Source organism: Protopterus annectens, chromosome 6.part0 (assembly GCF_019279795.1).
Source record: "Protopterus annectens isolate FY-2018-M chromosome 6.part0, PAN1.0, whole genome shotgun sequence".
Lineage (NCBI taxonomy): Eukaryota > Metazoa > Chordata > Ceratodontiformes > Protopteridae > Protopterus > Protopterus annectens.
The window spans coordinates 437,058,083-437,130,171 of NC_056737.1; positions in this window are offsets into that span (position 1 = coordinate 437,058,083).

Genomic DNA, 72,089 nt, shown 5'->3' on the forward strand with positions numbered 1-72,089 from the left:
TGCAACCCATCTCGTGACATATGGGTTTACATTTAAGCTGGTGAGTTTGTCTGTGATGCCAGAGTGTGGTATTGTGTCAAAGGCTTTTGCAAGGTCAAGGTAGGCTGTGTGAACTGCCTTGCCTTCATCAATGGCCTTAGTGACGGTTTCAAAAAAGTCGACCAAGTTCAAAAGGCAGGATCTGCCCTTGACAAAGCCAAATTGAGTAGGATCCAATGTCTGTAGGTCCCCAGTGTCTTTGTTTATGAGTTCCATAATGATCCTCTCCATAGCTTTGCAAACCAGGCTCGTCAAGCTTATGGGGCGGTAATTTCCAGGGTCCGTAGAAGCACCGCCTTTGTGAAGTGGGACCACTGTTGCCGTACGCCACTCTTTGGGTACATATCCTGTAGTAAGGCTAAGATTAAACAGCAGCCTTATGTTTGGGTTTAGTTCCTCTTGGAGTTCATGTAGCACACAGCCCGGGACACCGTCCGGTACCATTGATGCTGTGTTTTTAGCTTTAGAGAGGGCGGCTCTCACCTGGGCATCTGAGATGTCAGGGAGGCTACACTCTGCTGGGATAGTTATTTCTCCTTTTGGGGAGGAGGGGGAGGAGAAATTTGCACTGAACCTATCTGCCAGAATGTTGGCAATGTCAGTGGGTTCAGTGTATTTATTATCATTTTGGACTAACTCTGAGCATATCTGGGAGTTTCCACCCAGGTTTCTAACATAGCTAAAGAAGGCTTTGTGATTGTCTTTTGTGTCTTTTGCGATTTTTCTCTCAAAGTTGGCCTTGGATGATTTTATGAGTGATCGTAGTTTTTTGCTAGTACTGATCAGAGATGCCTTCCCATTTAGGGATTTTGCTCTGTCATGTAGTAGCTTCCTCCTTCTGTTGTAAAGTTTGTTTATGGCTGGGGTCCACCAGACTGGGCGCCTGCCTTTGGGGGAATGGATCTTGGTTTTATTTGGGATTGCATGATCCATGCATTCTTGAAGGTGCCCGTAGAAGGCATTTGCAAAGGATTCAGCAGTGTGGGTTGTGGTTTCCAGTGGCCCAGGGACCTTGAAGGATACCACTTCAGTCTTAAGAAGTGTGAAGTTGGCTTTTGAGAAGTTCTTCACTGTGGTCTTTTGTGCAGGGGGTGGGGGCGGGATGTGGATTTCCAATGAGATTAATTTATGGTCTGATCTTACCAATGAGGGATATACTTCCGGTGTGGAGCATTTTGTCCCCATGTTTATGATGATCAGGTCTAGTATATTGTCTCCTCTTGTGGGAATGGCGACTAGTTGTTCCATCGCATTTGAGTTTATGAATTCTAGGAACCTTTGGGCTAGGGTGTTTGGGCTTGAGTAATGTTCCCAGTCTATGTTTGGGTAGTTGAAGTCTCCCAATATGATGGCATTTGGAGAAACATTCATACTCTCCAGTGTCTTCAGGAAGGCTGTGTGGGTTTCCTGAGTTTGAGAGGGTGGTCTGTAGCATGCTACAAATTGTGAGGCAGTTTTGCCTATGGTTAGTTGCACCTGGATGGTCTCCGATGCTTCGTGCGTTGCCACTAACCTGGAGGTGTGGATATCTTTGATGAATATAGATACTCCCCCTCCTTTTGTGATTCGGTCCAAGTTTTGGGGCCGGAAAGCATGATATGAGGTAAAACCTGATAGTGCTGGGGTGCTCTCAGGAGCCTTGAACCAGGTTTCAGTCACTGCACAGACATCGATGTTCTCCATACTGAGGAGGGCTTCGAGGGCGTGCATCTTGAGGTTTAGACTTCTGGCATTGAGCAGCATTACCCTTATTTTTTTTCCACTTGTGTTTTCTAGGGAGGTAGGTTTGTCATTTGAGCCTTGCCTAAAAAAGGCACTATGGGGGTGGCAAGAGCCTTGGCCAATATCCGGAAGCCCAGGGGTGACAGGTGCAAGCCATCCCATGTGAAGCAGCGTGGCTTGTCGAGCATGTCATCCCAAGCAGACAGACATTGGATCCCCTTTGAATGACATCAGTAATTAAGCCAGTTGTTAAAACTGATAATTTTGTCTTTGTACTGTGGCATCATTCTTGGTGAGGGTAAGATGCTGCTCAGGGTCAGGGTCATACCGGCCTGGGCTACATAATCAGAGAGCTCCTCTATGTCTCTTTTCATGTAGTCCAGGGAGGTACGTCTCAGGTCGTTCACACCGGCAAGTACAATGACTGAGTCATATTTGTACTTGCTGTGGAGTGACCTGAGTGCTTGTGTTATGTGGCGGATTCTAGCTCCCGACAGGCAGCTTACTGTGACCCTCTCCTTGTTCAGTCTGTTGAGCGGGACGTCAGTGTGTCTGACTATGGAGTCACCTATTACAAGTGTGTCTGGCATGTTGTTTGGCCTTAAGGGCTGTGACTGTTTAGCACACTGACTTTGTGAAATATGTGTTGCATGTGCTATGTCTTGAGGTGGCGGTTGCTTGGGTGTCTGCTTTGGAGGCCTCTGTTGTTTTGGTAGATTTTTAATCAGCGCCTCCGAGTATGTTTTTGTGTGATTATGTGTTTGGTTTGCAGTTGTGATAGTTCTATGTGAGACTGGATTTGTGGTGTGCGTGGTTACTTTCTCCACCTGCCTGGTCTTGCCAGTACTGAATTGAGAGAGCTCAGCCTCCAGTCTGGCTATATAGTTGCATCTCTCGCATATATTTGTATTTGTTGGGAGGAGGAGAGGGTTGTCTGTGTACTTGAGGCAATTGTAACATTGCCTCAAGATTCCCAGATTCACCAGCTGAACAGGAGAGGATGCCAGCAACTGACCCTTCGACATGCTAGAATAGTGAAAAAGATTGCTGTGTAACTGAGTCAGAAAGGATCTATAGGGAAATGGGTACTCAAGGGAATTTAGGTGAAAGAAGTACTTTCTTTTGTTTAAGAGTGCTTTATAAAGTGTATAAAAAATGCTTTAGGAGCAAGTGCTGAGCTTTTCAGTTAGAGAATAGGCTGTTTAGATTGCAAGTAGAGCAGTTCTAAGGGAAAATTTGAAGAGTAGACTTTACGGAGCCAGAAATAGTTTAAACTTCATTAACTGGCGCTGCCCTATGCTGCTCTATGAGCAACTTCGCGCTAAAGCGCGCAAAAGCGGGCTTTATAGCAGGGGGTTGAAAAGAGCCAGGAATTGACCCAAAATGGCCAATAAACTACAAGTTGCTGGGCTGGAACCAATCCTCTAGGGACAAATAGGTTGCTCAGTGCTCCCCACTCCCACTGGTGAACAAAGAAGCTTCCTCTTATCCAAATAAGGATATGGATAGCACAGGAACTAAGACAAAGCCCAGAGATCAGCAAAATCTGAAGACTGGACTATTCTAGTTCAGAAAAGCGGGAAAACAAGGATTTTTTTGTTTTTTTTTTTCTTTTTTTACAGAGAAAGGAGAAAAAGATACAGTAACAAACAGTAAATGCTATAAAACGGCTAGCGCACTTGAGTGTGTTAGCCTAACAATTAAATTAAACAAAAAATAACTTTTTAAAGTGCTAACAGTATAAATTCAACACAAGTACAGTAAAAATAATATGCAGAGCTGTTTTTTAAGTGAAATGCAGTCGAGATGCAGTAATTTAAGCGAATATATATATGGATTATAATCTCGAAATACTGAAATGTCACATTTCAGTAAATCTAGACCATAAATCTAGACCATAAAGTCGAATCTGCAGACTAGCGAAAGTAAATAACCACGAATCTGGATATGTTGAATTCGCGGTTATGCTTTAATGGTCCGTGACATGGAGTGTATGTGTGGATGGTGTGTGGTGTCATGTATGGATTTAGGTGGAATTTAAGATAAGTGACTAGTTTGTAAGGGCTTTGGGTAAGTATCTGAGTGTATGTGTGTGTGTTTGGAAGTTGTATGTGTGGGTTAGGGTAGGCAGGTAAAAGAGTGTTTGTTGACTGCGGTGGTGTTTATATGTGTGTGATGTGTGCGTGCGAGGGACTGTAGAATGTGTTGTGAATTTGTTGTCTTTTAGGGCTTAGTGCGGTCTCAGATTTAGAATGTACAAGTAGGTGTGTGTGTGTGTGTGGGGGGGGGGTGGTGCAACTCCTCACATGGGGGGTGCAGGGGGGGGTCTTGCTCCCCTGCTTATTTGTAAATGTGTGTTATGTTTGTGTGTTTTTTTTTCTTTTTGGTAGTGTGGGTAGTGTAGTGTATGTGTTGTGTGGTGTATGGTGTGTTTAGGTTCAGGATTTTGAGTTTCGTGGTTTTGGGCATTCGGTGTTTTGTGGGTTTGACTTTATAGTCTCAGTATACTGAAATTCAGCATTTCAGTATTTCGAGATTAGAAAGTGAATATATATATATATATATATATATATATATATGTATATAAAATGTATGTGTGTGTGTGTGTGTGTGTGTATGTATATATATATATATATATATATATATATATATATATATATATATATATAGACACACACATGATTTGGATTTTGTTTTTTTTACTTTAATTCTTATATGTGGTATTAAAACTTTACTATACTTAATAAATTTAAGAAAGTATTCTTGAACTGGCAATATCAATATACAGTATGCTCTTTTGGAATTTTATTAGATAATTTCTTTTTTCAGTTACATGAAATGTTATTATACTTTTATGGTTTCAGCTTTTTATCCCTCTCAGTCTGTCTGTCTCTCTCACTATGCTTATTACAACTTTTTAAATAATTTCAGGCATTTCATTTAGCATTATGTCTGAATCAACTAAGTGTGCACCATGGGACACCGGATGGATGTTCCCTTGGTCATTCAGTTTTGGCACACATATGAGTAATGAATGTTTATGCAAATATTGTGTTAACAAGTGGGTGTGCATTGCTACATTAACTGGTGTGTTGCCGTGACTACAATGGTAGTTGTAAATTCATCATTTGTGCCAGCTGTGTCTGTTTCTTTCTCCTGCTGCCTTTCTGAGGATGTTGTGCTTGAGTTGGCCTAGTTCATCATGGGAACACTTTACAAGTTGTCATACATTTCTTCAGTGGGATTTGGGACATGGGATCTGGTGGATTCATACCTGTTTTTACTGCCTGTAGTACAGGTGTACAATCTGTTTCCATTTAACAAGCTGGGCAAAACAAAGGAAGACTTGCTGTGTTTTACTGAACTGTATGACCTTTTCTTGCCACATATTTGGACACACTTCACTGAGTACCATCCAGCAGTAACTCATATTTAGTTTTCCGAAACTGTATTCTCCATCGTCCTGTCTGCCTTCTGTTATTTTTAAGGCCATCCTTGCTGGAAAGCAAACACAAACCTGTCATGCATTAATTACTTGTCACAGAGCCACTTAATGTCATATGTGCCCTTTCAGAACTGATTTAAATATATGACCTTTTAGTTGAAATTGGTGCGGCAGATATCGGGCAGCATTCTTTAAAGTTTAGCTTGTTTATGGCATGTACTTAAGATGACTGCTAATATACTACATGGATGGTTTCCTTTGCAGTTTGACCATATGTGGTCGGTTATGTACGTAGGTGCTTAGTTTGTTAATGCAGTGTCACACCATTCGAGTGTTGTACAGAATAATGTCACTGGGTGCATTATTGCATCACAGTTAAGTTTCATTAACAAGACATTGATGCATAAAAATCTCCCTTAGCATACTTTGCCTGCTTTTCTGATGTTATGAAATCATGCTAAGTTGAAATGTTCCTGTTTGTGTCTTCACCTGCAGTGTATTATATAGAGGGAATGGTGATAATGGAGAACACTGGACCGAGCGTAACTTGCGTATATGAATACGGACCAGTCCATTGTTCTCCATTATCACTGAAGTATGAAACTCTAATGCTTGGCATCATATATCTCAACTGTCCAGAATTTCCCATAATGAATAGATTTTTGCCTTATACTTTTGGTCTGTTCTTCATAAAATTTGTGGTTTTCTGGCAAATCATTGAGGATTGTTTAAAATCACAAAATAATAGCAGAACTTTAAATCACAGACATCCTATCCTATAGAAAATGCATGCTAAAATAAAACCTGTTAGTCTAGCAGCATTCCAAGAGTAATATTTAAAATCTGTCTTTGATGTTGGGCTTTTGGCCAGATTATTATTTGTTTTTTTTACTTCATCCAGAATGTTTGCAATAAGAGGTTGAAAACTATGTTAGGCATTAATGAGTGACAGTAATCTTTAATGTGTGTTTGTAATTTGCCTGCAATCTGTAGTGATTTATCAGAAGGGCAATATTATGAGGCAAAATCGGGAATGGTTGAGAGGAATGACCAAGAAGGAAAGGGATTTTTTTTTAAATTATTACTTTGATTACAGTCATTATGAGGCAGAAAAGGGACACTGTGCAAATGGGAATAATGCAGAACAGTAGACTGAAATACTGTCTCTGCAATTGTGATTTCAAATGCTATGACTGCAGCATGCATGTGTACAACTACGCTTTTGCTGTAACACCTCAACCGTCATGCAAAGGCACTGTTTCAGTCTAATGTTCTCCATTATCACTGAGGGAAGATGTCTAACCTGGTTTCCTAAATGTTATTTTTGTTTTGATTAGTAGTGTCATACAGAGTGATACATTGTTGCACATAGGCATGCAGGTTATCTACTGGTGTACTTCCTGTACGGAGTTTGCTTGGAATGTTTTCTTGTGGCAGGCGTGTGTTCCTGATAGGATTCTGTATCACTTATTAAGAGACAGTTATGGCAGCGTGTTGTTCTATACACTTGAGATATGTTGAGTACAGATGGCATTTTTCTGATTACTTGCATCAGAGTTACATTCTTGCCTGTTTAATTTATCAGTTTGGAGTACAAAAGGATAGCATGAATATAAATTACATTATTTTTGTTTCTCAGCGGCCGCGGTGGTGCAGCAGTTAGTGTTGTCGCCTCACAGCAAGAGGATCTCCTGTTCGATTCTAGGCTGGAGCGCCATCTGTGTGGAGTCTGCATGTCCTCCCCGCGGTCGAGTGATGTTAAAGACATGCAGGTAGGTGCAGGCGTGAATGGGCGTGCCTTCTTTGAAGGCTGGGCGTCGGGCTGGCAACTCAGCACCATAAAAATCCACTGCCAATCATGAGCGGACCAGAGTTCCGCTGTGGCGACCCCTAACCGGGAAAAGCCGAAAGTAAAAAAAAGTTTGTTTCTCATATCCGTGTTAAATGTAGTTTTCATCTGTAAAATTTGGTTTTACTCTTAGTTTGGAGAAACATTGCATTACATGTATGAGGCAACATTGTAACAGTTGTATTCTTAATTCTAAGCTTATAGTATTGTACATTGTCAATGGGATGACACTGACCTCGTAACTTTATTTACAGCATATAATTTCTTTAGAGGTATTAATAAATGTGATGGCTTTCATTTTACAGATTCAGACCAAAATACATTTTTTACCTGATAAAAGTAGATGTCTCCTCTTTGTGACATCACATATACATATATTTTGCTGTTGATCTTTAAAGTCCCATATGTATAATATGTGAAAATGTTGCTGCTGGCAGTTTTATCTACAGTATCATGTGTTTTGTTCCATTTTTGGGGTACATGTAGTAAAAATTCTCACACAGTGTTTAATTTGGCTAACATTGCTGTATAATTTTGGCAGTTCTCAGCATTTTCATCCAAATTTACAGGACAAGAATTTCTTTCTACTGAAATGCTGTTGGTAGTTGTGTTTTTTAGCTCCAGACAATAAACGCACATCTCAACTCTTCAGATTTTTGCAAAATGTCCAGATTTTTCCCCCATATTTTTGGTCTGTTTCCCATAAAAATTATGATTTTTTGGCAAATCAGTGAGGACTGATTTCACTAAATAATAACAGGCATTTGAGTTTCAGCCTTCATGTCCTTAAGAAATTACATGCTAACACAAATTTTTTTATTCTAGCAACTTTCAAAGTTTGTAAAAACAATATTTAAAAATTGTCCCTGTTTTTTGGGCCTTTGTCTCCCCATTAGTTTTGGCCTTGTCCAGATTTTTTCTGCTAAGAGGTTGAGAGGTGTGACAATAATGCATTTAGCTTCCCCATTAGTAGCTTTCATGCTCTGAAATTCTTATTGTTTTATCCAAGAGATACTAGCAAGTACTGCATTGAGCTTTTGCAATAAAGAATATTAAAAACTGCAAAACTATGATGCTGCTTTTATTTCCCAAAAGTAACTACATGACTTGATCAGTTTCCACAAGTAACTACATTGCAGTTGCTTTTGATGATTTCCTGACTGTAGGCACTGCCATGTGTCAGATGTGATAAAATCAAAAAACATCACAGATTCATGAAGGTAGTATGCATTCATGTAAAATAAAACTGTGCCCTGTGTTTTGTATGTGGCACGTTTAGCACCATAATCCATAGTGCATATTCATATAAGACAGCAGTGTGCACTGTGTTTTGTATGTGGCACGTTTAGCACCATGATCCATAGTGCATATTCATATAAGACAGCAGTGTGCACTGTGTTTTGTATGTGGCACATTTAGCACCATGATCCATAGTGCATATTTATATAAAACAGCAGTGTGCATTGTGTTTTGTATGTGGCACGTTTAGCACCATGATCCATAGTGCATATTTATATAAAACAGCAGTGTGCATTGTGTTTTGTATGTGGCACGTTTAGCACCATGATCCATAGTGCATATTCATGTAAGACAGCAGTGTGCATTGTCTTTTGTATGTGGCATGTTTAGTACCATGATCCATAGTGCATTTTCATATAAGACAGCAGTGTGCACTGCGTTTTGTATGTGGCACGTTTAGCACCATGATCCATAGTGCATATTCATGTAAGACAGCAGTGTGCACTGTGTTTTGTATGTGGCAAGTTTAGCACCATGATCCATAGTGCATATTCATATAAGACAGCAGTGTGCACTGTGTTTTGTATGTGGCACGTTTAGCACCATGATCCATAGTGCATATTCATATAAGACAGCAGTGTGCACTGTGTTTTGTATGTGGCACGTTTAGCACCATGATCCATAGTGCATATTCATGTAAGACAGCAGTGTGCACTGTGTTTTGTATGTGGCAAGTTTAGCACCATGATCCATAGTGCATATTCATATAAGACAGCAGTGTGCACTGTGTTTTGTATGTGGCACGTTTAGCACCATGATCCATAGTGCATATTCATATAAGACAGCAGTGTGCACTGCGTTTTGTATGTGGCAAGTTTAGCACCATGATCCATAGTGCATATTCATATAAGACAGCAGTGTGCACTGTGTTTTGTATGTGTACGTTAGCACCATGATCCATAGTGCATATTCATGTAAGACAGCAGTGTGCACTGTGTTTTGTATGTGGCAAGTTTAGCACCATGATCCATAGTGCATATTCATATAAGACAGCAGTGTGCACTGTGTTTTGTATGTGGCACGTTTAGCACCATGATCCATAGTGCATATTCATATAAGACAGCAGTGTGCACTGTGTTTTGTATGTGGCATGTTTAGCACCATGATCCATAGTGCATATTCATATAAGACAGCAGTGTGCACTGTGTTTTGTATGTGGCACGTTTAGCACCATGATCCATAGTGCATATTCATATAAGACAGCAGTGTGCACTGTGTTTTGTATGTGGCACGTTTAGCACCATGATCCATAGTGCATATTCATATAAAACAGCAGTGTGCACTGCGTTTTGTATGTGGCACGTTTAGCACCATGATACACAGTGCATATTCATATAAGACAACAGTGTGCATCGTGTTTTGTACATGACTCTTTTATTGCTATGATTCACAGATATGGATTGTGGTCATAACATGCACTACAACAGACACATAAATTATTTTTTGATTTGCACGTGTGTGCGTGGTGTGCAGTATGCAGTGGTGTGTCTGCATCTGTGCTACAGATTAAAAGATAGTGGTTCTTCTATAGGTTGCATGCATATTCAGCACCCTACATTGATGTCATTAATTGTTTTCTGGTGTACCCTGATATGCAGCCATTTCTTAACTCAAAATACTCCCCACCCACGTACAGACTGTATAGCTTATATCAGTGCAGTTTTCTGTAAAGGGTAAAACAAAATGCCATGACAAACTCCTGTTAGATCAACAACAATGCCTGTTGTATAGAAATGCATCTTCTCTGTGGGGAGGTATTTAGTAGGAAACAGTCCAGTGCTACTTGAATGGAATGAATTAATAAAACCCTATGGCTATTCCATCTCCATTATGTTCTACTGTCTTACCATAAAGTGATTCATAAATGTTTTAGGCACATTAGGTATGAGAGTGTAGGACTAATTGCATAATATGGTAATGAGGAAACCTGGTGCTATAGAAACTGCCACTGGAGTGAGCAAGGCTGTATTTTACTGTCGCGGGGGAAGCAGGTTTGCCCATACCCATTGGACACTGTAGCTTGTAAGATTTTTCCTACCACAAAAAAAGTTTTTTTTCATCTTTTGTTTTCTGTTCATGCGTTGATGTTGTTTTTGAGCTCTGTAAGCCACATGTGCAGGAAAAGGAACGGAGTACAGTCAGATACACTGCACCAGCTGTCAGTATACAGTTCTGGTCCGGTTAGTTATGTAGTTTGGACCAGCCAATTCCACTACATCTAGGACGAACATGGGGTGGGGGTTGGGGATATTAGTATGTGAATTCAGTGCTCCGAGTGCTGTGTCTGTTCAGTGGGTAAGACCACATATAGTGACTCACACCATTATGCAACACTGTTTATGAATCACAACATGCTTTCGTACATTTTTTAAATATGCACCAGTTCTAGACCTTGAACATTGTGTTTTTGAATCTTTCATAGTTACAATATAGAGGATTCATCCTTAGCCTGCACTGTAACCTTTGCTAGTCATGAAAATTGTCCCTGTTTGCACATGTGAATCACGGATACTCATTATAAAATCTGTGCTGAAGTTTTTGGACAGCAGTATGCATACTGTTAGACTATAAGCCAGCATTTAATGTGTTAAATGTAGGCTCCTGAGTTATGCAGTTTTCACTGTTATGAGATCAGAACATAGAAGTGTAGTCAATTTGCCACACTGTCAGTCAGTAGGATGCTTTTGTTTTTTTTATTCAGAATAAACTGTTACTATATAAACATGGATTTTTTGACAATAGGTAAGGACAACATGGCCCATCTAGTCTGTTTGTTTTGTTACATTGTGTTATATTATATTTTATAAACTTAGGATTTTAGAAGGCAGATAAGAAAACTTGGTTCATCCAATCCGTCCATTATGTTTATGTTAGGTTATGTTATGTTATACATAATACCAAAAGTAAGGCCCAAATCCTGGAGCCGACAGGGCAAAGCTAATCACAGTGGTGTAATCCAAGACACAATCCAATATCAGTCACTAAGAAGTTACAGAGACCAGTTGAACACCAGAAACACTTTATTCAGCTATAACAGCAAGCGCTTTCATCTCTGTCAGTTCAGAGACTTTATCAAAATAAAATTGAAAGTACAGGAGATGCACAATACATACACCCAACCCCATTTAACATCTCATGCAAGACAATTAAACCAATTAGCCCTGCAGAAGCCTTATACCCAATCTAAAAAAAATTATTATTTTAAAAGTTTTTTACATCATCCCTGCAAAGTATGCAAGAAGAAAACATCCATCAGTCAGCCCTCCTAATAAAGGCAAGTCCAATCGTATATAATAATAACCTACACAAAAATAAACATTAATAAAAAATAATTTTTTTAGATGAGGTATAAGGCTTCTGCAGAACTAATTGGTTTTCTGGTGTTCAACCAGTCTCTGTAACTTCTTAGTGACTGTATATTGGATTGTGCCTTGGATTACACCACTGTGAGTAGCTTTGCCCTGCCGTCTCCTGGATGTGGGGCTTACTTTTAGTGTTTAGTTTTTGTGCTTTTAACTTGGTTTGTGGATCTGTTTGTGTTCATGGCTTCTGAATGCCAGGATATTACCTCACAGGGCGTATTGTTCTCGCAGGAAGCGAGTAACACTATTTGGACAACTGGGATTGACAATGAAAGTATTTTACTGTTTTTTTAACCCGGATTTCCGAACGACTTGACAGGAGTGAGACACAGCAGCAGTTGCTCGTTTTTGCAAGCAGTCGCCTTGCTGCTCAGGAGGCACATACTGTTCAGGAAGCTTCACCTAACCAGGAAGTGTTGGCTTTCAACGGTGCTGTAATTGGGGCCGTTCAACGACTGTTAGGGGAAGAATCATTGAACATGCCTGGTACATCTGGTGTTCATAATGTTTACAGCTCGTGTTTGAATGAGCATAAGGAAGGGTTGCAACGAATTTATAGAATGGATACAAGGCTGAATGGGCCAATCTGGCTCAATCTAATGGCCCCAATGTGTCCCATTTCTTACAGGATGAACATTTATATGAGGACTCAAGTGTCAGAGAGGAAGAGATGGTGAGTCACCTGGACTACATTTCCAATTTACAAAAACTGGATTATTTATTTTAAAAATCAAAAGACTACAGTTGGATAATGTTTATTTTAAGGAGTGTGTTAGGTTGGGTATTGTGCCTAAGGGTTTATGCATGTGGCGTTACCCAACCGGTTTAGTGGCCAAGTCTTTGTTTCACAAAGAACTACTTGGATCTTTTTAATAAGCATGGGATAGAATACATGGAGTTGGTTATTAAACATAACGAGCTGTTATTGAGTGATCTTAAAGAGGCTACTGCTCTGGATAAATTGATTGTAGAGGATGCCTTGCATTTAAATAACCTGTTTGAATACACTAGAGTGTTCAAACGTATAGAGCACCAGATTGACATTATTAGGGGAAAGGAAGATCAAACAAATTGACCACGATAGGTTGCAATATAGGAATTCTACGGCCTTCCCCAAACCCCCCAAATCTCAGAGTTGGGGAAGGGATTTAACAATTTTGACAATACTAATGCTGCAAACATGAATAATGGTTTGGGTGAGAATTATATTGCTTCCCCCCCTTTTTTTGGAAGAGGGGGATTTTCCCCCTCTGAGGAGGTCAGAGAGGCTGAGGGACCGCTACAACAGGTTGGGGTTTCCTCATGTGAATATGACAGGATACCGAGGTCAGGGCAGGTGCAGACCCCAGCAGATGATGGGAGGCTGGAGTGGGGGATTTCAGCGGTAGAATTGGGTCACCAGATCCTGGTGACTGATACTTGTAGAATTTTTCAGAATTCATCTGGGGATTTTAATGTATTTAATTTTTCATCATTTAAGTATAGACATCACAGACTGTGATTTGTTGGCTAGGGTCTTAACTTTTGTGCCTGTAAATAATTTTAGCTTGGTTAACACCCTAGTGGATTTAAAACATTTTGTAAGGAAACTCAATTTGAATTCCTGTTTTCAGTCGGTAGAATTTATAGGTGATCCTTTACATATATCAAGCACTTTTAACCCTGTGCTACATCCCTCTTTACAAATTCTTGAAAAGATTTGTGAAATAGATACTACAAACATTTGTAAGCAGAAACCTTTGTTAAACTTGAGGGAGGCTGAAGTGGTAAGCCTTAGAAAACTGAGAAGTAACCCGGATGTGAGAATTATCAAGCCTGACAAGGTTGGTGGTGATGGATACTGCAGATTATAACATAAGGATGAAGGAGATGCTTAAAAGTGCCCATTACAGAAAAATTTCCTTAAATGAGCTTAATGGGGTACACTGCAAAGTTAGAGACCAGTTGAATGACATGTTCATTGAGGGGTGTCTGACGATAGATGAATTTAATTATATGTCAGTATCCCACCCTAAAACTCCCATTATTTTTGGCTAGCCCAAAATCCATAAGAGCCTCTCGAATCCACCTATGCGGCCAATTGTGGATGAAAGGTGGTCCATCACCTACCCAATAGCAAAATTTCTTGACATTAAATTGAAATTGTTGCTGGGGAGTGAGAAGTTTATGTGTAAGGACTCCTGGGACTTCCTGGATAGGATTAACAACCTCGGTTATATGGAACCCGTGTTTTTCATCACGGTAGATGTGAAGGACTTCTACACAGTAATACCCCATTACACTGGACTTGAATGGGTTTGTGACTACCTAATTTCTAAAGGGGTGCCCAAGACCTCGATTAATGTTTACGAACAGTTGTTTGAACTTGAATTAAAGAGTAATTGTATTTTATTTGACAATGAGTTTTTCTTGCAAATTGATGGGGTGGTGATGGGCTCACCGTGTGGGGGTACATTTGCAAATATGGAGATGTTTGAATGGGAAAAGAGGTTCTTGTTGGAGTCCCAATTTCTTTCCCTTTTGTAAGATTTATGTCCGTTACCTGGATGATATCTTTATTTTGTGGGATGGCCCCATCTGAGCTAGTTGGCGAGTTTTTGACTTATATCAACCAGTCGGCCGTCTTTTTGAGATTCACACACAAGGTTGGGACAAATGAGATTCCCAACTTGATTGTGAAACTAAGGACAGTGTTTCTAGGTCCTTTATTGCTGAGATATTTAGAAAGGAAACTTACTCGAACTGCTTCTTGCACTTCAGTAGCTCACACCCATTCAAACAGAAAAAGGCATTTATCAAGGGGCAATTTGACAGGGCGGCATGCATGGTATTGCTGTTTGAGTTATTCTTGAATGAGTGTGATACCCTAAAGGCTATGTTTTGAGGAGAGAGTATCCCCCTACCATACTCCAGGAGGTCATGATGGAGGTTGTTAAGAGGGAAAGGGGTCATTTTAGAGCTGTTCTGTGTAGGGACGAAGTGACCGTGTTGAACCAATGTGTTCAAGCACCGAACCTCCGGAGGTATCTACTTGTATAGTTAGGAATGGTAAACTGGATGTTGGAAATGAAAGAAATTTTAGGTCAGCCTTTATCACAACTTTCAGCTCTGACAGTCAGCAAATTGTTGATATTTTATTTAAAAACGGAGTCATCTTGTCCTCTTGTGAAGAGATGAGGAAATGTATTAGTAATGCCCCGGTTATTGTGTATAGGAAGGGCAGATGTTTGAAAAATCTACTTGAAAATTATAAAGGTGAACCGGTAAAAGGCACTATGAGAAAATGTGGGGCCTGCATCCAGTGTGGTTATATCTCGGAAGGGTCATTGGTGACCATTAATGGCCAACTTCTCAGACTTGGGGGTAGGTTTACTTGTCAGTCTGAGATGGTGATGTATTGTGCGGAGTGTATGCAATGCCCCAGCTTCTATGTAGGGAAAACTGAGAGGAAACTCAGGAATAGAATCTATGAGCATTTGAGACACATTAGGTTGAAAAATAAAACTAATGCCCTAGCTAGGCACTGCATTGATCATGACTGTCACTCTTTCAAGTTTGTCATTATTGATATGTTAAGGAGGGATCCGAGGGGGGGGGGGGGTTCCATGGCTCTTGCAATTGGTAAAAATCGAGGCATTATGGCAGTTAAGATTGAATGCAACTTGCTTGCCAGGCTTGAATGACATGTTTTCTTTAGCCTGATTTTTTTAAAGTTGAGGGTTCTGGAAAGATGACTGCCTTATCTGACTCCTTGTGATCTTTTGCTTGTATTTTTTACTTGTATTTTTATTTCTTTTTGGATGTATAAAATACATGTTTAGTAACTGATACTCCTGTGCTAGGTTTTAAGTAATATTTATTTTTTGTGTGGGTTATTATTATATATCATCGGACTTGCCTTTATTAGGAGGGCTGACTGATGGATGTTTTCTTCTTGCATACTTTGCAGGGATGATGTAAAAAACTTTAAAATAATTTTTTTAGATGGAGTATAAGGCTTCTGCAGGACTAATTGGTTTAATTGTCTTGCATGAGGTGTTAATTGGGGTTGGGTGTATATATTGTGTGCCTCCTGTGCTGTCTTTTAACTTGATAAAGTCTCTGAACTGACAGAGATGAAAGCGCTTGCTGTTATAGCTGAATAAAGTATTTCTGGTGTTCATCTGGTCTCTGTAACTTCTTAGTGACTGTATATTGGATTGTGCCATGGATTACACCACTGTGATTAGCTTTGCCCTGCCGGCTCCTGGATTTGGGCCTTACTTTCTGTATTTAGTTTTTGTGCTTTTGACTTGGTTTGTGGATATGTTATACATAGTGTTATTTTATGTTATGCTATTTTCTTAGATTTTAGACAGCAGGTAATCAAAGGCACCTTGGTCCACCCAGCCTGCCCGTGATTTTATTTTAAAAGCTGCAGTTTTTGCATACTTACTGGCTTATCTCCCACATCTGAACTCCTCCTAAGAATCTCCTTGCACCTGTATGATGCAGTCTTCACTTTATTCAGTCTTCATGACACCACCGACACTTCTGTAAGTTCATTAGAGTCAGCTACCACCTTTTCTGTTAAATAATGATTCCTGATATCATCCCTGAGTAATTTGCCTTGTATCTTCAGCTGCATTCTCCTGTTCTCATTAATCTTTCCTAATATTGTACCCTCTGGGACTCCAGGGGAAATGTTCTTGAGGTATTTAAAGGTTTCTGTCATGCCCCTGCTTTCCTTAGATGTGTACAGCTGAGATCCACTGACAAAATGTTATTAACTGTTACAAAAGCTAGCATTTCAGCTGGTGAGGTGACTCTTTGTACTCCTCTTAAATGGCCAAAATTTGGAACTCCCTTTCTCTCACTCTGAGAAATACAGTAAGCACCAACCCATTTAAGGCACACACATGGGAATACCTAAAAGATACCTGGCCCTCTACATGCATAACTCCTGGATAATAAATGACCTGCCTCTTACTTTGGCTTTTCTTTTCCAGCACTGTATCCTTAGTTATTGGTCAGAAATCTCCTCTGTGTTCTCTACCTGCCAGATTTTTTTTAAACAAGAAGCATCTTTATTAAACCATCACTTACTACATAGGCAATCATACATTTATACATATGAAAATAAACCACACTAACACAGTCCTAGTTGCAAGTATTTTACATCACTTATAATCTACCCAATCTTTCTCACTCAGACATTACATAGCTCATTTAAGTCCTGCCGCCTTTTAGACCTCATTCCTCCTTTGTATGTATTGTTCCCACAATTCCCAGTTTATCCTGTATAGTTTGCTCCTATCCTTCTTATTCCTTCTACATGCCCTAAAACATCGTCTCTCACCTTTTAATACTAATCCTCCATTTTCCTCCTTTTCTGTCCTTCTATCAAGTTCATTTCCAAAAATGTTTAATCTCTCTATTCATCAGGCTACTCTTAATTAATGATATTCTGTTCAAATGTTGTATAATGACTGATTAGTTGTTTACCTCTGTTTACTGTGTTCTTTATGTAAATTTTTTTCTTTCCTGTGTTTTTCTCCCTGGAAAAAGTTTCATAGCTCATTACGTGATGCTGCTGTTAACTAATGATAGTCTGCTTAAATTTTGTATATTTGTTGCTTACTTGTATATCTCTGTTTTCAATGTTGTTTATGTAATGTTGGAATTTTTCTGAAGCTTTTCTTCCGAGCCGCCTCTTAAAAGGGTAAGCTCTCTGCTCATTCACACTATCCCGGTAAACAGATGCAGTAAATAAATAAATAAACAAGCATGTGAAGCTTCTTAAGTCTCTCTATATGGTTTCTGATACAGAGCTAAATAAAAATATTGTATGTTTATATTTATGTTATCTGATATGACTGCCTAGGTTTTTTTCTATACTGTTGCTGTTACCACTCTCTTTCTCCATCCCTGTACTGCCTTCCTGTGTTTCTGCTTCCTAGGATGTGTAATCATGAAGCACTTTTCATTGAATTTAGGCTATCCCATTTCTGACCATTCCTTTGGCGTTAAGTTTATTGTCGTCTGTTCTGACAGACCTTCTTGTGTTTTTAAAAAAAAGCTTTTATTTTCATTCAGCTGTTTTAACAGTCTTAATGCAGTCTTGATCAGTCCAGAAAAAAGTATAAATTAAAAAAAAAAATACAATTGTTAAACATATGAGGAGAAAAACAAATGCAAAACAAAAGTTGTATAATCACCCCTGACACATTAGTAGTTAAAAACTGTTTTCAAGTGGAAATACTTTTCTGTCAGCCTTACTAATGACCCGGTTAATCTTAACTCAAATCAACCTCACTTTCTCATTACTGAAGTACTTTATCTACATACTGCAACCACTGAATCCAGTTATTTGTGTAACTATGTTACTTTCTGTTATCCACCTTGATTCCTTCTCATACACGGATCCAGATCATTGGTGTCACCTACTGCTTCCATCTTTTCATTGTAATCCTCCATCTGCTATCACTAGTAAGTCTGTGAGCACCTGTTCATGTTTAACCCATCCCTGGAGTTGAACCCCTAAGTAGAAAAACCTTAATCCCCATGTAACAGTCAAGCAACATTGGAATTCTGTCTTAAATTATTTTAGCATGACAAAGTCCTATAAAATATGATCGAAGAACCCAGTGCTCCTTTATGGCAGTGCTGGAAAAATATGTTTTGTTGTCTTCCACTTGTGTTGTGATATGTTGTGCCATCATTGCAGTGGAAACTTTTCAGGCCATGTACAAGATCACTTAAATGCTGTGCCAGTGATTGTTGACTTTTCATCCATATGAATTCCATTTGCTGTTATTTTTTGTGGCCTGTTGTATAAACAGTGTTATTACCAAACTGTCTTTCTAGAATCCACAAATATTTTGTTTTATACTGTGTTGAAAATATGTTTAAGCAATTTATGTAATTATACTTTGTTTTCTCTATGATCTTACAAGATACAGATTAAGGAAGTACAGGAGATGAAGCCCCCTGAATGGGGTGCATTTGGGACTTGCCTCCTGTATCTAAGACTACCAGTTTTTCCTGACAGATGTATCTCAAAAGCCAATATACACAGACTTATGTCTGCACTGTCAGGAGCGGCCTAGATACTGGAAAAGCACCTCTGCTAGAGCGGTGCCCTAGGCCTCAGCCTAGTTGGCCTATGCCAAAGGCCAGCTATGTGCACAGTATGGCACATAAATGAGTGTACTCCAAGTTGGTCTGGTTTGTTTGCTAGCATTTTAAGTGATACTGTACTAAAATTGACCTCATCCACTATCCTTTTCTGACCTGATATTGTTTAATCATGCAAAGATCATGATTAAAATTGTTTGAAAATGAATTTTCCTTAGTAGATCTATGTTGTTATGGGTTCTGTGCCCCACAGTTTTCAGGTTATTTTAAAGTTCCCTGCTGCTGAGTTTGCGTTAAGTTTGCAGTTTTCCCGTATTCGTCTTGCTCACAGTGCTGTGAAAGGGAAACACTCGTAATCAAAATTTTTATCCCTCTGCCATTATTTATTAAGATTGGTTAGTGGTATTAACCAGTACTTCTGGTTGTTCTGTAAGAAGTCTAGTGTGAAATCCTAGCAGGTCCATGTCCAGCTTTGTTTTTTTTTTTTTTTAATTCTTTAAGGATGGTTAACTCTGTGAAGGGCCCAAGATCAGACTTTTGTCCTGGATTTTACCAATGAGAGATTTTGTTAAATGCCCCTGTCTTCCTTTGTGAATACTAAATCAAATTATTCATTTAGCAGAACTTTTTTCACCATCTTTTCCTGACCAGCTCCATCCATTTTTTTTTTGTGTTACACACTTTCCCCTTTTGACTTTGTTTGTCCTTTTATGTGTAAAAGGTATTGTCATCCTTTTTAGTGAGTAATCCATCTTTTTCTTACTAGTATTTTTTTTTTGTTTTCTTATGCCTGTAAGTCTAGATCTGGGAGGTCTCTGTTCGTCACCATGAGGACTAAGGCTGTCCACACTTATCTCAGCATCAAAACTTTCCCAGGCTACTTGACCACTGCCCTTTTGCCAACGATGCTGTATGACTGCGGGACCATCTTCAGATCTGCTTTGCCACACATAAGATGTAGTAGCATCTATAAATGGCCCCAGGCTACCATTCCTGTTTTAGTATATTTGCTGAATTTGTAGTGTATTTTTAAAACATTTACAAACATTTCATTTAGTCTATCTTCCCAGCCGCTTCCAAACTGTAAATATTCTCTTTTAGTCTTAGTATTTCTATTTTTTGTTTAGTTTGCAATTGCTATTACGTTTTATTAGTAACCCACACATGACAGTTGGAAGTAGGACCTCTTCATTTTAAAGTTATTTCTTGTGCTTATTTTTCTTCAGACTTGGACATTATCTTTGTTGACGTTGCCTTAACAGAACTTTCAAATATTAAATGTTTTGGCAGAGATGATATACTTCTCTTTTGGGGCACAGCATACAGCAATTATTAGGTTGTGCTGTATTTTTCTTCTTTTCCAGCTTTTTATTTGTGCTTCACATGTCAGGTTTATCCTACTCTGCTACTGGCTGATCATTTTTTTTTAATCTGTGACATCAGGGTAGGCTTAGCATGAAGATATATGTCCATGGACTTTAAAGAAAACATCTGTGCATGTGCAGGACCCATTCATTAAACTCCATGGATGCATCCCACTCTAAACCTACTCTGACATCACAAGAGAATTCTGTAGATGTTTTGGACTATGATTTAATTAAAGTTTACAAAGCTTTTTATTTACAAACTGTCCCAAATATACTGAGAGTGACAGGAATGCACTGCAGCACTTAATCCAGTGAGTGCCACAGTACATATAATCTCTATACCAAAACACTTTAATCATTGGAACACATATGTACCCTTTTTTTCTGTAGATTTAAATTGAATTAATTAGATTTTTCCCCTCCCCCACATTCCCTGATCTGACTTTGCTGCTAGCTGTGGCCATGTATCTGTTCGGCTGTAAGACGGTACTTCAGCAACCCTCTTTGTTTTTGGGTTTTGAGATTAATGTTGTCAGTGTCAACGTGTATGTCAGCTTCCATCTTGTTGTCAGTGTCACTGTGCATGTCAGCTTCCATCTTGACTTCGTGCTTGAATATTGAACTTCACGTTTCCTCTGAGCCAGCCCTTCTCAACCCCTAGCTTGATATTAGCTCAGGATTGACCTTGAGGATTTATATCCCCAGCCTCAATCCTTACCACCCCATTAAGGTTTTTGAGGGCTTTTCTATCAGCAAACTCATTTTTTTGCGTTTACAGTCAGTCAAGTCGACACTAATATGGTCGTATTAACTTTGGGTTTGATTTGATGGCAATAGCTTTTCTTGATGTGAGGCTCGAGTGCTCAGCATCAGTAATCTCATCCTCAAGCTTGCCTAAGTAGCTGTTTGGGGTCCAAAGTTGAGCACTGATATTCCCAACCCCCCAAAAAACATCTTGATGAGTTCTGCTTGGGGATACTCTAAGGAATGTATCCTTGTACACTTTAACCTTTCTGTTTTCCCTACAGAGTTTTGGTACTTTAGCATTTGTGTAAACATTTTGACAGAAAATTAGTTTTTGACTTTAACTGCCTACTTTGACAGGACGTAGAATTTAAATTTGTACCAGCTTATTTCCATTTTTGAATGCAACTCGCATTTGACCTTGTACAAGGTTATGCAAGACCATCAACCCTCCTTCCCAGTCTGACTGCAGATGAACATTATGTATTAACTTGTGTTAGTTTTTACATCACTTTCACACAGCATCACCTTATGTAACACCTTCTCCCCTCCATTCCTGTTCTCACTGCAAGTACACCATAGTTTTGTGATATCTTATGTATGCTTTCAGTAGAATAGATTCCCCTTGTGCTTATTTAAGTTTATCTAAGATCTTCTACCCTTCTTTCTGTTCTGAGTGAAGGCGGAAGTTAGTTTTGCATCTGTTTATCTAAATGTTCAACTCATACTACCATTTTGACCTTAAATTTCTCTTCCTTTTCTAACAGGAGATAAAATTAACTTATTTTAAGTTTTACCCCAAAACTATCGGTTTTACTTATAGTATGTCAGTTTTTCCACCCTTATTCTTGGTTTTCAAAGGAGGTGGAACTTCCTCATCTTGGAAGATAACCTAGAAAAGTATAACATTAATCCTGTCCTCTAAGAAAAACATATTTTTTTAGTTTTTATCAAACCATAGTGTCCCTTCCGTAATGCTTAAGTAGCATATTTCAGCCATATATGCCATGGTGAATGCATATGTTTGGCAGTACCTACTCTTTGATGTACCCTCTCCCTCTTAGTTAAATGTGGTAGCTACCATGTAGGCATAACCTCCCTAACTACCAACACTTTTTTGAAAGTATTCTGCCTCATCCATTTTGGAGGAGTCATTTGTTCTTACTACCTCTCTCCACGATTGGAACATGTCATTACCGTTTGCTCTAGTGGTTTACACCTCTTTTTCTCTGCCTGCTTCATAAGTGTTCCCTTTGAGTTTTAACAGTTTACCTCTAATGGAGCTCTTGAAGTTTGCACTGTGACCCCCTGCCTTGTCTTGGCAGAACCAGTGTAATGTCTGTGCCATGTTGTGTCTTACATTTTCTCTTTCTTGTACTACACTTTAGTGCAGGCTTACAGAGATATGGAAAAGGGTCTTTAGTCACATGGCACTGTAGGTAAAAGCAGAAGTCACCATGTAGCCAGGGAAAGTTTTAGATGCTAGATGATGACGAGGATGGACCTGCCAGTCCATATCTGTTGTTACTAACTTCTGTTTATTTCTGTTTTTATCAGCCATGGACCTGCCGGTCTGTATCTGTTGTTATTAACTTCTGTTTATTTCTGTTTTTATCAGGATGCACCTGCCAGTCCTTATCTGTTGTTACTAACTTCTGTTTATTTCTGTTTTTATCAGGATAGACCTGCCATTCCGTATCTGTTGTTATTAATTCTGTTTATTTCTGTTTTTATTACTGTGCTTTCCTGTCTTCTTTCTTCTGTGTGGCCTTATTCCCCCTAAATACTTTGTATTTTCCATTACCTTAGAAGTCACCATTTCCTTGCCAGTTTGCTTTGCTGGTGGTAGTTTCAGTGGAACATTGATGTTTGCTTACCTTATGTTCATGCCCCTTAAAGCTATTATGAGGGCTGTCACCATTTTGTCATACTGCCCTTCTGGAGTAAAACCCCTTGGTTTGGATTGATTCAAATTTGTATTAAAAGTTGATGGTGAACCACACTATTTACTGGAGACTGATTCCCAAATGGCTGCCCGTTTCCAGGTTAGAGATCCTGTCCCCATTTAGGAACACCAGGTTGAAGGATGCGTTTTTTTTTTTGTTTGTTTGTTTAAGACTCAGCCTTGTAGGACATTATAAATGATCCTACTCTTAGATGAGGCTGCATGAGTGATGTTCCAGTCACAACTGATATATTAAATATCTGACTCAAAACTGTATCACCTTCTTGTGCTGGTTAAAGGATGCAGCTTATTATTTTCTACTCTTTCCCCCCCCTTAATACAACCGCAATGTAGATTGTCCTGTCCTTTCCAACCTCCAGTGTGACCCACAGTGCTTCCTGTTCCCCACCTTTCCTTGTATATTCTGTTGTCCTTGATGCCCTCCATTTTGTAAAGGACTACACCTCTTCATGTTTTAAGCACTCTCTCCTTATTGTAATCTCTGTACTCCCAGTCTTGGTTTTTTATTGTTATTTATTGTAATTATTTTGTGACTCCTGAGGAATTGCTATATTCACAACTACAGAAAAATATAGTTATGAATGTTCAGTTAGTGTTGGCAAAGCACATAATTTAACAGGGCAGTTTTATTTTTGCAGATGTCTGTTCACAGCCGTACACTCTTATAACCAATATTAGTCCTTACCTTTTAAGTGCCCCAGATTTTGCAGTATATATTTGAGTTTGCTTTATAATTTTACCCTGTCCCTCATAAAGTTTTTAGCTGGTTTGGTAACTCATTAAGGAATACAGTCAGTCAGTAATGTCAGACATTAGACTTTCCCAGCTCTTATTTTTAAAATGCATATTGATGCAATACCCGTTTTTCTATTATTTTTAAAGTGAATTATGGCAGTACTTAAAAACTATCCCTTATTTTCATCATTTGTCCCTTCAAAAGTTTTAGATTTGTCCAAAATTCTTAAGTAAAGAAGTTGACAGGTATGTTGCCGTCTTAGTGCTTAATGCTTCACAGCCTTTCAAAGCCAGTAAAACACCTGGCACTTGTACACTTTTGTCCATAAATGGTAGTGCATGGATCAGATAGAGCTCCACGCTTGGCACTCGTAAACATTTTTCCATAAGTGGTAGTGCATGGATCAGATAGAGCTCCACACTTGGCACTCGTACACTTTTTTCCATAAGTGGTAGTGCATGGATCAGATAGAGCTCCACACTTGGCACTCGTACACTTTTTTCCATAAGTGGTAGTGCATGGATCAGATAGAGCTCCACACTTGGCACTCGTACATTTTTGTCCATAAATGGTAGTGCATGGATCAGATAGAGCTCCACACTTGGCACTCGTACACTTTTTTTCCATAAGTGGTAGTGTATGGATCAGATAGAGCTCCACACTTGGCACTCGTACACTTTTTTCCATAAGTGGTAGTGCATGGATCAGATAGAGCTCCACACTTGGCACTCGTACACTTTTGTCCATAAATGGTAGTGCATGGATCAGATAGAGCTCCACACTTGGCACTTGTACACTTTTTTTCCATAAGTGGTAGTGCATGGATCAGATAGAGCTCCACACTTGGCACTCGTACACTTTTGTCCATAAATGGTAGTGCATGGATCGGATAGAGCTCCACACTTGGCACTCGTACACTTTTTTTCCATAAGTGGTAGTGCATGGATCAAATAGAGCTCCACACTTGGCACTCGTACACTTTTTTCCATAAGTGGTAGTGCATGGATCAGATAGAGCTCCACACTTGGCACTCGTACACTTTCGTCCATAAATGGTAGTGCATGGATCAGATAGAGCTCCATGCACTACAAAGAATTATGGTCAGTTCTCTGATCATACACCTCTTTTATGTGTTCTCAATATGAATGCCAAGATTCATCTCTCGAACTTCAGTCACAAAGTGAATTTCATGGCGTCCATGTCCCCGGACATTTAATAAGCTGCTTATGTTTGGAAATCATTGTTTAGGCTTGTGTGCATGGTGTTTGCTACCCTTCTGTGAACTTTGTCTCTTTTGCATTCTTTCAAAGATGACTTATCTAGAACAGCATACATGATGGGTTGTAAAGGAAAATTATTTTTTTGCTGTCTGATAATAATGCTTCTTCCTTTGCATTTCAGCAGCATGTTTTTTTTTCTCTTTCTCTCTGCTAGCTTATCTATAGGTCATTTTCTCCTCCCAACCACCACCATCAGGGCCTTCAATCATTACCCAGTGTTCATCGTTTGCTTATTTGTCCTTCCGTGCAGACCCTTCAATGAAGGCAGAGGTGATAACTAAGTGATAGGATCTGAAGACCTTCAAAACACATTTGTTGCTTCTAAAATTAAGTCGCTTACAATCTTCCCTACTTAGACAGATATTTCTATGTACATTCCTCTTTTTCTTTCATGACCCAAGGTAGCCATCTGACCTCCACTAGTAGACATCCTTCACAGAAGTAATTTGATGTAGTTACATTAGGCCTTTTTCCATTCTGCCACTCGATGCCATCTCTTCAGTTCTGCTTTCTTTTTTTTTTCATTTAGTTTTATACTTTGTTGAGTGTACTCGTAAGTCACTGACAAGTATAGACATTACATAACAGAACATTGGAAGTTCTGTGGAAAATAAGTCATCACTTTGCTGTCCACATCTGTCTAACCATATCTCGTGTTACATTTGACATGACGTAAAAGTCAGCATTTGTAATTGGCAGGTACTTTATTTTTGCTTCATGTGGTGGTTTGTATCATTTACTGAAGGTTGAACCTTGTTTCTCTTTGGTTTATAAAACATAGATGTGTTGAACCATGGGTGCAACCAAACCATGTAAATCATGATTTCTAAGTCATTTTTTCAAAAGGGCGTAGCTTTATTTTTCAAGTTTTGTGCAAATGTTGCACCTTCAAACATATAAATGTTGGGAGGGTGGCCTAATTTGGGAGGGTGGCCTAATGGTTAAGGTGTTTGCCTTACAAACACAAGGTACAAGGTTTGAATCGTACAGGGGATAATTGGCTAGGCTTAAAATGGCTTGCAAGGGCAGTTAGCCTAGTACTAACCTATGAACCTATAAATACGTAAAGGGGGTACAAGTGAACCAGCACAGAAAAGAACTCTGTCCTAAGTGTTATAAGAGTTTTATGATACTGTGTATGTAATGATATGCTTCTGGTCTAAGGAGCCCAACCTGTGTGTTGCAGTTTTCTTTATTTAGTTAAGAAGTAGAGCCCTGCAGAATGGGCAGTTTGCTGGGGAGGGGTATAGCAGTGTGCAGATGCTGTTCACACATCTGAAATTCTTAGCTGCTTCCCTTTGCTCATGCTCCAGTACAGAGTAAATAGTACATCATTGCTAAAGGCATGTCAGGTTTAGATATGTAATAGAAGTATTGTAAGACTTTTACTCTGTATCAGACTTGTAGATCATAGACAACAATAGGGAAAAATAGTGAAAAGTGCATCTGCGCAGGCAGAAATACTGCAGTGAAACATTTGCATGCTGACTGCAAAATTGCACTGAGGGACTTACCCAGTTAAAGAACACAAGGTGCTACATCCTTAGCAAGCCTTTTCCTGTCCACCGTTCTACTCGGGATGAACCACCAGAGAAAAGAGGGTGTTGCTATGTGCTTGGCTGATAGAAATATTTGGTGAGACTGCAAGTAAAGGATCATTAATCCATCTAGTCTGTTCATTTTCTTACAAGCTGGATAAAATGCAGATTCTGTTTTGCCAACTACAATTTGCCAACTGCATGTCAGGTGTCACGTGCGTCCCTTATGCTGTCTGTGAAATAAGTACTTCATCACAATGCCTTCTAAGTTTTCTTCCCTTTATCTTCATTTGTCTGTACACACACACAAACATACTTGCACATAGATAGCAGTCTGTCATCATTTGCCATGGCGTAATTCTGTAATCTTAATCATCCGCACCTGTTGACACCCAGGAGTGGCCATCTTCTTCACTGCAGGATGTGCAGCTTATGATTTCATCCCACAGATTGTTTTGTGACATGACCCAAGTTTCAGATAAGACTTGACTAATAGCATCATCATTCATTGTACAGGCATTTATTACTGGTGTGTGTGTGTGTGTGTGTGTGAGTGTGTGTGTGTGTGTGTGTGTGTGTGTGTGTGTGTGTGTGTGTGTGTGTGTGTGTGTGTGTGTGTGTGTGTGTGTGTTTGCTGCTTGTCCTTTTTAATGTCAGAACATTCTGGTGCCTCACCATCAGCACCACTGCAGCAGCTCTGGACTAGAGCTTGATAAAATGTAATATATAGCATTAGCGTCAGCAAGCAGCAAGTGCCTGAGAAGAACCGATACTTGTGGCAGTAGAACTAGAAAACATAACTGGCTGTCATCACAGTTAATCAGCAATTTAGAGGGATGTAAGGGGCATTATGACGAACCAACATCATCTGCATTACTGCCACTTGCTACCTTGTTATCTCTGATACAAACACATAGTTAAACCGTTTTAGGGAACCAGCACTGTCCATTCAGGCACAGTTTATGTCTTTTGTAGATGTCTCATAGGATGTTGCACTTCTAAAGCTTTACAGTTTCACAGACTTACTGGCGGGTATATCTCTGAATCTCTTAGTGTAGGAAGTCAGGACAAAACCTAAAATGATGGAGGACAGTGGCCCCAAAATAGGGTCAGATTTTAAATATCGCTCTTAAAAACTTTTAAATGTGCTAGAATTACAAAATTTGTGTTAGCATGCATTTTTCTGAAGGATATGAAGTTTGAAACTCAGTCTAATAACCAAGAAAATCTGTCCACAAGATTGTCAGGAAAATCCGTCCACAGTTTTTTTATTTAAACTCGTTTATCTGCCATTGTTTATTGACTTCAGTTCTTAATGATTTGCCATTAAACCACACTTTTTATAAGGAGCAGACCAAAAATAATGAGGCAAAACTTTGGACATTCTGCAGAAGGATGTAATGGTCTATGACTAAACCTTTGCTGTAATGCAGTCCTAGATAATGCCATCATGTGGCAGCATGCAGTGGCCTTGCTTTTGGAGGGGGAGATTAAATGTTTACACTGTTTCAAAACTCCTCCAAAATCTTATAGCACAAGTGAGCTGACAACAGGCCAATATGTATTTAATCTTGGTGTACCTCCATGGGTCTCTGTTCAAATGCTTTCCTTTTCCAAAACTGTCCTGAGATCAAATTGAATTCTGTACCCTGCTCAAGTCTACACCATAATTCTAATACTTTCTCACTCAGAGTGGTACCTGAAATTGGTCTCCCCATATACGTGTGTGTGTGTGTGTGTGTGTGTATAAATCTGTCTGTGCGTGAAGCAGGTATAGATTGCTTCCTCCAAGCTACCAGTATCAAAGGTTTTCTTTATTTACTCAAATCAAACGTTTTACTTTTTTCCCTAGATCACAAATCATAGACATACATATTCTCCTCTACATTTTGATGCTGATGTTTGTGCTTTTTTGTAATTTCAGTTTCTACGTAATAGATACCAAGTTACTCTTTCTTTTGTGGGCCCAAGAGGAAAATAGCTTTTCCAAAGGTGCTTTCATTTTTTTCTATGTACCCCAATAAAAGCGTTGCTGCTTGACAGCTGGTATAGTGTTGTAATGAAGTCTGCTTTGCACAGTGTTGATGTTTACTTAGTACAGTATTTTTCTCACTACTGAGCACAGTGAATATTACTTTAACAGGAATGCCATGCTTTTTTAACTAGATGACTGTTCCACGTATCAGATAGTGAGAGCAACCAAATATTTTGTAGGATAGTCAAGCCTCTGATTCAGGAGCAAACGTTAGTGTCATGGATTATTTCATAAACATTTTGTGGACTCAGAAAATGTGTATAACCATGTACTCAGAATATTTTTTCCTTTTTTTTTCTTGCCAGCCAGTAGAGTTAGTCCCCATGAATTATATCACCCTTTCATTTGTAATGCATTAATCTCAGGTGATTTTATTAAACAGTTATCACACACTGTTGCTATATCTTTGTTGTATGTTTATTGTATTATCCAGTATTACCTTAATAGCCTGTGTTAATATATACACCTTATTTTATGACTGTGAGATATAATGTCTAAGCCATTTGGCATGGGTCATATCTGCTCACTTAATCTGGTTGTCAGATGTTAAATAAGTCTGTATATGGCCAATGTTCCATAGTAGTTAGCATGTTGCTTCTCAGTTTCTTAGCACCGCAAATCTTACATTTGTGCTGGACGTTTTCTGTTACAGTACCATCTCACCCAAGTCTAACACTGGTGATTTTTCTTCATATTTTTAAAAGTGGTTAAAGTCTGTTCTTAATATCAAATGAAGGAAGTTTGTTATTCATGAAGACTTATTTGGTACTGGATGTCTTAATCCTTTTTTATTTCATCCTGGTTACACAATATATGTTTTACATGGCCGGTATTATGCTCTGAAATTAAAATTTTGTGTTAAGATGGAAATGACAAGCATTATTGTTGAACAGTTAAAATATCTTGTCCAACTTTCTGGAATGGGGGCCATGTGTCTTACTTATCATGGCACTATTGGGGTCCACAATTTCCCTTCTAAAAAACTTGAGTTTCTCAGAGCTACAGACCAATGTAAGTCTGCCAAGGTTGGCGTGTCTGTATTAAAAATATTTTATTTGTCAATGTATTTAACAGATGGATAAACCAGACCAATAAAGCCCCTTTTTTCAGTCACAGCCTTGTTAAAGAAAATAAATTAAAATAAATGTATATAAATGGATAAAGAGAAACAAAACATTCAAAAAAAAAAGAGAAGCAAAAGTCTGATCTTGACATAACAAGTAATACAACAAATAAAACATAATACTGTTGTAAAATATGTACGTAAACAGCAACAGTTAGACTTTAATTAAACTTAGACAGTAAAAACAGAAATAGAAACTGGATACATAACAAACCCAATACATTTGCATTCATCCTGTTGTTGAAACTCTAATTTAAAAAATGAAATGAGAACGCAAAGCTGGTGGATAGTACATATGAACAAATTCCATATTCTAAGATGCACGTGGTTCAAAGCTCAGCCGGCCCAGCTGAGTACATACATAGGGCAGGATGGTAACTGTCATGACACAGGAATCTTTGTCTAGATAGTAGTTTGGAAGAAGAGACGTGATATAGGGATTTCTTCTGGTCTCTGTGAATAAATTTATATGCAGTTGTATTAACAAGAAGGGGTGATCTTAATTGACAGTGATGAATATTCCTTCCCAAACCAACAGTACAGTAGCAGGGTTGATTCTTTGCTTATCTGGACTTAGTTTTCTTGTGGAGGTAGAAGCAATGGTGGAGAAGTGAATATTCCAAAATGGGAAGAATAACTCCTTTGCCAGTTATGAGCCTATGTTGTTTGGATACATATTTTGCTTAGTGTGTTGCATGTATAAAGCAAAGTCGTTACTTTGTTCACTTCTTTATTATCATGTATAGAGAACCTACCCAATGTAACATATCAGAAAACCTGTTAGCTTGAAGGGTACAGTTTTTATTGCTAACAATGGTTCAGTCTTTATCCTAGTGCTACAAATATTCCAGAAAACCAAATATATGGAAATCCTACCTACTGAAATGGAATTCTGACTACAAAAATACTTAAACCTTTTGAACTCTCGTAACAAAAGTGAATTCTTATTTTTCTAAATAATTTGTTTATAATGAGTGCTAACCTATTTTTTATCCATCAAGTTTTGCTTTCTTTCCCTAGTTTCTGCTTGATTTCCAACCTTTCAACATGTAGCAGCAAATACATCTACTACGGTCTGTCTTAAAGATGTCCTTCTGTTAAGATTCCCTACAAGGAGATGCATTTCTTCTCTTTAGTTCATTGATTTATTATTGTTGTTGTTGTTCTTGTTGGAAAAGCTAACCTGTCCTGTGTGAATCAGCAGACTCAAAAGGTAGAAAATATCTTTTCTGGAAACTACCTTTCCAGTGGTTAAAGCTTCACAGGGAAAACATTACAACATATCTTTTCTGGAAACTACCTTTCTAGTGGTTAAAGCTTCAAAAGGACAGACTCAGTATTACAAGCTCTTGTATAAACCACTTTATATGTGTTTCTTAATTAAAGAGTGACATTGCAAACTAGCTCTTCTTTCATGATGAAGGCTGAAACACCAGTATCTCTGTAACAATTCATTCAGGTTCCATTTTTTTAAAACAAATCAGAATGACAGAATGAGGTTGAACATATTCTTGCTTTTGCTAGATTTTTCAAAACAATTCAGATATTTCACCACTTTGCCATAAGAAAGAAAGAAAACTGTTTTTTTTTTCCCTTCAAAAAAGAATTCTTACCTGTCCTACCGGTAAATAGGCATCCTTTGTATAAATGGCTGACCAACTCTGTTGCCTTTTCCAAGGATAAAGCACAGTAATTCTTTATATAGCACAGCCAGAGTGCATTCTCCTAGAACAGTGGCTACTTCAACAGATTACATTAGAAATGTTTATGCACAGGATATTTTGCAGTACAGGCAGGTGTGCACACATGTACCAATCATTACAAGTTGGAAACATGGATTAGTGGTAGGACAGGAACTGGCATGGCTGTATGACAGGGGATGCTTTAACTGTCCGCCTTCTAGCTGATTAGTACTGCTTGCTTATGTACGCAGTTGTTATGGCTTACTAATAGAGCTACCCTCTGCAAAGACAGTACTGTCTGTCTGTCTTTCTATCTAACAATTTATTTTTCTGTCTGTCATTCTGTATCTCTCTGTGTCTGTCTATCTGTCAATCTCTCTCTCTCATTCTGTCCATCTACATAGCTATTAGTTTTTTTATAATCAGGATGTAGTCTGACTAGGAATATGCTGTTTTTTAGCAGAGGTTTACGGAAAAAGACCCATTTAAATTACATACAAATTGTATTGCTTTACAGGTGTCAAACAAAAACGTTTTAGCTTAGTTTTTTCTGTTACACTAGTACTAAAGAAGCTTCCAACAAAATGTAATTCATGTCAGACTAATATGTTGTCTATTAATAAAAGAATGTACAGGTAGGTACAACAACATCAGAGAACATTTGTATGAAATACCATTGCAGCAGACCTTAGCTGAGAAGTTAATGTAACAGTACAGCTATCCGTCTTTCATTCTCATGGATGAAACTATACATCTTTATGGCTGGAACTATTCTGTGTTACATGTACTTCTAATTTTTTTACTTGTTTGCAATGCATTAATAGTCTCTTTAATGTGCAATGATAGTTCCCTACAGGGGCCTTTATGAACTCAAAGAACAAAGCTAACCACTGTCGATCACAATCTGTATGCGATTGACTTGCTTGAAAATAGGTGAGTCAGAGTTGAGCTGCTGTGAAACACAGACTGCATATGCGCGTGTGTGTGTGAGTGTGTCTGTGTGTCTGTCTGTGTGTGTGTATATATGTGTTTGTGTGTGTGTGTGTGTGTGTGTGTGTGTGTGTATATATATATATATATATATATATATATATATATATATATATATATGTTGTCCATGTGCCTGTAGGTAATCTGAAGGCATGAAACCAGTGTTGGCCATAACAGGAAGAGATGAAAATGAATTTTTCTAATCTTGCCATAACAAAAGGACGATAAGCCCAAGTGTTGCAGTTTACTGTATACATTTGTTTTTTTCTAGCCTGTTATCCTTTGAAATTGTATATGTAAATTCTACTGCCTTTTTCAATACTCACATATTTAAAACTTGCTTCTTTAATTTAGTTATCTCAGATGTAACGCAGTTTGGTTGTCTTCTTTGATTATGCTGATCATTGCATTTCTGCATACTTTCAGTGAATTAATTGTGATAGAGTTTGTATAACATTAAGTAATGTCTTATTTGCTTGAGCCATTTGTTGTTGGCTGTTTTACCATTCAGCAGCTGTTCTTTTTAATTCTCTCCTCAAATTTGTTTGCCCGAGGAATTGGTTGCTTTTCTATCTTCTGTTATTCAGCAGAATTAGCAATGTCCTGGAATGGTCTAATTTCCTAGTGTAGCCGTCTGTTGAGTTCAGTAATTGAGCATACTAATTGATATCCTTTATTTGGTGTTCACGGTTTTCTACATTTCCTTCCCCAGGGATGTATCTGGATACAGTTAGTAGCTCAGTACATCATTTTGGTTACTTTCTGAAAGAAAGAAAAAACAGTCAGGCAATTAATAATATTTTTCTCAGCTACAGTGTTTCTCTTTAGTCTGCAGTAGCGATCCCTGTAGCTTTTTACTTGCTCTTGCCCCTTTAGGTGCTCTATTTTCTAATACTAAAACGCCACATGGTAATTTTTGCAAGCCCAGTATGGTTTTACCTTATCAGTTCTGAGGGGGAGTTGAAACATAGACTTGGAAGAGATACAGAGAGTCCTTGTTCACCTAGTGTCGTTGTTCTGTACCTACTGGATACATTGCAGATTCTAACTAACCAAAATATTTATTCTAACATCTGCCCCCACCATGCTTAAACTCTTTTGCTGTTCTAACTATACATTCTTCTTGACAAAAATGTTATGTATATTCACCAACCATTCTTTTCAGAAATATGACTTCATATTGCCTATGAGCTGTTTACTGCCATATCTCTTAGCAGGTGCCCTTAAAGGACATACATTTATTTATTGTAAGAGGCTGAACATCCATCAGTTGGGCAAGGTATTGGTATTTGGCTGTGCCAGTAATGACCATGGTGCTGAAATTAACATGGGTGTCAGTATGGCCTTTTTAGGGGAATCAGATTTCATGTCTGTTTCATTTTATTTTTATTTTTTTATTTTTTTAAGGGTCGATACACCAAATGACACGTTAGTGATTGAGAGAGAGACTGCTGAAATCATTCGCACTTCCATGAGGATGACACTAGCTGAAAGGAAGTACATACAATGAAGAAAGGGCGATATAAGAAGTAGGCCCCATTCTCCTGATTTCTAAATGTCAATTTCTGAACAAATGAAGGACGGTATCCTTTACAGAGATGGTAATGAATTACAAAAGGGCAAATATCTATCCCAACAGAGTGCTGCCCCCCTGACATCTCAGATGCTCAGGTAAGAGCCGCCCCCTCCAAAGCAAAAAACACAGCATCAATGGGACCAGATGGTGTCCCGGGCTGCGTCCTACATGAACTCCAAGAAGAGCTAAACCCAAATATAAAACTACTGTTCAATCTTAGCCTTACTACAGGATATGTACCCAAAGAGTGGCGTACAGCAACAGTGGTCCCTCTCCACAAAGGTGGTGCCTCAATGGATCCTGGAAACTATCGCCCCATAAGCCTGACTAGCTTGGTCTGCAAAGCTATGGAAAGGATCATCATGGACCTCATAAATAAAGATATTGGAGACCTACAGACACTGGATCCTACCCAGTTTGGCTTTGTTAAGGGCAGATCCTGCCTCTTAAACCTGGTCGATTTCTTTGAAACAGTCACCAAGGCCAATGACGAGGGGAAGGTGGTCCACACAGCCTACCTGGACCTCGCAAAAGCCTTCGATACAATACCCCACTTGGGCATTATAGATAAGCTCACCAGCTTAAATATAAACCCCTATGTCACTAGATGGGTTGCAAACTGGCTCAAGGACAGAACCCACATGGTTAGAATTGCTGGAGCCATGTCAGACTCCAAACCAGTTACAAGTGGCGTCCCACAAGGCTCAGTCCTGGGACCTCTCTTGTTCGGTATATATTTCTCGGCAGTACAGGCCAACACGGAAGGACTGTGGCTGACCAAGTTTGCAGATGACTGCAAACTGGGCGCCATAATCAACTCTCCAGCCGACACAAGCATCTTCCAAAAGGGCCTCATAGAAACAGACAACTGGTGCCAGAGCCATGGCCTCAAGCTAAACGCCAAAAAGTGTATAGTCATCCCTTTGGCAAAAACAAAGTGCCCACAAATTACCACATAGGTGGTAATCCATTAAGTACAGAAGAAGTCATTAGGAACCTGGGGACCCAAGTTGATAGCAATCTCTCATTTGACAACCACGTGGCCAAAGTGGTTAGAAAAACATTTTATATAGCCCACCTAATCATGAAGGGATTCACATCTAGATCAGGGGAGGTCATCGTGCCTCTTTACTCATCCCTCATCAGGCCCATAATTGAGTACAGTGCCCCTTTTGGGATGTACCTTACCAGACACCTGCAGCAACTGGAAAGACCCCAAAAGTACCTCACCAAGAGGATCAAAGGGCTCAAACAGATGCCATATGCTGCCCGGTTAAAGAAACTCCAGCTCTACTCAGTGGCATACCGCCTGCTCAGAGGCAATCTGTGCCTGACGTATAAAGCCATGTCCAAACCGGAATTAATGGACATGCTGCACCTCAGAAAATCCAAATCCCATCGAGCTACGTGCTCGAGAGACTTGAACCTCAGCACTGAAATAAATAGGACATGCTGGAGGGACAGATTCATAACCCAGAGGCTCCCTTCACTCTGGAATAAAATCCCAGTCCAGGTTAGGCAGAGTCCCACATTGACTCTCTTCAAGAGGAATCTTGATGAGTGGATGGGAGATCGTAGGTTTACTCCGGCTATCACTTCTGTGTCACTGTTAGACAGAGGCACAGTATACTAACCTCAAAAAAAGGCATAGCAAAATTAATTTAAAATGGGTGGCGAAAGCCAAACACACTCTGGCTAGGCTTATAAATGCCCTAGGGCAGATAGCCTAGTATGAACCTATGAACCATGGAGAGAAGTAAGGCAGCTGACATGTTGAGGCATTCCTTAATAGTGAGATAAATCAACAGATTTTAAGTCTAACTTGAAAATGAGTAGTGTTCAATGCTGATCTGGTGGGGAGAGCAGAGGAATGCCCTATGCTGTGTGAGGGAGCAGAGTGTTTTTTACCAACAGAATGGCTAGCCTTAATTGTCTACAGTGTACTGGAGGTTTAGGGTTCAAGTCCCGAATGAAAGCTAATATTATCCTTTCACAACTATGATTTGAGCAGCACCTAAGCAGAGGGATTTCTTTGTATTTGTGTACATGTGTTTGTATTTTGTTTACAGCATAGAAGTTCTGTAACAAGTTTTCAGTTGGCTGCATATAACAGGAAAGATTCTATTGTTATGAAAAGTCAGAAGAGGTGAAATGTCAAAGAAAATGTATAGATACTTTAAAGTAGAAATGTGGTCAAAAGGTGCTTAAAATAGTTCAAAGAGAGTGTTGGAAATGGGACAGATAATGAAGGGTAGCAGAATACATAGACTGTATTTTAGTTTTTCTTGTAGTAAATTTCTTTTTAGGAAACCAGTCTTGAGAATGGATAACCCATGTGCGGATGTCAAAAGGAATAAGGCAAATCATTAGTAAACAGAAGATAAGTAGGACCTCAGAACTGAGTCTTTGGATACCCCAGAAAGGGTAGTATATATATATCAGATAGGGTGGAGTGGCGTTTAGCTTAGGCATTTCTACATGTGAGGTGGTCCCTGAATCAAACAAGCAGACCAGTATCAGAGTGTTTGAACTTGATTAAGCTTAAAGAGCATTAAAAAAATCCAATCAAAGACTTATTTGAAATCCATATTAAGTTCCTTATTAAGGTAATCTTGTCCTGTATAAATGGCATCAAGTTGGCACCAATGACATGACTGGTGAACAGTTTAGTAAAGTGACATGTATAAAATCCATGTTGAAAGTAGGAAAGCAATCTATTTTTACTGGTATCCTCCAGAAATGGAGCTAGAAACAAGAACTCTGAAGAACACTGAGGTGGTTTTGACACTGCAAAATGAGTTAAGTTGGAGAGTTTTTGGTAGTGGGACAGTAACTGCATCCTTCCACCTGGATGGGGCAGCCACTGAGGTAAGAGAAAAATTAAGCAAATAGTATTGGGGTTTGGTAAGTCATGCTGGCAGACATTTTTTTAAAGCAGGATGAAGTTGGTTAGGGAAAGAGAGAATTTGTCAGGTAGGTCAAAAAGGAACTAAAAAGGACATATGATAGCAGGCAGTTGTAGAGTTGCAGATTCAGACGTAGGAGGCCAGAATGGCTGGAGAAAGAAAGATTAGCTACAGTTTGCAAAGCTACAAAGGTTAGGGTTATTAGGGAAGCGTAATGGAGAGATATGGGATGGAGATTTTGAGCAGCTTTAAGTTCGTGACATAAGGTATTATGATGCCTGCAGTTCAGTCTAGCTGGTGGGTAAATGAGGGAGAAATGTAGAGGATTACAATCCGTTTTTTGTGATCATAATAAGCTTGTTATGTGTCTGATATGTGGATGTTATTAAATTCAGATGAAATGAATATTGGCGTATATGTGGAGACCCACAACTTGGTTATGATCAGAGAGATACAATCACAATTTTTTGAAGTTCATGGAGGTTTATTTGCTTCCATATACAGCAAAAGTTAAAGAAAAGAGTAGGAACATTAAATGTTTTACAGTTTTGAAACAGTAACAGACAGTGACCACCAAAGAAGAGGAGTATTAAGAGCAAACTGCATAAAAGCTGTTAAAACACTTCAGACTTTTTCTTAAGGCTGAATAGTATTGAACTGTATTTAAAGCTGTTTGCACTTCTCACTGGTTTTCTTTGTTGGCCACTGTCTGCTGTTAATATTCTGCCACAAGACTCGAGCTTAACATTGGTAAGGGGTGCTTAACAAAAGCTAGATACTCACTTTTTTGACATCATAAAGGAGCTTAATAAACATGTCATTTTCCTGATTTCGAAGCACTGTTGCATTGCTCCATGGACTACAACACATTTATGTTTATTAAGGGTCTCACTTAGGTAGTCTGCTCCTGTGAAAATGTATTTTTTTGTATATTTTTGCCGCTGCTTGCCTGTAAGTCAGCAGCCCCTTCCTGTTCTATCAGCTTATTCATTCCCTATGATGAGGGTGAAGGTCATTCTGGAGGGGCGATCATTTAGGCAGCCATCAAAGATGATTTGAGTTTTCACTTGAGCCTCATCTTCTGTGTACATTCATCTTTGTGACAGATAGGGCCATACAACTCTGTTTATCCCCTAATTTCACAAGAGGCATTGCTGGAAAATAGTCATGCCCTCCTGTCCACAAAGACAGGAAGTTGATTCCGAAGTCTCCACTGGGAAAATTGCACCATTCTGTCTGCTTAGTGAGAATCCACGCTCATCCCCCAGGAGATGTAAGCAGAGCAGATCTCTTCAAGGCCCCGCCACCTCCCCTATCTGGCTTCTCCAGTGCCACCTTTATCTGAAACATGAAGATGAGCTTTGTACCTGTTCAAATGTAGCTGATAATGTCTTGGGAGTGCAAGGAGACATTTCAGGCTAAGATTAGTAGAAGCTAGCAGATTTTTATCATCTAGTATGAACAGTAAAGATGGCTCCAGCCTTTTCTGCACCTTTCCTCTCTGTCATCTTTTACAAATTAAGTTCTTATGGGGATACAAGATTTGTAAGTCAGAGTTTAAAACAGGTAGTTGCATTTATTTGTGTCTTACCACATCAGTCTGTCTCTTCTATCAGCCAGCAGCGTTATGGTTTTGTTTTTATACTGTAGTTTATACATTTCTTTAACAATTAAAGTTTCTTTTTCAGTATCCTGATAGTACAGAAAGCTGAAATGTCCATGCCACGTCTACACCACAATTTTGAGATCAGAACATGCATTTATGCACTTCCACGCAAGGATGGTTCTGTTCTAAGAAGTAATGATTTAATAGCCATTACTTCTGTCTGGAAGGAGTGTACTTCTCACGGTAACCCACCCACAGTGTGATTGCAAGGCCTGGAAATTTGCAAGCCTAGTTACTAAAATAGGAGGAAGGGCTCTGAAAAAATTAAGCTAATCCTATTTGTGTTGAAGGTGGTAGGGGGTTGTGCTTTGGATAAGCAGCTGCTAGTACTTTCAGTACATCACACACTCAAATAGTTACCAAGTAAGGAAACGTGTGAGAAGACATTTCCTAAGGTTGTGGGTAATACAGGTGCTGACTGAGGTAAAGAGTATAGTTGTAGATCTAGTGTCATATATTCTAGAATTCCTTTTTCCTCTGGTATATACTATGATGATACTGGCTGTTTGTGAGCTCTCTTATAAGTTAGACATATCACATGACCAGATTAATGTGCAGTAATCCACAGCTAAGGAATGGTAATTAAAAGGTTCATGGTATCATAGGTGTGTATTAGGCTAATGACCACTAGGACCTTTTAAATCCTAGCTCTGCATCCCAAATCTCTGACAAGTTCTGGTACCCATGATAATTGGTAGCAGGGGCTTGGGAGATGAAACATTTACAAGCAGGGGCCTGGGAAATGAACCATTTTCAGGCTGCCTGTTTCCATTAGAGACATAGGTGCCAAACCAGGGATTCATTTCCAGTTTCCCCATCCAATTGTCCAAGTTACACTTGAATTGGATTAGGAAGGAACTGTGCTTCAAGTGGATGGATGGTACTTGCTGGGATACATAACTCTCTCTCCACCAGCTCCTATTTATATCACAGGTAAGGTTTAAGTCTTTAGAACAGGTAGTTCTGGTGGTGTTTGTTTTGCAGATATGCAGGAGGTCCAGTATGGTGGGGTCTGACAATGCCGTATGCCAGGCATAGATCTCCCCTAAACAACCTGTAGGGGACAGAATACAGGTATGGTGCTTTGAGGCGGTCGGCACAGAACATGTTACTTGCACCCTGTATTCTTTTAGTGAGGAACATCTGGGGATGTTCCAGTTGTTGGATGTGCCTAGTTAGATACATACCAAAGGGAGCATTATACTCAATGATAGGTCTGATGAATGTTGAATATGCTGTAATAATAACCTCCTTAGACCTAGATGCCGTACGTTTGTTGATAAGTTGCACAACATAGAATGATTTCCTCACCACTGTAGACATTTGATAGTCAAAGGCTAGATTACTGCCTATATGTGTCCCCATGTTCCTGGCTACTGGGTCGACTCTTAAGGTTGTGTTATCAATATGATAGTTACCAGAGGTGGATGACTTCCCAAATGATTCTAGTATGCATTTCTTGGCATTTAATTTTCGTCTTTGGGACTGACACAAGTTATTTGTCTGTCTCAGCCCTTCCTGAAGATCATTTGTGTCTGTGGGGGATTCTATGACTGCTACTAATTTGCTGTTGTCAGCAAATGTGGTCAGCCAGAGGAGCCTGGCATTGGCCTTGACTTCAGAGAAGTAAATGCCAAAAAGGAGCAGTCCCAGGACTCATCCCTGAGGGACCCCACTTATGTCTGGCCTCTTTGTGGAGGTGGACTCCCCAGTTCTACATTTCTGGGTCCTGTTTGTGAGCCAATTGGCTGTCTAACAGGTGGCATAAAGCTTTATACCTAATCTCTTGAGTTTATCAACAGTACCTGAGTGGGGTATTGTCAAACATCTTGGCCAGGTCAAGGTAGGCATTTTGCCCTCATCCATTACTTTGGTGACCTTCTCAAAGAAGTCCACCAGATTGAACAGGCATGGCCTGCCCTTGACAAAACCAGATTGGGTTGGGTCCAGCGTCTGGTGGTTTTCTATGTCATTACTGACCATTTCCATGACTTTGTATATGACACTAGTGAGACTTATGGGTTTCTAGTTTACAGGGTCTGTAGATGGTCCACATTTGTGCAGAGTGATGTCTGTTGCTGTTCTCTACTCATGAGGCACAAAGCCTGTTTGGATGCTACAGTTAAATAATAAATCCAGAGAGCATGATAGTTCATGTTTCATGCTATTTAGAAGGCATCCTGAGAAATTGTCCGGGCCCATCCATGCAGTTTTCTTGGCCTTAGAGACAGCATTGAGGATCTGTACCCTAATGATAATAGGGGGAGTTGTATCTGATGGTATTTCCTGCGGGGAGTTTGAGGGGGAGAGAGAGGTAAAGTTAGAGATGAATTTGTCGGTTAGCAGGTTTGCTATAACTTTTACCTCGGTATCATCATTAACAATGAGCTCTGCACGCAATTGTATATTGCCTTTGAGGTTGCAGACATAGCTAAAGAATGCCTTGTGGTTGTCCTTGGCCTGGGAGGGCAAATTTACTTGAAAATTTGGCTTTGGTAGTCATTATTTGTCCTCTGAGTTATTTGTGTAGTTTAGTAAACGTGCTACACCTCGTACCTTTTTTATGATTTTCTTCCTTCCGTTATTCAGCCGATTGATTTTGTGTTTCCACCAGGGTGGCTTGTTTTTTTAGTTAATTCTGTATTTATTCCTGGTGGGTATAGATGCTTTTGTGCAGCTATTAACATGCTTGAAAAGGGTTTCTCTGAACAATTCTGCATAGAGAGCAATGTTCTCAGGGTTTTGGGAGAGGCTTGAAATTTTGTCAGGTTATCACTTAATAGTAGGAATGTAGCGTTAGAGTAGTTCTTGAACATTCCAAGTTTAGCTTGGGTTCTGGGTTTTATTTTTAATTCAAAGGAGACCATTTTGCTGTCTGACCTTACACTAGGGGGTGTGCAGTGCTCTCCCGTATTAGTGAGGACCAGATCTAGTATGTTCGCTTCCCTGGTCAGCGTACTAACATTCTGGTCCAGGGACTTTGTATTTATAAAATCCAGGAATCCCTCTGCCTGCATGTTTGGTGTCATATACGATTCCCAGTTAACAGTGGGGTAATTAAAGTCACCCGTGAATATGGTATTGGGTTGAATGGTGAATGTTGCCAGTAAGCTTAAATATTTGTTATGAGTTTCCTAGGTCATAGGGAGGTACCTATAACTTGCAAGGAAGTGGTATGGGACTTTGCCTATTATGATTTGAAAGTGGAGAAACTTAAGTGCATCGTTCTGTTTGATCAGCTTTGAAGTATATTTATTTTTGATGTAACTTGCACTATCAGTGTGCTGTACGTGACTTTAAACCATGTTTGAGTGACTGCACAGATGTCAGCATTCTGTAGGGTGAGGAGAGCTTGTAGAGAATGGAGTTTCTTGTTTAGACTCCTTGCCCTGAGCAGTAACACCTTTAGATTTTCTTGGTTTTGATTTGCTCTGTCAGAACTACTTTCATTTTGGCATTGGCTAAAAAAGTCACTATGGTGGAAGACAGTGTTTTAGATAATAATCTTCAACACAATGGTCTCTTAACAATGGGGCAGGTTACCAAAATATACTATGATGGCTTGGATTCAAATAGTCGTACCAACAAGCCATGGAGATGTAAATATAGGGGTCTACTTTATGTGCTCGAAGTCCGAGAATATCGAATATGATAATCTCGACACGAGTACACCGAAAACGCAAAACATCAAAAATGTAAACGGGAATCTCCGTAGGTGGAGATTTCTGTTTACTTCAATGTAGTGTGATCTCGGAGTTGGTATATTTAAGTAGCGGGGGAGTGTGGGGGTTGCAGGGTGGCTTGCCCCCCTGCCTACACTAGTTTAATTTTTTTTTTTTATGTGTATTTTTTTTTTTGGGGACTTCGATCGTTTAATAGTTTGATGCATATGCTTTGATCCATATACATTCGAGCTATTAAGCTTTCGAGATCCTAAAGTAGACCTGAAATATAGTGGCTGACTAAGGTTGTTCTTTCATTGAGGGTTACTGTGCTGCACCCCCATCCCACATCCACAACCATTTGAAGGGGTCACATGGCTGCAACATGCCCTACCAGATTTAGAGTGGAATCATGCAGTTTTTCCTTTATTTAAACACTGTGAACATTGTTCCTGCTTCTCAGCCCCTGCTCATTTCCTTGTTAACATGTTGTTGTTGTTGTGCCTTTCGGCTTTTTCCCGGTTAGGGGTCGTCACAGCGGAACTCCGGTCTGCTAATGATTGACAGTAGACTTTTACGTGCCGAGTTGCCAGCCCTGACGCACAACCTTCTACGAAGGTACGCCCATTCACGCATGTCTCCACACAGAAGATGCTCTAGCTGAGAATCGAACAGGACAACATCTTACTGTGAGGCAACAATGCTACCGCAACACCACCACCGCAGTAGATTTTCCTTGTTAACATATAGTACTATTGTTATTTTTTGTCCTGGTATATCATTTTTGTTTTATTACTACTTGACTATATGTGTTTGGTTTGATATGTAGTTATCATTTGCGTTCTGGCCCAGATCATGATTAAAAAGGATCTCTTAAACAGCCCATCCATCGAGTAATAAATAAGATTGAAACTTTATTAAAAATATTTTATCACCAACATAGTTATCAAGCCGAAACCAGTCAAATCTTCTTCATTAAAAAATTCTACATACAGTATTGATATGTCTTCTTTTGCTGTACAGGGGTTATCCATGACAGTGCATGTTAGATAAAAACAATACTAACTACCCTATCCTGTAGTAAAAGGCATATAAAGATTACATTAGGACTCCTGTCCCTGTGCAGACATAAAAGACAAATAACCTGGTACTGGATAACTTAGCACAGTAATAAGTAAGTTTTATGTTCATAGCCGTGACTGCTGTGTAACAGTCCATTCTACCCTTCAGGCCCTTACTGTCACCCTTCTGTTTGTATGAATGAGTAAACAAATTGGTTGAAGGAAAAACCCCTAATAGTAATACAGATTGTTTTTAATTTAAGCCATACTTGGGTTTATTAAAACAAGTGGCATTAAAACTAAAGAGATCCAGACAGCAGCAGGCATAGATTTCAGAGCTTCTCACAAACAGTTGCACTTGACAGGCTTGCTTTGTATCCAGGAATCTTCAGGAGACACTATTAGCATGACTGACACCAGATATTTACAGGAGTATCTATTCAGATTCAGCGATTAATTAAAACGTGTTTAGAAGATGACTCTCAGCTCATGAAGAATCCAAGGGTTGCATGTTGCTAGGAGCTGGCCATCTGCTACAGAAGCAGAGCATGTCTGTGCTGTCAGTGACCCACGGTTAGGAAGGAGCTTGCAGTATCAGAGGTTGCCCATCGAGGTCAGCAGATAGCAGATGACAGCAAAAAAAGCACAGCAGACGGGAAGCATTGAACTTTGTTACATAATATTTTAGTTATATTTAGCTGTGAGTCTTTGTATATTTGAAGAATGAAAACTCCACCTTTGAGTGACTGTTTGCAACCCTGCTGCTTATGACCTGCATTATTTCTAATCAGTACCAGAGATCCTTAGTATAATGTTTGTATACCTCAGGTGAGTGTAATGCTTCATGCTGTTTTTGAACCAACTGTAATAAGAAAGCTTTGCTTTCTGTTATTGAGAGCCTACCGTTAACGTCTCCTTGGAGGATTTTTTTTTCAGCTCCATTTTTCCAGCAATGTTCTTTTCATTTGCTATGTTCAACGGGGCAGAGTATCTGTACATCATTCCAAAAGATCTTATTAGGCATGGTGACTGAGTGTGTAGGCTTACAGGATGTAATGAATTTATTACTCAGACTTTAACAGTGCACTTGGACATTGCATAGGACAGATTTTACAAATGATTAGACAATGTCCAAACAGTGTTTTTTTGTTGTTTGTTTTGTAAGGAGAAGGGAAAGTGTACTAGTATCGTTCAGGCCACAGTTGCACATGTGATTGTATGACTGTATTGCCTTTTGCTGGAAATAGAGCTGTCACTAACCTGGAAGTACTTCCTTAGCACCTGATATGCAACTACAGCCAGTACTATGACCTGGTCCAAACCTGTGGCCTGCTCTAATAGAGGACCCTGTTACTGACAGTATCGCTGCGTATGAGCTTGCAAAGAGTTCTGTTGTTGCAGTCTGTGTGTCTCTCTGTACAAAAATGATTTGTTCCCCTGACATTTCTTTTTTTTTTTTTAAACAAAAAAAAATCTTTATTAAATGATCACTTATGGTTCGAATCATGGCTGGATCGCCTTTTGTGCGGAGTCTGCATGTCCTCCCTGAGGTCGAATGAGTTTTAAAGGCATGCGATGGATGTGTGTGTGTGCGCCTTATGTGTTGGGTGCCAAGCTGGCAACTTGACACTGTAAAAGCTTCACTGCCAATCAATCTGCGGACTGGTGATCTGCTGTGGCGACCCCTAATGGGAGAAGCCGAAAGATCACTTGTGACATAGGCAATCATACATTTATATAAATGAAAACAAACCATATTGTCATAATTTTAGTTGCAAACCTTATACATCACTTATAGTCTACCCAGTCATTGTTTATTAAACATTGCATACTTCATTTAAATCCTGCCTTCTTTTAAATCTTATTCCTCCCCTGTATGTGTGCTTTAGTTAGTGCTTTTTCTCCCTGTTTGGTGTTGTGAACCACCATCTCTTGTTCAGTTCACATGCATGAGTTCCTGTGTATATGATTTGCTGCAGAGGATATGAGGTGAGCATTGGTAACTATGGGTGTCAGCTTGCTAGGGCGCTTTCCAGAAGTATTTCTGCATAAATTCACAACTTTTTTAATACAGTTTTTTCAGGCAGAGTATATGAGACAGCCAGTCACTAGGTGGCATTATAGTCTGGATTTTACAGTTTCTCACGTTTCCTCATAGTTCCTCTTGAGAGGTTAAGCCATCACTAATGGAGCATCAGTTCGTCAGTGATCACACAGGATTTTCTGTATTTATTCTGTTACACAGTCTCATAATGCTGAGTAAATGTAAATCTATCCATCCATCCTCAATCCCTTTTTCCATTTTGCACATGGGGTCAGAGTGTTGCTGCACCAGCAACAATCATCTTGAGCCAAGGTTTACACTGCCGGGTAGCTAGGCCTTCCGTTGTATTTCATTCATACCACTCAGTTGCGCTCGCAGGAGCACACACACACACACACACACACACACACACACACACACACACACACACACACACACACACACACACACACGAGCGCACCTACGGCCAGTTTAGAGTGTCCAGTCCACCTGCTGCATGTCTTTGGGATGTGGGAGGAAACTGGAGCACCTGGAGGAAACCCACGTGAATGCAGGGAGGACATGCAGACTCCACACAGAAGGCACCCCAGCTGAGAATCGAACCAGAGAAACTCTTGCTGTGAGGCAACAACGCTAACCGCTGCACCACTACGGCCACCTTAACTTCAGTGTACTACCTTACAAGACTGCTTAGTTTTCCCCTCCCTTTTGTGATACACTACACTGCATGGCAGTCATGTGTCACCTAATGATCATATCAGCTAGTTTTACTACTTACCTGCAGTCATTCTATTTCCTATGAGATGACAGGAAGGCTTCCTCCTCTGCATATCCGATTTACTGGATATTCTGTTTTATTTTACTGTTATTTGACTATTTACTGATTTACAAGGGCAGTACTTCCTGCTTTCCTCATCATCACATTTGCCATTTTGATGATGCAAAGTTGGATCTTTCCTGCACTTGCTGTAGTAGTAGGATTGGTCTCTTTCCTCTGTGTTTTTGTAAGTAATTGCCATGTTAATGCTGCACACAGGCTGAGTGCAGTATGTCCATTTATTAATGGAACAGGCTTTGCATCAGTATGCATTTTCAAGACAATATGAATTACAAACAATAAACTCTAATATCTAGCATTAGAATTAATCCGCAATCTTCTTCTTTCGGCTTTTCCCATTTAGGGGTCGCCACAGCGGATCACCTGTCCGCTCATGATTGGCAGTGAAGTTTTAGAGTGTCGAGTTGCCAGCCCGGTGCCCAACCTTCCACATAAGACACACACACACACACACACACACACACACACACACACACACACACACACACATCTAGGGCCAATTTAGAGTGTCCAGTCCACCTACAGCATGTCTTTGGGATGTGGGAGGAAACCGGAGCACCCAGAGGAAACCCACGCGACCACAGGGAGGACGCAATCCTCAGTGATTTACTAGGAAATCAAAATCTTTATGATGGAGGAACAGGGTAAAAATATGAGTCAAAATCAGGGGCATTATGCAAAAATCATGGACAGATGAAAGGTAATATTCATTGACAATAGGCAAAATCAGAGGCAATTAAGAATTACTGACTTTGTGCTGCATGTGCTGTGCTTGTTTGACAGTGGTCAGGAGGGGTCTTCACATTTGTTTCTACAAAACAGGAACATAGAATGCATGTGGGTGGGGGGGGGGTGAAGACTGGACCAACCAATACTGTGTAACTAACCTTAAAATTGAAAATAAAACAAAAAGTACAAGTAAAACTGCCCCAGTCTGAAAATCCTTTCTCCGTACGCCTTTCTCCCTCTCACTGACTAGGTAATGGACTCTGCTGACTTCAGCATGATGTCAGCAAGGAAGCAGAACATCCTGCAGTGTAATCAATGAGGGCTGAGCATGTTAAGGCCACAGAGGGCATTTTTTGGAAGAGATCTTCCTTAAAAAGAAAAATAAGAATGTAAACTTAAAGGTCAGAAAGAAAGCCAGGGTAAGCAACTACTGATGAAATGTATTTCCATAACAGACAGGCTACGCTGATTTTATCAGTTTGTACATGATTGATCGTTAAACGTGGTTGTAATTAGTTCAGTGGTTCAGTACAGAAGGAACAGGACAAGGCTGGCAGCTTTAGGTTTCTATGTCCTACTTAAGGATCATGTTCAAAGGCTGAAAATGGAAAACTGTATTTGCTTTCTATTTCTGCCTTTTTGAGATGGCTGTTTGAAGTGTGTTGGCATTCTGGTTTTATTTTCCCATAAAAAGTAATGAATTTTATTGGAAACTAAGACTTTGCATTTCTGTGGTTTCACTTTTTTACACTCATACCATTACCATGCGGATATGAAGCCCCCCCCCCAAATAAAACAATGAAAAAATAAATAAATTTAAAAAAATAAGTAATCTACCAAAACCTCTGCAGTGGCCTGCCTGAAACAGCTCTTCTGCTTTGTCAAACTCTTCTATTTAATGTTTAGTCTTATTATTAACCAAGCTGCTCTGACTAAGCAGGAGAACTAATCCAGCTGCTCCATTACAGTGGCTTATGTCCTCCTTACACACCAGTGCACGCCCTTGCTTCCCTTAGACATGTCTATTCCTTCTTTCAACACTGCAAGTACAATTTTTTGTGTTGAAAGGAAAAAAAGTGTTAGTTTCCTGCTATCCCTGTTAAATGTTTGTGCCTGGACTGCAGCCTAAATTACATGAAATTAAATTGTTAGGAGTGATGATGTCAGTGCTGGAGAGTGTGCAGTACTCTCTCCAGTCCAACTCATCTTCAGTATCAAACCTACTGAAAAAATCTTTCATTTGATCTAAAATTAAAAATCTATAAGAAATCTTACATCCGCTGGTTAAATAATACTAAGTACATTATTCACATCACCTTTATCAATAGCATGCATATGCTCGTAAATCCTTCGATACATCTCCCTTGTAGTCCTACCCACGAAATATGCAGGACAAGACATACAAATTGCTAAATAAACTATAAACTTACATTTACAGTTAAAATATCCAGGAATCCTAGTCTTTATATCTTTAGTAACGTCTACTGCATCTCTTTTCAAATACTGACAGGAATTACAATTAAAACAGTAGTTTTGATGCTGAAGATGAGTTGGACTGGAGAGAGTACTGCTGGCAAGGAAAAATGGATGCCAGCAACCCTCCAGGACTCAATGATAAAGAACATTTTAAGATTTATTTGAAAAGGAAAAGGTATAGGCATTAATTAGTTAATTGACCCTCTTCAAGCACAACCTTGATGAGTGGATGGGGAACCACAAATTTGTCCCGGGGTTCCACCTGTGTCTCTCATTGACAGGGGCGACAGGTGCTGACTGAGGTTTCTTTTTGGGGATAAACTCTTGGCTAGGCTTGTAAGGGCCCCAGGGCTATTAGCCTAGTAACCTCCTGACTTTGTGAAGTCTTTTTAGTCATGTGGCATAGAGCTTTTTAAAGGTTTATTTGTATTAACTTCATTCAATCTAAAGAAATCTTGTTTAAGATGAAAGCTCTTACTGAATGGAAATGTTATCTGTCATTAAATTTTCAACTTCTTATTGGTCGTTCTTTGTTTGTATTCTATAGGTGTCAGTCTTTGGACCAGTGCTATTTGTGTCAGACATCAAGGTGGGCATTGACAGCAGGGTTAAGCAGTTGTCAGTGCTTCCATGCTAGTCAGTGGGATATTGACCACTGGATATTACTTCTAGCAGGAATCATTTAAATCTGTACTCAACGAGTAACTCCAAATTTAGTTTTTTTTCACCAAAATTTCTGATTATATTATAGCCTTTATTCCTGGCTGCTTATTACTGTTTGAGAGATTGCTATAACATCACAACAGATATATGACACCTGCGCACAAAAAGGCAGTGGGATGGCACGTGGTTCAACAGAAAAGTAAGTAAAGGGAGGGGGGACATGCTGACTATATTAGAGGTACAAAATTAATCTTTGAAATTACTTTGATAAACCTGGTGCTCTTTTCCTTTCTTGCCTCGTAAACGTTGTAGGTGGCAGCAGCCGTTCATGGGAACGTTATAGAAGTGGGCTGCAGTTTGACGGCATTGGATGTGTGGGACATTGCAAAAACCTCCAGCAGAATCAAACACACGCATAACATCTCGTCCATTACTGTTGAGTTGCATCCACCTGCTTAAGCTCCCACATTAGCAACTGTCACTAACCACAGAGTTTACAAGGCAAGTAAGGAGAAGAACTAAATTGCTAGGCTTTTTTACCATTTCACAAACACATGCAGACTGCATGCAGACCTGCACATAGTTTAGAGTCATCGATCACCTACTGCATGTCTTTTCAATGTGAGAGTAAACCTGAGTACCTGGAAAGAACCTACACAAACACGGAGCGGACAAATGACAGAATTGTCTACAAGATTCTGTCTAGCTAGGCTGACAGCCTTCACATATCATCACAACCTATTCATACCGTAATTCCCCTTCTTCGCTCACTTCCTTTATTTCTGTCACTTTCTGTCTCTCCAGACTCTCTGTCTAATTATGCCATAACCCTGTTTTGTTTCTCCCATTTCATAGTGCAGTTCCTGTTTGTATTATACTAATTTAGCATTAATTTTTATAAACTGGCTAAAATTTCACTAAATATTAAATAATTGTCATGTAAATTGTATCAGTTTTAACCAATGTTTTTACATTATGTTTAATTTGGTATAATTCTTTAAAGTATACATTTTTATTATATAATCTTTGAAGATTGTAAAATTATTGTTCTTAAAATGTTTTTGTAATACTTTGGAGTTTTCCTTTCTGGGCCTGTGCCAAACATGGGAACCTACACAGCTGGATTTACTAGTAACCAAATGTCAATAAATAAAAAATATGTATTGTATTTTTATGGGCATCTGGGAATAGAGTGGTATCACAAATGGCAGACGAGGGCCAAATGTGGCTGTAAGACACCTTGAAGGACAGTGGATAACAGCCACGTTAATCTGGAAAGGCATCAGACGAGGAATGGCATACCGAGTATTAGCCTGCAACGTAATTACAGGCTGCTAGTTAGGCTAAAAACCTCTTCACAGTTATCTGTCAGAAGCAAAATCAAAAGATAGATAAAAGAGTGAGCTACTGAGGCCCAAGGAAAATTGTAATTAAATAAAACAGCAGTAAAAGAAAAATCTACGGAACTCTTGGATCTTCCCTGCCTAAACCCTACCTAACTCTCTTCTCTCTTTACTATTTTTCTTCATTCCCTTTCCCTTACACTTTTTATTAATCTAAGTACTTATCCGTTTTCTTCTAACTTTTACATTAAATTCCTTTGTTTGTCTGTACAATTGTACCCCATTGTAGACTGGCCTATATTGTACCTTAATTTTATGGGTTCCTATTAAGTCACTGAATGCTTGAAATTGCGAACACGGCTTAATTGAACTTGTTTCAGTGAAATGGCGAAATTCCAAAAGCACGGAACAGAGATTTTTTTTTCCTGGAGAAAAAAAAATACTGGGCTGTTTTTCGGGACGTTGTCATTTACTCCACTGTGGTGTGATCTCAGAGTTGCTATATTTAAGTGGGGGGGGAAGCCCCCCACATGTTCTTCGTGTTTTGTCATTACATTTGGGTTATCTGCTTGCAGGTAGCCCTCAGTCGGCCTAATTAACAAAGTCTTGGGTCCTGCATCGGTTGTTGTCCCTTCTTTCATGACATCAGGTCATCAGGGGTATAAAACATGCATCCGACGCCATTACATCAGTCTTTCTTGCTGTGCGGTGCCTGAAGCAGAAGCAGTTCGCAAGTGCTGGTCGGCCGACTCCTGAAATTTTCATTTTCAAGTTTCAGAACCAAAGTCTTCAACTAAAGCTAGGTACCCCGTTGGGGAAACTTTTTCTTGCTCCTTACCGATGTCAGTAAAAGTTAATAATTGCATTACTTGTGGAAAGCAAATACCTCATAAAGATTTTCATTCGTATTGTAATCCTTGCCTAGGCCCTGACCACGACGTATCTTGCTGTCGGTTTTGTGCTTTATTTAATCAACGCACTATTAGTCATCGGTATATTTTCGCCTCTAAATATTTCAGTTCTCGGTTTAATTATCCAGAAATGTCGTCGGTTAGCCATCTGACTACTGGGATTCTGAAAAACACAAATATAAAGACAGAGACAGCCCGCCAAGGTACAAAACTGCCGACAACGCTTCTCCTAAGCCAGTCGCCAGTTCGCCGGTACTCAGTGAGGTGCTTCTGCAGCCCCTGATACCTGCTACTTCTGATTTGCAGGCCTCTACTGGGACCCATTCGGAGTCCAGTATGCCGTGAGATGCTTCAACTATGGAACCCGCAGATGTCTCTACCTTGGATAGGTCCAGAGCCGCTGTGCAGGCACCGGCTTTTGAGGGTGTATTCAGGCCTACAGACTTGCATATTAAACCAACGCCTCATTCTTTACTTAGGCCTAAATCTCGATCCATGCCTAAAAACTGATGCTCAGGCCACATGCTCAGGCCTCTATGCCTAAAAAACAAATGATAAGAATGGCTGAAGATCTAATAACTCTAATCAGGGATAGCCAAACCCCCCCCCCCCCTTTCTAAGAGGCCTAGGACTGAAGTTGATTATGAATCTTCTGATCAGGATTCTTTTTTTTCTGATTCTTCTGATGATCTGGATTTGCCCTTATCTACTTATGAAGATTCTGATGCAGAGGACTCCATTCCCTCTGCTTCCCCTCCTGAGGATTTTTCTTTTGGGGAAACCTTACATACTCTAAGGGAGCATTTCCACTGGGAAGGCCAGGATTTTTCTGTTTCAAAAAAGAGGCTTAGGGATTTCCTTCTATTTCAGCATAGGCCTTTAGCTGTTCCTCCTGTACTAGACATTGTTGATTATGCTTTTTCAGAATCTAGTTTGACCCCTGATTCCTTGCCTCCTGCTCCCAGAAAACCTGACAGATACTACAGGGTCCCTGAGTCCCACAAGTTCCTTTTTAAAAGTCCTATTGCCCCTTCTGATAGAGACTCCAGGGCACTGGATAGATGGGGTAAGAAGGTTTACACTTCTGCAACCTTGGCCATTAGGGCTTTAAACTGTCAGTTTCATATGTCAAAGTATCAGCAACATGTTATTGAACTGTTTAAACAGAAAATTATGTTGATTCCTGACTGTGGAAAATAAAGAATTACAGGATTTAATGCATTCTGCTGAACATGTTGGAAAACATACTTTGCAATGTGGTTTTAATTCATTAGAGGCCTCTTGCAGGGCTGCTGTTACTGGGTCTGTGCTCAGAAGGCATGTTTGGTGCAAGGGACAATCTTTGCCTGATCATGTTAAAGCTAAATTGTTGGATGCTCCTTTAAATGAGGACTGCCTGTTTGGCAACAAGGCTGAGGAAGTTCTTAAAAAGATGGAAGATAAAGCTAAATCTATGCAAACTGTTAAAGATTTTTTACAAGTTCAGCTTCCTAGATATAGTAGGCAATGGCCCTCTAAGAATTGGTCCTTTCCAGCCCCTTCCAGGTCATCTCGAGCCAAACCCAGACACAGCAAAAACCCCAGGTTTCAGTCTCAGGGGGCACATAACTAAGCTGTGGGGGGCCTCCACTTCCAAATCTGGGAGTAATAAGACTCCCCCCTATGGTAAATTGTCTCAATGACTTCCTTTTAAAATTTCCAAGCACTTATCAACTGACTGCCCCTTTGGGGGAAAAGGTTGCTCTTCATGCAAAGAATTGGGAACTCATTACCCAGGACAAATGGGTTTTAAATATAGTGTCCCAGGGATACAGATTTCACTTCCACATGTTGCCAACACCAAGTGGGTGGCTGGACCTACCCCCAAATCAGTGGGCAGAGGCCCAAAAACAAGTACTTTCTCTCTTAAGCATGGGGGCTATTCAGCTGGTACCAGAAAAGGAAAAGGGACAAGGTTTCTGCTCAAGACTTTTCCTGGTACCCAGAAAAGACAATACACGGTGTTCTATCCTGGACCTGTCTACTCTAAACACCTTTTTGGAGATTCCAAAATTCAAGATGCTGACTCTTTAACAGTTACTTCCTATGCTAGGCAAAGATGCCTGGTTGGCAACACTAGATTTAAAAGAAGCATACCTGCACATCCCAATCAGAGAATCTTGCAGAAGATACCTACGCTTCAAAGCAGGCTACACGCACTATCAGTTCTCTGCACTGCCCTTTGGCTTATCTACTGCGCCCAGGGTATTCACAAAGTGCCTAGCTCCAGTTATTGCATTTTGCAGGCAAAGAAATATTCAAATATACCCATAACTGGACGACTGTCTAATTCAGGCAGAAAAACAGGACATACTTTTGAATCATCTGGCCTTTGTACAAAGGGTTCTAACTTGTCTGGGATACACCATAAATGAAAAGAAATCACACCTGGTACCCTGTCAAGAAATTATATTCCTGGGAACAAGCTTGACTACAACTTCCCAGATGGCTTACCTCACGCCAGAGAAACCAATTCATTTGACAACCTGCTTTAAACAAGTGGCCACAAAAAAACTGCTATCTGCAAGACAAATACTGCAAGCCTTGGGGTTCATGGCCTTCTGCATTCTTCTAATTCCATATGCAAGACTGCTTAGAGGAAACTACAGTGGTATCTAAAAAGCCTATGGTGTCAACATTCTCAAAACCTGGAAACAATGATTTCTATCATACCTTGCCTATGCCTAGAGTTCCTTTGGTGGGCAGAGGCCTGCCACCAAAACAAGGGACTACCTTTCACACCACCCCCTACCACCCAAACCCTAAAAACAGGCGCATCAGACTATGCATGGGGGGGGGGCTCACCTGGCAGGGAAGTGCATTCAGGGCAAATGGAACCCAAGTCAAATGCACCAGCATATCAATCAAAAATAAATGTTAGCTGTACAGAATGCTCTGACAGCCTTCAAGGACCTCATTCTTCCAGGACAATTAATGGTAAAGACGGACAACACCACTGTTATGTGGTACATAAACAAGCAGGGGGTACACATTCTTACCCCATCTGCAGACTAGCCATGGCATTGTGGAACACAGCCTTGAGCTACCAAGTGCACCTACAAGCTCAATTCCTGCCAGGAAAATTAAATACACTGGCAGACGGAGTAAGCAGAAACCTCATGGACCCACATGAGTGGAAACTGGAACCAAGGATTTTCAACATGTTGACAAGCAAATGGGGGAGCCCAGATATAGACCTGTTTGCCTCTCCCCAGAACTACCAATTGGATACATTTTGCACAAGGACTCCCCACAAACAAGCCTGGAAAGTGGATGCTCTGTCCTTCAGCTGGAAAAACCTATCAGTCTATGCCCCCCCCCCCCGCCTCTGCTCTCCAATGTACTACTAAAAATCAAACAGGACAAACCAAGGATGATTTTGATTGCTCCAGACTGGCAGCGCCAACACTGGTACCCCCCTCCTGCGCAATGTGTCACGGTTATGTCCATGGCACCTGCCTCAGACTCCTTCCCTTCTGTCTCAGCAGGAGAACCAGATTCTGCACCCTCACCTTCTAACACTGAACCTTGCAGCCTGGCTAATTACTTAATATCTCCTTTACCATCCCTCAGCAAACCTGTGATGGATATCATTTTAGAGGCAAGGGGGCCTAGTACTAGAAAATCGTATGCTGAAAAATGGAAAAGATTCTGTGTCTGGAACCAGTCTCAAGGGATGAGCACAGCAGCGCTTAATTTACCTCAGGTTTTACAACACTTAACCGAGATGCTTCAGAAGGGCTTGACTTTTTCCTCCATTAAAATCCATGCCTCAGCCATTTCAGCTCATTATAACACAGAACCACCCCTCTTCTCTCATCCACTGTTCAAGCAGTTCCTTAGAGGGGCCAAAAATTTGAGACCACCCAGGAGAGCTCCAACCCCAACCTGGGACCTTAACTTTGTCTTGGAGAAACTCACTCTACCTCCTTTCGAGCCAGCTGCTACTGCAGACTTAAAATTTCTTTCTTGGAAAACAGCTTTCCTTTTAGCACTCACTTCTGCAAGAAGGGTATCTGAGTTACAGGCCCTTATGGCAGTGGAGCCTTTCATCACCTTTCATGCGGACAGGGTGTCCCTCAGAACCAATCCATCCTTCATGCCCAAGGTGGTATCCAGTGTGGCTCTTAATCAGTCCATTCATTTGCCAACCTTCTTTCCCAATCCACAGAATAAAGGGGAATGAATACAGCATTCCTTAGATGTGCACAGACAACTTAGATTCTACTTGGACAGGACTAAACCTCAAAGGAAATCTGAAAAACTGCTGGTGGCATTTGCTGCAGGGGCAGAGGGAAAGGCTATTTCAAAGCAAACCATTTTTAAATGGATAGGCCACTGCATTCATTTCTGCTATAAGCACCATGGAAAACCTATCCCCCAGGGGATCAGGCCTCACTCCACCATGGCTGCATCTACCTGTACAGCCTTTTTCAGAGGCGTCCTTACCAGGGGCATCCTAGAAGCTGCTACCTGGAGTTCTGTACATACTTTCACCAAGCATTATCATTTGCCAATTTTCTATAAATCCAGAGCTGGCTTTGCCACTGCAGTCTTGCAGGGTCTTATAGCTGGCCCTAATGCTATCTAAATTCCTCCTCCCAACCATAGCTTTGGGAATCTACCCAAATGTAATGACTGCAACAGTGAAACACAAAGAACATAGTACAGTTGTGTACACTTAGCATAAATGTAGATGTTCGAGTGTATTCACTGCTGCAGTCCTGGTTACCCTCCCTCCAGCACCCTAACTTCTTTTGGCTATACCTTTACTTTCCTTTACTATGCTTAAAAGCCTTTTTGGTGTATTTGCTTTTTTTGTTGGAGGTATATCTTTGTGCTTTTTTATTTAATTGCTTCACATTAGGAGGGCACCTGACATCTGGGGCAAGAAAAACTGATGTAATGGCGTCGGCTGCATGTTTTATACCCCTGACGACCTGACGACATGGGAGAAGGGACAGCAACCGACACAGGATCCAAGACTTTGTTAATCAGGCCAGCTGAGGGCTACCTGCAAGCAGATAACCCAAATGTAACGACTGCAACAGTGAATACACTTGAACATCTACATTTATGGTAAGTGTACACAACTGTACTTTTATTTTGTGTGTGTGGTTTTTTTTGTTTTGTTTTTTTTAATGGAGCAGCGATTTTTTTTTCCCTGGGGAAAAAAATAACTGATCTGTTTGTTCGATATTTTGTCTTTTCCTGGAATTTGGGTCGGTTATATAGCGTTCGCAATGTTGAGCATTCGCTTATATAATATAGACCCAATTTTATGCATTGCTGTTTGTATGTAATATTACTTAAGTACTTTACATTTATCACTGTATTTAAAGCTGTGTGTAATTGTTGTTCTTTCTTGACAATTACTATTTTGTATCACCTTTTTTTGTGGAGTTTATTTCCCCTGGCTTCTGCTGAAAGATGGCTTATTCTCAGTCGGACATTCCAGGTTAACAAATGTCAAATAAGTAAACGAGTAAAGGATAATTAACTAAAAATACCAGTGCACATGGCATAGTACCTTTTTTGGGAGGGGGTTGCAGGTTATGAATCATCATTTAGTAAGGGGGTAGTTTAGTTTAGAAGGCCCACTAAGTGAGCTATCTTAAGTATCTCTTGCTTGAGGGCACAGATGTCACATTTTGCTTGGTATTATAAACTATGGAAGAGACGACTGACTGGACCAGACATCACTCCATTATCTTTTTCCACTGTACTTCTTTTGCACCTTTTAATCAGGTTTTATTTGTATTGCCTTGTATAAATGGTTTTTGAAACTAAGGTCATCACTCTCTAGGTTTTGAAATGCAGTGAGGAACTGTGTCAGGCTTGAAGATGTCTTTAGGTTTTAGGGTCTTAGGGGGTATTAGGGTTCAGAGTTTTGTCCAGTCTGAAGGCACATGCTGCATTAATTTATTTGTGTCTTTGATCACTGTTAGTTATTCCGGCTGTCAGGAAATTGCATCTTTGATGGTCAAAATTTCCAAGGGAATTTCCAGTGGTGCTAACTCGTGCAGTCTAGATCTCACTGTTTTAGGTCTGTGCAAAATGTATATGATGAAAGATTAACAAATGCTGTCACTTCCCAGAGCAGTGACCTCAGTTCCAGTAAAAGGAATGTTACAGCCTGCTGCCACCAAGGGAAGAGATACAATCAGCAGCACATTAGCTGCTCAGGCAGTGCCTGGGGGAGGTTTTAAACAGCATTGCCATCAATTATTTACTATTGCTATTGGGTGTCACTGCACGTAATCACTTCTTTTAAATGAAGTGTTGTCCGACTCCTGGCAAGAATGAAGACACAGCAGCTGTTACAGGTCTTCCAGATGTATGTTGATATGTTAAGAGGGAAAAACAAACATGTAGGACAGAGAAATAATTTCCTTTCTTTAATTTGTTTTGAGTGCTGTGGTTCTTGCACATATTGCAGCTAACTGACCACTTTGCCTGGACCTTGTCTGTGTCAGCTTGCCCATATGGTGTTAGAAATGAGCTGTAAGTACAGCTGTTTTTTTATGTTTTGTTTTTTTGCACCTTAGTGAAATTTTACATCTTTATGTACATTTCAGTCATATCCCTTAGCTGTCAAAATAAAGAAATTGCTTACCTTTTTAAATAGTGACATTTGTAGGACTTCTTCCTGTAAGTGTCTTGATTATTTTCGGAAGCATCTTTGTTTTACAATTAATTGAATTTCGTGTTATTCTTATGTTAAAGTTGCAAGTGATTTTGCCAGAAAATTAAGATTATAGTGTATTGTTTGATTTTTTTTTTAATTGTGTACTTAATTTGTCTTTGTAATCACACTCACCAAATGAAGTCATGGTAGATGTTGGACAATGATTTAGATAAAGCTGCAAAGCATTATGAGTAATTAAACATTCTTATTTGCATTGTAATTTCACTGCTACATCATCATGTGTTAATTTTTAAAGTGAGGCATCCTACCTGCAAGGAGTAGCTGACAACTTGTCTTTTGTAGGATGCAAGAAGCTACTACAGATGTGTTTAGCAAGGAAATATTGCCTGTACATTAATTTAGGTAGTGAGACATTGTAGATTCAGTCATTTCTTCCCAGGCCTCCCCTGAAAGAAAGCACCTGTGCGTATTCGGACTTTCACAATAAACAAATGTCAATAATTAAATAAATAAATTTCATTATGTCATGGCAGGGATTTTCAGCAAACTTCGGGGTGGGTGGGTGTTCCTGTCAGCAAAATAAAATGCAACAAATGCACAGTTTCTGTATTGGAAACTTATAAGTTGGCACTGCATATGATAATTAAATTATATCCAACTCCAAACATTTGTGAGTACACTTTAAGATGTCTCTTTTCATCGTTCTCTTTAGTTATTGATGGCTTCCTAATGCACTACATATTTGTTGGGTGTTTGCACAGTGCATTATAGTGAGTGGAGTTTGTGTCACCTTTTTGCTTTAAAGTCTCAGGAGTACATATCAGTCCTGCTACTAACATGAGGATGCTTGTGGACTCCTGAGGTATTCTGGGTGACGTCAGAGTAATTATATTAAAGCTTACTCCCCCCACTTTGTTCTCTGTGCTTTTGTGAAGAGTTGGTGTTTAAAAGCTGCAGTTGGCAATACTTATTTCTGTGGATAATGCTGGATTGCAGTGAGCACACTGATTGCTCTGCCCAATCAACATGCATATTTATAATATTAATAAACTTTTCATTGCAAATCTTCAGTTTTTACTTTTATACTTTAAAAGTGGCTTTTCAAACAATATGTTTCACTTAAACAGTCCTTACATGGATGATCTTACAAGCACCAACCTATATACACGAAGCTAACACAAGGAAGGTCTAACACAACTGTCTTATTGCCATCCAGGAGAACATAAATTGTTATAAACATTATAAACTGTTTCAGCATTTTCATTGTTTTTTAAACAGAGGTGGAACTGCATATTGTATTAATCTAGACAACTGCAGAAGTATGTAAGTGAGAAATGGACTGTAGTAATTTAAGTGTATTAGCATTGGCTAGGTACTTTAAATAAATCCTGGCATCAAGTGTATTAATTTATTTCTGTTTATTAACTGGGATAATGTGCTGATCCAAGATATACTAATTTGTTTTTGTTTATTAACTGGGATTATACTATGGCTTCTTATTAGTATTCAAAAATAAGCATATACCAATAGCAAAAAAGTCCGACTGATGAAGTACCGTTGAATGGCCAGACTTTCTTTTGGTATATGCTGAGGGACAGAGCAAAATACGAGAAAAATCAGGCATGTTCTGCAAAACTATTCAAAAACGTACCTGATTTTCCTTATAGTTCTACCTTGTCCCTAGGAAAATCTCAGCAGTTTAAAAAAAAAATAAACAGCAAAGGAGATGCTGTCTTTTGCATTGCTTCTCCTGCAGCATACTAACATACTGTGCTGTGCAAGCCTGGAGACAAGTCCCATACACATGCACAGTACATCAGTAAACAAGGAAAGACATGGAGGAACACTGCAGCGTCATTATACAAAGACATTATTTAAGATAGGTAAGCAATTTCTTTCTTAAATAATGCCTTTGTGTAATAGCAATAATCCACTCCTTTGTGTGGCCATATCAAGATTTACCCACAGTTGGCTTTTTATTTGATTAAACAAGCATTGCCGTTGTGATCAAACCACACCAACCATGGATAAATTCTGATGTATCCACACCAAGTTGTGGATTATTACTTGTTATACAATGACTGGCCATTAACATTAGAAAACGAGCACACTGATTGGTCAGCCCTTGTAAATTGAGCATATACCAATGGAAAAAAGTCTGGTCACCCGGACTTTCTCCTATTAATATATGCTGTGAAAATTCTATTTTTCTTTCATTTTTTTTTTCAATAAACTTAAAAAACTGGAGACTTCAAAAAGAACGAGAGAGATGGGACAGAGAAAAACACAATGATAATCAGGTGTAAAACTAGACAAATATACCTGATTATCCTCTGTCCTGACTCTCCTGTATATTTGAAGTCTCTGGATTTCATTTTTTTTAATTAAAAACAACAACAGCACCAGAGATCTTCCTTTCTCCATTGCTTCCTTTAAACAGCACAGATGTACTGCGTAAGCATGGGAACGTAAATCCCATACGCATGTGCAGTACATCAAGAAAGACCCATGATACTGGAGAAGAACTCGGAAGAGTACCACGGCGCCGTTATACAAGGACATTATTTAAGAAAATTCAGTTCATTTTTATTTAAAATAATGTCATTATACAATAGCAATAACCCATGGCTGGGTGTGGATAATGGTGATTTACCCACGGTTGGCTTTGTTTGGTCACTCGGGCTTTTCTCTTGTGACCAAACCACACCACATGGGTAAATCCAGCCATGGGTTATTGCTGTAATAAGTGATGTAATTCAAGATGGAATTATTTCAGGCATACCTCAGGTTTAAAGCACACACATCCATACAGTATATATTATAATCATCATACAGAGAATTTGTAAATATATTATTTAATTATTTATTACATTTGTTTACCGGGAAGGTCCACTGGGCTGAAAAGTGCCCATTTTCAGTGGAGACCGCGGAGAAAAGCTCCACAGTGATATCTACAATACATACATTTTGAGAAACTCAAATAGCAATTACAACAATGTTTAAATAGTGAGCAGTGTTTTTGACAAACAAAGAAAGGCAATGCACTTGTACGTAAGTCTATCTACTGACAGTACAACAAAGATATTGGTAAAGAAAGAGGCAAGGCAGCTGTGTCTAAAAATATATACTGACAGTACATGTTCACAAGGGTACAGAAGTGCATTATCAACCAAGGAGTAAAGGTGAAGTTTTAGGAGGTAGTAAAGAATGGAGGATGGAAAGGTGGGAGTAGAAGTAAGGAAAAGGCAAAGGGATGAAAGGAGAGGGAATGAAGGTGGTAATTAATGACACTTTAATAACATTTGATGTGAACAACAATCAAATCTAATTTTTCTAACATAAATAAGCATATATGTAAATTCCCCATTAAACATAAAATTCAGAAGAAACTGGAGGACTGAACAGTATGGGTGAAATATGATTTATTTAAATAAAATCAGGTTTGTAACACCGATGAACTGGCCAGCAACAAATAAAAGTGTAGAGAGAAAAGTTCCAGGTTCAGTAATGGAGTATGGAGATAAGATTTTCCAGCTATGGAATAAACAAACTGTTTTTTTTTTTTTTGGGGGGGGGGGGGTAAATTGGGTTATCTGCAGAATTATTTAAGCAGCAGCATTTAGACCTATAAAAGAGGCAGTGAATGAGTCATGAACAGAATTCTCTAGATGGAAATTCCTCTGTAGTAGGAAGGGAGATAGTCTGTGGCTCGAAGATGGAATGAGTGGTTGCTTGAAGTTTATCAGGGCATGCTTTCATTGTTAGAATGTGAACACTCTCCCACATATTACCTGTTTGCCAGAGTTTAAGTCATGCAAATGTATATGCAGTGTGTTTGATTCCACTCGTGGCTGGTTGTGACAATTATTTCCCTTTACTTACAGCAGTGGTGCACAACGTCTGGCCCACGACGCAACACCATCCAGCTCCCAGAGAGTAACCAAAAATTAAAAAAAAAGTGAAAAAAATGATATGCCTTACTCCAGTCACGCAAACTTTCCAGCACATGCTTACTTACCTAACTGACTGCAGTTGCGCACACCTCTAATTTTAGCTGCGGAAATAACTATTCTTTGTTGTTTATAACTTGTAGTCTGTAAACAGTAGTAACTTTCTGCAAGAGTTTGTAATAAGTCATGGCTGCAAGCCAGAGTAAAGTTAAATGCAAAGCTGATGTAGAAAACAGGCAATTTCATGACTGCTGTCTTAAGTAAATATGCCAGTCACCGATACCTATTGTTAACTCGTAATGACTTACTGTGTTTTGAGGTAACCTGCAGATGCATTAAGAATTTGTGTAGTAGCCCTCCCCACAAAAAGGTTGTGCACCACTGACTTACAGCAAACATAAGTTTTGTAGCTGAAAATAAAAAATACACATATGCCTTAACCATGCAACTATTGAATGAGTTAATTGCTTTCATTCAGAACTGAAAAAACAAATCACTTCCTGTTCTTTAAAAAACATGTTATTTATTTATTTTACATGTGTTGACCGGGATTGTCTGACTGTGCTGAAGAGCCCTTTTTCAGCGGAGGCCCGGGGAGAAAAGCTCCAATATATTATTCAATTTTCATCATAAATTAGCATTAAATAGCAATGTTACAGGATTATTACAAGGCATTAAGTAGCAAGCAATACAATGTTATACAGTGTCAATAAAAGATGTATAAAAAGAAATATGTCACTAAGATGAGTATAGTTTTTGGGGTAAGTGGTTACAAAAACCCAGTTTTATCATGCTGTAGTTGCATGAAGGCAAGACAATTACAATAGAATGCTTCTCTGAGACAATTTGCTTAATATATTTTAGAAGACAGTAGAAAGAGTAGTCAAGGAAGATTAGAGAGAGCTAGTGAGAAAAGTGAGTTAAGGGCAGAAAGTAGATTAAGGTATGAGAAATAGGGGATGTTAAGGAGGGAGAGTGCAGTGGCAGGACCAGTGACTTTTAAAGTGATCTTTGGTGGCTGTCTTAAATTGTTTAGGATGTATAAGGGTCCTCACGTCTAGTGGGAGCCTATTCCAGGCAATAGTGAGGTGATAGCTGTACATGTTGCATCCAAATTTAGACTTGGGTTGCAGATTTGTAGTAGGTCTTGGTTAGAGCTTCGGAGAGGTCTGGAGGGAGAATAATGGGAGCTGAGAGGGGATAGTGCTGGGCAGTAGGAAGGCTGGTATAGGATAGAATGGATGAACTGGAGCTGAGAGAGAAGAAGCTGGTGGGGTAATTCAAGCCACTTTAGGTGTTTTAGAGAGAGACAGTGATAGGATTTGTAGGTTTGTTGGACAGCAAATCTAGCAGCAACATGGCAGCAACATAATTAACAAATTAATGACAATTAATCTAATAATTAAAGACTCTATTCTTAACTACCATCATCCAAATGTAAGTAATTTTAAAACATTAAAAGCTCGTTTCAATTTAAAATCAAAACCAACACTTCAATGCAATATTAAACATAAATTATAAAAACTAACATCAATTAATTATTCAGTATCCAGTCCATTATAGTTATAAAAAACTGTGTATTTTAACATTTCTTTTAACAATTTATCTATACCTGTAGTCTACCTGCTCTTAAAGCTATACCTGTAGTCTACCTGCTCTTAAAGCTAAAGCGCTGCTTATAGAAGTCCTATCATTTGTCCACAGAAATTGAGTGGCACTTAACCATAGTTGCCAGTGCAACAGCCTGTATTCCTAAAAAGCCTTCCAGTTTCCCCAGCTTTCATTTTTAGGCACCTTTTCCAAAATGAAGAACAAAAATGTATTAAATTAACTAAGTGCGCTTGAATGTTTGCTTAAGGCATTATTGTCATCTTTCTTTTTAATTGAATCTAACTGCTCATAAATCCTTGTCCTAAGGAATAACTCACTTTTGCCTGCATGTTTTGTATCTATTTCAGGGGTATTTGATAGACATGTAAAACCATATTCATAAAATAGGATTTCATTCTGCGTATCTGAAATGTGTAAAAACAAAAGTACCACTCTGGAGCCCATGTTCTACAACCCACTACGACAGTTTATTAATAATAGGACAATCTAAATGGCATAAAAAACAATCCAATACGTGTAGGTCAAGCGCTTTCGTAATCAAAACTTCATCAGAACAGTTAAACATCATTTGCAAACAAGCTTTTATACAAAGTTCACTCAATTAATCAATAATTAATGCTTATTTGAAGATAAAGTGACAGTGCTTAAATAACAATGTAAAATGTTTAAGTATAGGTTAAAAACCCCCTTTTTTGGTTTGAAAAAAAATAAAAATAAAAAAACACTGAAATATAAAAAGAGATGAAAATGCAGAATCAAAAGTAAAAAAAATAAACTTTCAAAGTTTTAATGCCCTGAACTTTAGCTCAGGTTTAATGCTGATATGTTCATTAATACCAGGGAGTTCAGTAGCATTTAGTTTAAGTTGCCATCTAACTTCTGTCCTAAACAACTTGTTAGTCCAGTCACCACCTCTAAAATTCTTACCAGCTACTTCTTAAATACCAAATTTAAAAGAATGTGTGGGATTCATGTAAATATGTTTAAAACATGCATTTTTTTCATCCTTTTTAAAAATGCTGTAACAGTGTTCATGGATTCTTCTACTCAATCTTCTCTCTTTCTTACCCACATAAAAATGTCTACAATCTATGCATATAGCCAGGTAAACCACACCTGTTGTTGTGCAGGAACCTGCAGCAAAAATAACCTCTATATAGGGTCCTAGATGAATCTTAGGGGTATCAAAAATATATCTACAATATTCACATGAACCACACTTTGTGGTCCCTTTCAATTTTCTTTTGTTATTTAGGTGTGGATTTTCAAGTAAAAATTTTAGGTTGCTGTTAATCCTGTATATAAACAAAGGTTGGTCTCCTAATATACTTAATAAATCTCTATTTCCTTTTAACATAATCCAGTTATTTTTAATAATATTCTTAACATAACCTGAGGTTTCACCATGTGTTAATACCATTGCTTGAGAAAATTTTTTTCCAATTTCTCGGGTTTGGTGAGATGTATCTTCAGTCACCCCTAATAAAGGTTTGTATCTGAAACCCCATTCCCTAATAACCTGTTCTCGAATCTGGGAAACAAAGTCGAAGGGATAGCCTCTAGCTAAAAACACGTCAAATAATAATTGGGTTTCAAATTCCACAAGTGAAAAATTAGAGCACATTCTAGTAACTCTAACCATTTGTCCCTTAACAATATTTCTTTTCACAAATATAGGGTGATTGCTTGTAAATTCCAAATAATCATTCAAAAGAGTGGGCTTTCTGTAGACACAAGACTGAAAACTGTTGGTACTAGAATCTTTGGTTAAAGTTACATCCAAGTAATTAATCTGGTTATCACAAGTGGTACCTGTAAATTTAAAATATTCACATATCCCGTTGAGATGGTCAAGTAGTTTCTCACGTGACCCCCCTTTTTTCCATAAAATAAACTGTCTAAAAATCTCAAATAAAGAAACCAATCCTCCTTAAAAAGGGTGTTAAATACAAAAGTAGATTCCCATCGGTACATAACTAGGTTGGCAAAAATAGGCACACAACTATTGCCCATTGCCACACCTTTAATCTGTCTAAAAAATTCTCCACCAAAAGTAAAAAAGTTATTTTTCAGAATTAACTCCATAAGTTCCATTACAAAGTTAATCATTCCACCAGTTAAGTTACTTTTGGTTACTAAAACATCTTGGAACATTTGTAAACCATCGTCATGTGGTATAGAGGTAAAAAGGTCTACCACATCTACAGTAGAAAAACATACTTCACCATCATAAAAATCACTTTTAATTCTTCTTAAAAAGTCCCAAGAATCAATCAAAATGTAGTCAATGGGGGCTAAAGCATACCTAACTACCTGATCAATAAAAATCCCTAAAGGATAGGTAATACTATTGTGCCCAGAAATAATAAGTCTATAAGGGGGATCAACCAAGTCTTTATGTGTCTTGGGAATTCCAAAAGCTATTGGAATTGTAGGGTGGTCAACATTTAAGAAGTTAAAAACTTCTTCATTAATGACTCCCTGGTATAACGAGTCCTCCAGCATTAATTTAATTTTCCTATAAGAAAGGTTAATTTCATTCCTTGAAGCTAGTTCGTATTTGAGTTGGTCATTCAACATACAAGTAATTCTATTATGGTAGTCCAAATGTGCTAAACGGGTCAAAACAGCATGTCATCCTGAAAATGTTAAACTTGCATTCATCTGTCAATTTATTGACTACAGTGTATGCATTGTCTTTGTTCAGTGGAAGTGGGTTTGGTGGTCTTGATTTCAGAACTTTGAGTCTGTACTATCAGTATGGCCCACTCTCAGGGACTGTGGAACTTTGTAACAGTAAGATGTTCTTAGTATCTCACTGTTGCAGTCATTACATTAGGGTTATCTGCTTGCAGGTAGCCCTCAGTTGGCCTGATTAACAAAGTCTTGGGTCCTGCGTCAGTTGCTGTCCCTTCATCCATGATGTCAGGTCGTCAGGGGTAGAAAACATGCAGCCGGATGCCATTACACCAGTCTTTCTTGCCGTGTGGTGTCCCAAAGCAGAAGCAGTTCACAAGCGCCGGTTTGCCGACTCCTGAAATTTTTTGTTTTCGAGTTTCAGAACCGAAATCTTCAACTAAAGCTAAGTACCCCATTGGGGAAACTTTTTCTTGCTGAACAAGTTGGAAAACATACTTTGCAATGTGGTTTTGATTCATTAGAGGCCTCTTGCAGGGTCGCTGTTACTAGGCCTGTGCTCAGAAGGCATGCTTGGCTTAAGGAGCAATCTTTCCCTGATCATGTTAAAGCCAAATTGTTGGATGCTCCCTTAAATCAGGACCACCTGTTTGGCAACAAGGCTAAGGAAGTTCTTAAAAAGATGGAAGATAAAGCTAAATCCATGCAAACTGTTAAAGATTTCTTACAAGTTCAGCCTCCTAGATTTAGCAGGCACTGGCCCTCTAAGAATTGGCCCTTCCCAGCCATTTCCAGATCTTCTCAAGCCAAACCCAGACACAGCAAAAACCCCAGGATTCAGTCCCAGGGGACACACAGGACTAAGCAGTGGGGGGCCTCCACTTCCAAATCTGGGAGTAATAAGACTCCCCCCTATGGTAAACTGTCTCAATGACTTCCTTTTAAAATTTCCAAGCACTTATCAACTGACTGCCCCTTTGGAGGGAAAGATTGCTCTTCATGCAAAGAACTGGGAACTCATTACCCAGGACAAATGGGTATTAAATATACTGTCCAGGGATACAGATTTCACTTCCACACGTTGCCAACACCAAGTGGGTGGCTGGACCTACCCCCAAATCAGTGGGCAGAGGCCCAAAAACAAGTACTTTCTCTCTTAAGCATGGGGGCTATTCAACTGGTACCAGAAAAGGAAAAGGGACAAGGTTTCTACTCAAGACTTTTCCTGGTACCCAGAAAAGACAATTCATGGCTTCCTATCCTGGACCTGTCTACTCTAAACACCTTTTTGGAGATTCCAAAATTCAAGATGCTGACTCTTCACCAATTACTTCCTATGCTAGGCAAAGATGCCTGGTTGGCAACACTAGATTTAAAAGAAGCATACCTGCACATCCCAATCAGAGAATCTTGCAGAAAATACCTACGCTTCAAAGCAGGCTACACGCACTATCAGTTCTCTGCACTGCCCTTTGTCTTATCTACTGCCCCCAGGGTATTCACAAAGTGCCTAGCTCCAGTTATTGCATTTTGCAGACAAAGAAATATTCAAATATACCCATACCTGGATGACTGTCTAATTCAGGCAGAAAGCCAGGACATACTTTTGAATCATCTGGCCTTTGTACAAAGGGTTCTAACTTGTCTGGGGTACACCATAAACGAAAAGAAATCACACCTGGTACCCTGTCAACAAATTATATTCCTAGGAGCAGGCTTGAATACAACTTCCCAGATGGCCTACCTCACGCCAGAGTAACAAATTCATTTGACAACCTACTTCAAACAAGTGGCCACAAAAACCCTGCTGTCTGCAAGACAACTACTGCAAACCTTGGGGTTCATGGCCTCCTGCATTCTTCTAATTCCATATGCAAGACTGCATATGAGGAAACTACAGTGGTATCTAAAAAGCCTATGGTGTCAACATTCTCTAGAAGCAATGATTCCTGTCATACCTTGCCTACGCCTAGAGTTCCTTTGGTGGGCAGAGGCCTGCCAAGAAAACAAGGAACTACCTTTCACACCACCCCCTGCCACCCAAACCCTAACAACAGATGCATCAGATTATGCACGGGGGGGCTCAACTGGCAGGGAAGGGCATTCAGGGTAAATGGAACCCAAGTCAAATGCACTTGCATATCAATCAAAAAGAAATGTTAGCTGTACAGAATGCTCTGACAGCCTTCAAGGACCACATTCTTCCAGGACAATTAATGGTAAAGACGGACAACACCACTGTTATGTGGTACATAAACAAGCAGGGGGGTACACATTCTTACCCCCTCTGCAGACTAGCCATGGCATTGTGGAACACAGCCTTGAGCTACCAAGTGCACCTACAAGCTCAATTGCTGCCAGGAAAGTTAAATACACTGGCAGATGGACTAAGCAGAAACCTCATGGACCCACATTAGTGGAAACTAGAACCAAGAGTTTTCAACATGTTGACAAGCAAATGGGGGAGCCCAGATGTAGACCTGTTTGCCTCTCCCCAGAACTACCAATTGGACACATTTTGCGCAAGAACTCCCCACAAACAAGCCTGGAAAGTGGATGCTCTGTCCTTCAGCTGGAAGAACCTGTCAGTCTATGTCCCCCCCCCCCCCCTCTGCCTCTGCTCTCCAAAGTACTACTAAAAATCAAACAGGACAAACCAAGGATGATTTTGATTGCTTCAGACTGGCCACACCAACACTGCTACCCCCTCCTGTGCATTGTGTCACGGTTACCTCCATGGCACCTGCCTCAGACTCCTTCCCTGTTGTCTCAGCAGGAGAACCAGATTCTGCACCCTCAGCTTCTAACGGTGAACCTTGCAGCCTGGCTAATTACATAATCGCTCCTTTACCATCCCTCAGTAAACCTGTGATGGATATCATTTTAGAGGCAAGGAGACCTAGCACTAGAAAATCCTATGCTGAAAAATGGAAAATATTCTGTGCCTGGAACCAGTCTCAAGGGATGAGCACAGCAGCGTCCAATTTATCTCAGATTTCTCAGTACTTAACTGAGATGCTTCACAAGGGCCTGCCCTTTTCCTCCATTAAAATCCATGCCTCAGCGATTTCAGCTCATTATAACACCCCCCCCCCTTCTCTCATCCACTGCTCAAGCAGTTCCTCAGAGGGGCCAAAAATTTAAGACCACCCAGGAAAGCTCCAACCCTAGCCTGGGACCTTAACTTTGTTTTGGAGAAACTCACTCTACCTCCTTTCGAGCCAGCTGCTACTGCAGACTTAAAATTTCTTTCTTGGAAAACAGCTTTCCTTTTAGCAATCACTTCAGCTAGAAGGGTATCTGAATTACAGGCCCTTATGGCAGTGGAGCCTTTCATCATCTTTCATGCGGACAGGGTGTCCCTCAGAACCAATCCATACTTCATGCCTAAGGTGGTATCCAGTGTGGCTCTTAATCAGTCCATTCATTTGCCAACCTTCTTTCCGAATCCACAGAACAAAGGGGAATGGATACAGCATTCCTTAGATGTGCACAGACAACTCAGATTCTACTTGGACAGGACTAAATCTCAAAGGAAATCTGAACAACTGCTGGTAGCATTTGCTGCAGGGGCAGAGGGGAAGGCTATTTCAAAGTAAACCATTTCTAAATGGATAGGCCATTGCATTCATTTCTGCTATAAGCACCATGGAAAACCTATCCCCCAGGGGATCAGACCTCATTCCACCAGGGCTGCATCTACCTCTACAGCCTTTCTCAGAGGCATCCCTCCCTACCAGGGACATGCTAGAAGATGCTACCTGGAGTTCTGTACATACTTTCACCAAGCATTACCATTTGCCAATTTTCTCTAAATCCAGAGCTGGCTTTGCCACTGCAGTCTAGCTATAAGCTGGTCCTAATGCTATCTAAATTCCTTCTCCCAACCACAGCTTTGGGAATCTACCCAAATGCAATGACTGCAACAGTGAAACACGAAGAACATAGTACAGTTGTGTATACTTACCATAAATGTAGAGGTTCGAGTGTATTCACTGTTGCAGTTCTGGTTACCCTCCCTCCAGCCCCCTAACTTCTTTTGGCTATACCTCTACTTTCCTTTACTATGCTTAAAAGCCTTTTTGGTGTATTTGCTTTATTGTTGGAGGTATATCAGTGTACTTTTATATTTAATTGGTCCCCATTAGGGGGGCACCTAACATCTGGGGCAAGAAAAACTGAAGTAATGGCGTCGGTTGCATGTTTTATACCCCTGACGACCTGATGTCATGGAAGAAGGGACAGCAACTGATGCAGGACCCAAGACTTTGTTAATCAGGCCAACTGAGGGCTACCTGCAAGCGGCACCACCCTAAAAGCGCGCATGACAAAAGCGCGCTCCCATAACCGTGCTGCCATATGCACGTAGCCAAAAGCGCGAGCGCGGTTTTGGAAGAATATGACATGTGCGGGCGATATCAAAACACCCAAAAGCGTGCATTTCATATGCGCGTCATAACTGTCAGCGGTTGTTATTACAACTGGACGATTCAATTAATTCTTTTATGTTTTTACCCAAAAGTATGGAAGAAACACAGTCACAGAAATCGAAAACTCACAAGATACACGAAGGCTTCAGGTGCTTGTGTCATTGCAGACAGATGCAGTTTGAGCAGACAGACTTTCCTTGTGTTACTTCAATTGAGATGAAACAGTGTACACTTTTACAGACCATCAGATTTCCTCACACTGTGATAAGGGATGTCAGGATTGTTTGGAGATTGTTGGTTGACCTCATTATTCTCAGGATGTTGCTATCTTGGAGAAGGAATGGTAGGACTAAGAATGATTTATCATTGGGTATTAACGTGTGTTTGGTTATATGGGTTCTCTGTGACACCAGAGAAAACTTGTCAATGATACTCCTTCGGTACTGAAATAGCATTCGTAGTCCCAGAGAACCCACCTCACATTAGCAGGCTACCAAAGGATGACACACTAGATTACTTCTTGTTTTTTCTATTTTTAAAGTGGTTCTATTTGCATTTAGTAAGCCAGTCCTGTCCTTGACATTTTAGCTTGATGGTAGCAACATTGGAACTGATTAGCAATATTTTTACGCGCGCATATGGGTGCGCGCATATGTATACGCGCATATGGAAGCGCATTAGTCTTGGCGCTTAAGGGAGCGCGGTTATGGATGCGCGCTTTTGGGTTACGCGGTTTTGGGCGGACACGCCTGCAAGCAGATAACCCTACTGTAATGACTGCAACAGTGAATACACTCGAACATCTACATTTATGGTAAGTGTACACAACTGTACTTTTTGAAACTTTGAAAATGAAGACTGCAAGTACAACAAAAGTAACAGCAAATCCCAAAGTCCACTGTTACTTCTTTAAAGTGCCCATGCATATCTGACTTGAGGAGGTTGTGTCCCTCGCACCTTTGCACACTGTATATACTAACTCAAAGATCGTTGTACCTCAGAGTAGCAGGGAGTACTCTGAGATACCACGGTCTTGGACTTATTTTGTACCCCATACGTTCTCAAGCGTAGATCCATGTTTACAAGGATTGCAGATAAAATTCTTGGATTTTTAACAGGAACCTGTATTAGGGATGGCATGCCTTCATCTGAGACATATATGTAATTAAACATATGCTTGGTGGTCTGTGAGTCAGCACTAGGTGTGTGTGTGTGTGTGTGTGTGTTTGTATTATCCCCCCTGCAACGCAATCTTATTCAGTATACTGCTGGCAAAAACTCCGTGCAAAAGAATGTTCACTTATATGAACATTTGTTCTTATATACAGGATAAAATATGTTCACTTATTTCAGTGTTCGCTAATGAACTATAACTACATACATACATATATATATATATATATATATATATATATATATATATATATATATATATATATATATATATATATATATATGGTTTCACTTAATAATCTCGAAATGCTGAAATCTCGAATTTCAGCATTTCAAGACCTTAAAGCCGAAACCGTACAAAACCGAAACCATGAACTTGAACACACAGCATACACCACACCACATACAAACCACAACACCCACACCACAAAA